At 40.8% G+C, this 52211-nt stretch overlaps 2 protein-coding genes across 2 annotated transcripts in view; both read right to left on the bottom strand.

Annotated features, from left to right (window-relative positions):
- Window positions 1-15051, bottom strand: part of LOC134514539 (cytosolic phospholipase A2 epsilon-like) — a 25955-nt gene extending 10904 nt beyond the window's left edge. Inside the window, exons 1-8 of the mRNA XM_063332471.1 lie at window positions 15025-15051; window positions 13346-13418; window positions 5203-5339; window positions 4759-4890; window positions 3460-3500; window positions 2459-2501; window positions 1801-1864; window positions 175-335 (exon numbers count right to left, since the gene is read on the bottom strand). Of these exons, the coding sequence (XP_063188541.1) occupies window positions 175-335; window positions 1801-1864; window positions 2459-2501; window positions 3460-3500; window positions 4759-4890; window positions 5203-5339; window positions 13346-13418; window positions 15025-15051 (678 nt within the window). The remainder of the gene's footprint in view (window positions 1-174; window positions 336-1800; window positions 1865-2458; window positions 2502-3459; window positions 3501-4758; window positions 4891-5202; window positions 5340-13345; window positions 13419-15024) is intronic.
- A 2857-nt stretch (window positions 15052-17908) lies between these two features.
- On the bottom strand, window positions 17909-51896 carry LOC134514353 (cytosolic phospholipase A2 epsilon-like). The gene is made up of 21 exons (XM_063332116.1): window positions 51870-51896; window positions 51388-51423; window positions 45492-45564; window positions 41028-41164; window positions 40199-40330; window positions 39545-39585; window positions 33152-33194; window positions 32480-32543; window positions 30983-31125; window positions 30732-30821; window positions 29964-30001; window positions 28179-28314; window positions 26089-26225; window positions 24633-24855; window positions 23585-23699; window positions 22715-22852; window positions 22331-22438; window positions 21293-21484; window positions 20633-20802; window positions 19464-19650; window positions 17909-18593 (listed from the first exon to the last, which is right to left on the bottom strand). The coding sequence occupies exons 1-21, from the start codon at window positions 51894-51896 to the stop codon at window positions 18385-18387; spliced, it is 2439 nt and encodes an 812-aa protein (XP_063188186.1). The 3' UTR covers window positions 17909-18384.
- Window positions 51897-52211: the final 315 nt, after the last annotated feature.

Here is a 52211-nt window from a genome sequence, read left to right as displayed (position 1 = left end):
ACCATTATACAAAAAAGGAGAAAAAAGAGGTAAAAGCAGTCTCCCCTGCTTCACTTATACACATGCACTTGCCAATTCTCTGCATACACAGACCTGCATACCTACGCAGGTCTTAGAGGTCCCTGAAGAAATACACAGTAAAGAGCCAGCTACACATTTGCAGCCATCACGTACCCTGCTGAGCTGCCTCCGCTGGGGTAGAGCCACAGTGAGCGATGACTGATTATACTTGATGTAGTGGAACCTGGCCGGGGAGGTCGGGCAGAGGCAGGAGCTCAGTGTGTGGGTCTGTGTTCCTTCGTACGACCCGTCCACAGTTAACGCAAACTTTCTCTCTGAAGCAAAGGGGTTTCAAACTGAAGTTCTCCAAAAAATGTGGATAATTTGCACAGTAATGTATGTTTTCCTTAAGTAATGACATCATTTGATACCCAAATTACAGGATAAATAAACAGTGACTTATGTGACCCTTTGGGTTTCAGCTTCAGAGCTCGGGTACAGAATGTGCCATATAATAACTATTGCTATAGTACCATTGCACAATGTACTGTGATTGTTGAGACTACTGCTCTATTTATCACATGATTCACAGCTCATAAAAGTACTTTTTGGCAGAAAAAAGTACTTTCTCCTGAAAATCTGAAATTTTCCAAGTACCTCAGCTATACCCTCCTGGACATGTTCCTGTGCAACCTGCTCTAAGGTGACCCTGCTCTGGCAGGGGGGTTGGACTAGATGATCTCCAGAGGTCCCCTCCAACCCTATGATTCTATGATAAGACAGTATGTGGTACTAAAATACTATTCTGGCATAATAAGGTATTTTGAAAATTTCAGATTTTGGGGAGAAGCTGGGTTTTTGTGTAGGAGGGTACAGTTCTCTCTAGAACCAGTAAAATCTCAGTCCCTCTGTCATGTTTCCCTTTACTTCAACGTGCAACATTTCTTTTGAAATAATTTCTAGCACTTATGAAAATAATGTCTGGTGGATTTTGGCCTTCATATAATAAGCCTCAGATATGTGTCTTCAAGTAATTGAAAAATGGTCTTTATATAGAATGGAATCAAGCCGGGTTCAAGGTGAAATATACTCTGTAAATCCACAGACCCAAAGGTATATATCAGTCTTCAAAAGAATTATCCCACTCAAGAATTTTCAGCTACATCTAGCAAACTTCTTCACTGTGACAACTAAGCTCAACTGGATCATCCATGTGCTTAAGCAGTTTGCTGGATGGGGGCTATCAGGAGATGTCAGAGTGAGATGTTTGAAAAATTGCATAGGAGATACAGAGGTCCACAAGCATGGACTTGACAGGGTAGTGATGCACGGCTTAAAATGTGCAACAAATGTCTTTGGTAATATACTATGTGTCTTGTGTTTCACCTAGTGGCATGTTTTATATTGTTATGCCAAAAGAAATTTTAAGAAGTTAAACTGATAGAAGAAGCCGAGTCCTCATTCCGCCCATTTTCTTTGTCTCTGAATCCAGAAACAACAGGAGTTAGCTCAAAAATATTCAATTTCCTGCACAAATACGTTGGAACATTACAAGCATCTGCCAAGATGTTGTTATAGAGGAAAGTATTTTGTAGGGAAACCAGACCTCACGCTCATCACACTACATTGTCTAGCAGTATGTATATTTTTGATGAACTACAGCCCCTTACACCAGTCACTGGCATCAGTGACATTTTTGTCTTAAATAACTTTAAACCAGGTTGTTCAAGTGTAAAACACTGTGTGCTTTTGCCATAAAGTGTCACCCAGGTTTGCTCCATAAGTCAGCGAAAGGCTCACCTGTACTGTCCTTCCTCATCCTCCCGCCATTCACCTGCACCTCCAAACAGGAAACTTCACGGGACTGTAAGAGACAACCAGGGACAGAGGAAAAGGCATTCACTGTCAGCAGAGCTCTGCCTCGGACAGTCCCTTGGGTACGCGCGGGGGGCAGGGGGCTAGGGGCATGTATTTCAGGGGAGAGGTGGTGCCAGCCTGTAACCCTCCTACCCGGTCTAGAGAGGTAGCATTGGGCTTCCGCATGGGAAATAACAGGTCGTGTCGAGATGAGGAAAGAGAAGGGATCTGCTCGCTCCCACCTGAAGGAGCAGCCCCACAAGGACCAGGGGGAGGACTGGCCGCAGGAGAAGGGTCCCTGGGCTGGGTGCTCAGCCCAGCTCTCCCCGGGCAGACGGAGGGACATCGTCTGCCTGAGCCCAGCTCGGTTCGGGCAGAGGCAAGTGCTGGCGGCAGCTCACAGCTTTCGGAGTTGCAGCCTCCCCCAGCGTGAGTCACTAGCAGGGACCGTTTGGGAAAGCCAATGCTGACACCCGCTTCAGCTTGCCTCTCGGCCGATGCCTTTGTGGCACCATATGGAGCAACCGCCCCATACCTTTAATGCTAACCTTGCAATAAGCATTGCTATATGGCAGGGAAAGGATTATGAAATAAAAATTACCACTAAAACTCCATTAGTAACAATGTTTTCAGGAGGATCCGGACTAAAAGACAAAATGGAAAACAATCAACTCAAAACCAGCACTCTCTTTTTTCTGTTTGCTTTGGTTTTTTTGTTGTTTTTTTCTTTTTAAACTCTTATTTAATCATTATTACATTATGGTTATCTTTAATAGTCCATCTTTGGACAGACAGCATGGGAAAACAGCATCAGAAGTTCCAGCTGGACATTCAATCCAATTGTATCTCACAGGCTTGAGTCTGAACTTTAAACTATTTATGGAGATCTGCTGAGGAGGAGCCCCTCACTGTATCAGACAGGATCAATTTCTGACACACTGAAGCAAATTACACAGGGATGGCAAAATTACACTATTGCCCTGTATTGCTCAGTTCAAACCTAGGGGATCAGAGCTGAAAAGCTGGTAAATTCATGCAACATGCCATAACAAAAAAGGAAAAAAATATTATCATTTACCTTAGAAATCAACAGCAGTACTAGGACTGATTTACATGCCCTTTCTCTTCATTGACTGTACAGTCAGGACAAAAACACAAAAAAACCTTTTTTGATCTATTCCCACAACTAAAACAAATTCTAAGTATCATTTTCCCCGCATTCTTATGACAAAGTGAACACCTGTGATCCCACTGTAAGGAGCAAGAGGGGCTTGAAACTTAAAACTTCCTCCTGTGCAGAATGCCCCTTGCAGCCTGGTGGGCAGCAGCCATCAGGGACGTCTCCACACTCCCATCGGCATCTGTGCTCACTTCTCGGTGTGTCTGGATGCCTGGTGTAGGTGAACACACATCATGCACTGCCATGCACCCCTTCTGCATTAAATGCCCTACACAGGCATTTCCTGAACACCCATAGTTCCCCGCTACTTTACTCGGATGGTGACAGTGTTAGGGGGCTGCAAGTGTAAACTGATGTTTTGTGTCAGTAACATTTTGTCTCTGGCTTACATTTCTGTTGATCACCCATTTGACGTTACGCACCTGCTCTCCATTGTGAATTCAACCTCCAGCTCCTCTTTTCCCTGAAAAAGAGAGTGAAGGCAATCACTGCAGGTTGGTCCTCCTATGAAGAGAGATAGTCTACAGGAATCTGTGCTCTCCAGAGGTCTCGACAAGCCAGTGTCCACCTTTTTTTACTGCACATGCAACAGATTTAATTTTCTTCAAGTTGCATCTGTTATACTTCTAGTATTACATACTTCTAATGTCATATCCACTACTTTAGTGGACTCCTAGTTTAGACCTTGCAGGACAAATGTAATACATACTGCAGGGCCTCTTGGCGGTTGCTCCCCCTTTCTGCAGTCATAGGTTCCCACCGCCCCGGTTTCACAGCCCACCTGCAATTCCCCTTTCCTTTCCCCTCCCACAAGCTCTCACAGTCCCCACTGATCCTCAGCACGAGAGAGGCTGGATTTCTCTGGTGTATCCAAATCATCCTGCCCCTCTCCCAGCCTTCACCTACAGCCTGTGCAGATGGGCCTGGTGGCACACTAACATGGTGGCACACTTGGGCATATGAAGCCCAGGGTGTTCTGGAGGGTGTACTTCCGTTTGGTGGAGCCTGCACACACAGACTCGTTACATGCTCAAGACTTCATCTTTGCCTTTTGTAATTACCTCCCCCTGAGATTTCCTTCCTCCTTTGCAGGTTTTGCTGCAACTTCCATTATCTTGTCACCCTTCTAGTGTGAGCACTAAGGAAAACACAGCACGGAGAGACAGCCTTTCCAAAACAGGTATCAAATCAAATCAGCGCTCACTCAAGTATTTCTAGGCCTAAACACTGCCATTAAAAGTTCAGTATAAGGTTGCCTCAACCATATGAAATCAAGACCTGCTGAAAAATTCACTTTTTTAAATAGTTCAGTTATGCAGGTATTCTGTTCATTTTCCAAATAAGCTGAAGGCCACACCGCGTTTGCGATTTATGACTGCGGATCACTTCTTTTATTTTAGCCTAACATAACACACAGCTCAGAACCACCAGCTTCAACCGCAAAGGGACGCCCAAGACTATTGGGCAGCTGATATTTTGACATCAGGGACAGCAACCAGACAATCAAGTCCAATGACATTGGCCAACTCTATCTGTAGAAGCAGCACGCGAAATCTGCCGTAATTGCAGAAGAAACACTGGGCATCAACCCCTGAAACAGATGGGTGTATTCAGGTGCCTAGGTGGACAGTAAGAAAGGCTTGTACATGGGGCACATGAAAGAGAAAATGAGCCTCACCTAACCACATCTCCTTAGCTTTGTCCTTGAATTTTATCCATACCTGTGGATTCAGCTGGAAACATAGCTGAATGTTTTCTCCAAGCTGGATTTTAGAGACATCAAAGAAAACAGTAAGGAGATGGTCATCTTGAGTTACATTGTCCTCATCACAAACTTTTAGCTCCAGAATGTTCTGTGAGTAAGAAAAAAAAATAATTATCTAAGGTTCAATAAATATAGCATGCTACAGATATTTAAATTTAGCTGAAGGGATTTGTGAAAGAAGTTCAAGAATGAAAAAACAGAAATTTTGCAGTTGCTCTCTACAGACTCTATTGACTATGCAGGCAGATACAGTCGTATCCAACCATCGAAAGCTAAATAGCTACAGGAAGAGTGTGAGAATGCTTCATAAGGGGACTCAGAAAGACCCCCAGAGTGGAAGGGCCGTATGGTAGGTTTGATATCTGCTAAGAATACCTAGTGGGGACAGCTGCGCTCCTACCTTAACCTGGCTCTGAATCGTGAAGTGGAAGGTCTCATTCCATGTCGGGTTCTTGTTGTTCTGGACTGTCTTGGTGCGGAACTGCTGCACTGAAGCTGTTGGCAGGCTCAGGCTCACATAGCAATCAGACTGGGTTACTGTTGAAGAGAGGGAAAGCGTGAAAGCAACGGACCAATGAAACACATCAAGTATCCCATAAGGTGTTGCACGGTATGAATTTTTAAGCTCTGTACACAGGATAATATGCAGAACACAGGCCAGGATGCTAACTAAGGTACCATCAAGCTAGTGCTAGACAACCAGCTTGCTTTACTCTTGTGAAAGCCTGGCAGTTTGCTCTTCTTGAGAACTACTTCTTTTAATTGCTAGAAAAACAACTAACATTCAAAATATACAGTTACATTGTACTCCTTTTCAAAGAGGTACATAACCAAACTGTCTGTTTATGTCAGACTTTAAAGGTTTTAATTCTGAAGAGCCACCCACATGCACAGGGGCATGCACACACACCGCAGCCTCACAGGGCTGGGTGCCGTCGATGGTTCAGCTGCCTGTCGGGAGCATGAAGCAGACAACGTTAGCAGCTGTGACAGGGACTGACAGACAGACAGAGCCCAGCTCCTACATACTGGGCTTCCACAGATAGGCATGAACATGCCTTAACGTTTCTGGGGTAGCTCTGGCTGTAAGTTCTGTCTTGGATACTTTCTGGAGCAGCCTTTCTTTTCTCTAGCATGTCTGGCTGCCAACACGGTGCAGGCAAGAGCTTGTTGCACTGAAGGTTGCCATGAAGCCCCATTGCTGTCACAGAAGGCAGGTCTTCCACCAAGGCACCTGATCTCAGTCTGCTTTCTTCCGTTTTGGAAAGTTAAAGGGAAAACACATGTACACCACAGAGCTCAACAGCAGAGCTTTTCAAGAAAAAAAAATTAAGAAAAAATTTAAAAAAAATATTAAATGTGGAGATGAATTGCGTTTAGTCCTCTCTGAAATGGATTAAAATGAGCACATATAAGAAAAGCATTGAAGTTGAACAGATTGATGGCGTAACATTTGTTTTGGGAAGCAGCTGTCCTGAGGCAGAGTTTTTGCCAGTAAAGCTCTATAAAAAATATTGCTAAATTTCACTACTTTCATCTGCATCTCTGTGCCTCCGTCAGAGTGGTAAAGGTATTTGCAACATTTGGTGTGCAGGTGAAAGCTTGTCTGTGCTTCACAGCACAGCACAAGTTGACATTGCTTCTCTGCACAAGATTGCATCACTTTGATGTTTCAATTAGAGGTGTGCTCAGGTCATAAAATTCGCCTATGAATTTCAATGTTTCCAGATGTAGGGAGGGCAGCTTTAGTGGTTTTGCTGTCCTTTCTCAGCTGAAGAGGCCAGCTGTAAAGTTTGACTTCCCACATGAGTTCTGTTGTAGGTGAGGGATGTTCAGGGCCAAAACTTCGGTATGAAACAGTAGTTAGCAGCAGACTGCAGCGCTTACATCATCAACAAGCACTTTCATTCTGAGGTCAGAATAATCTGCCTGCAAATACGTTTTGTCGTCATTATGAGGAAATAAAAGGCAAATGTGAATCATGAGGTTAACAATACTGTGACCCCACACCCAAAAGTCAGGGATGATCACCCTACAGAACACTATCTGTCAGTTAGGGATGACAACCTACACAAGTGCCAAAGATAGCATGGGGGACTATTGCCCATAAATGCCAATCCCATCATTAGTATTATATTTCCTCTATTTGTAGCACCACCTACTCAAGCATTCCTGCCGTTGCACAGCAGACACACCTTCATCTGAATAGACTTAAGTCTTGTCCCACTTAGTTTTACCAGTAGACCTGACTTTGGAAAACACAGAATAATTGACTTGGGCCTTTATTTCACTCCATGTGTAACTAAAGTATTAACAAAGCCAGTATTTTTTTTTTCCCCTGACTCCCCTGAGACTTAAGTCATCTTTGTTTGAGTAACTCTGAACGAAAAAAGAGTAGCTTTGACTGATGAAGGTAGTTGTGGTATGTACAAAGATATATAAATCCTATAGAAATATCAGAACACATAGAAATCACCTGAGCTTCTAATAGTCCTAATAGCTCCCAGACTTCTGTATGCACACAGGAAATGTCCATATGAAAATCTTTATTAGCTTTTGGGAAGTCCAGACTGATACAAGTAGACTGCTGTCAGCTCTTGACCCTGCTTGGAGGAGGATCAGAAGGACCCGAGTCCATAAATCTGTGAGTGAGCTGAAGTTTATTTCATCGACATTTCCCAAATAGCAATAAATGCTCTGATTACGTCTGTTGTGAAGAAAAAAGTATTATTTCAACAGTCCATCTTCCCCCCCCACCCCTGCCCCCGTAATTGATCACCATCTGCTACTGCACTGAATTTTACATCTTTAAGAAATAACGGCTTGTCAGACAGCAGAGCCCTGGCTTCTCATTTAGATCTCCGACTTTCTCTGGGGGACTTCTCACACAGCCACTAAACAAGCATGCTTCCCCCTTCCCATCTGCAAAATGTGTTTGATGATGCCTTTTGTACTTCAGACGTGTCCTCTGAAACCTAATTACTGCTTGTTCATGAACTATTTTCCGGCTGTTATGAGGGAGGCACTTACAAAACTCAGGATCCTTTTTCAAACATGTGGAATACTTCAGGCCCATATTCTGCCTGACCAGCTCCAGGCACAAGCAGATGTGAGAACTGGAACTCCACAGCGCATTCTGTGCCCAAGCTGGTTGGTCACGCCGCAATACCCCATTGCCTTCTATCAAGTGCCTCTCCACATACACGGCTCCCACTGCCAGCCACGTGCCAGCAAATCGTCATTATCCGGGTACGTAAGCCTAACCACCACCTAACTATGGTGATTATGCTCCCACATGATATGCACAGCAGAGCCTCACAGCAGCGGTCGCTGTGTCCCTCCCCTCAACCACGACACGTGAGCAGCCGTCAAACGTGCTCAGGGTGGCAGCCGTGGTATCACTGTGGGGCAATATCCTGCCAAAAAGCAGGTGTGGCAGCAGGTGTTTATGACAGCACGGTCTCTTCGTCCAGTTATTACACTAAGTTTCTAATTATCTTCCAGGATAGCAGCAGGACTGGATCTTAATTGCGCTTTACCATTAGAAAGCATTACTGCAGCATGACCCATGCTCAGAAACACCGCAGCCCCGGCACCATGCTGCATCCCAGACAAGAGCAAGGCACCAGCTGTTCTGGCTGGAGCTAAAATCTCACCTGCCTCATAGACAGCTCAAATTCCAACAGGGCTAAACCACAAATTTTTAATTTTAATTCTACCTCCTGTTTGGATGCTAACAGACACAACTTCCAGCCCGTTCGTAGCCTGGGCAGGAACCTGGACATCCTCCTCCTCTTGGACTACCTTTAAGTGCTCACATTGAGGCTATTTCTAGGGGGTACATTTTTTCATGACTGTATTTCTTATTGTGCTGAAGGGATGCAAACCACAAATGTGGTCTCACACAGAGTTTGCCCAGATCATCTTCTCGTATCATGTCTCCCCTCACTTGGGCCCATCCATGTCACAAAATATAAACTGTCACCACCAGCTGAGGAAAGCATTTTTCATCTTCCTCCCACACTGTGGAGCTGAGCAGAGATCTGGCTGTGGGTGGGTGGACAGGCAGGCATTGCTGTTTTCTAGAGTGCAGAATATTAGTCAATTTAGGTCATTGGGCCTTTTTATATTCTTTTTTAAATAAGAAGCTGTGTTACTTCTGTAAAAGTAAGCACCTTCCTTCTCAAGGCCCTTCACAGTCGGACTATCAGAATTCATTCAGTCCTGGGAGATCAGTTTCTGCCTCCAGGGAGCATTCAACATTAATCTCCTAATTGCTAAACTTCAACAAAAAGCTTTCACCCTCTCTCACACCCTGCCCTTCACATAGGGTGAAGGACCCTACAAGTATCCCTAAAACAGTATCACTACTCTCATTTACATACCTCCTTAAAATATCCCTTTGCTGAGATGTTGCTAAATAACTTTACTATTTTTCCCCCCATTTTCTCCCTCATTGGGCTTTATCAGTCCACATCCTCTTATTTTATAATGAGATTTCAAGCAGCACCCAGAACAATAGGCTGTTGGTACGTAATTGCAACTGCTTAAATGGTGAAGTCAGTAATAAATAACAATGAAACAATAACAACAGTGCAGGAACAAAACACCGGAGGAAGTCTGTGGGTTCCTGCAGTAAGTATCGTATTGGACCATAGTTCCACGAACAATAATGTATTTCACTAGCTATATTTCTTTTCAGGATCTCAAGGGCCTTTTCATGAATCAATCTCATACACGGCAGAACTGCTACTGCAATGCCATAAAATATGGGTTTTGATAAAAATAAAAAACTTACTTAATAATTTTATAAAACTTTGTACCAAAAATAATGTAAGCCTTATGTAAAAAAGTCCAAAACTTGGATGTTTCCAAAAATTAACAAGCCTAATTTAAAAAAAAAAAAAAGAACACCATAAAATCTTCAAAAAATATCATTTGCTTAGTAAAAAAATGCTGAGGAATATTTTTAATGCTACACCAGTCAAGGTTCATTTATCCCAGGACCCACAGGCAGTGTCCACTGAGGAGTCTTGGATGTTTTCAGGAAGCAGGGAATGATGGATTAAAATTGCTCAGCTCTGCATCCCCATCTAGTTGCATATTTTCACCTTTTTGTTTAACCCTCAACACTCTCTTTTCTTTTATTTTTCATTTGTTTACTCCACTTAATGATTTTGTTTCTCTCCAGTATCTTTTTCTTTAGTCCCTTTGTCTTTTTTTGGGGGGAAGGATTTTTGATCTTGTTAGGGATGGACCAGAGAAGAATTTAGTGGTGGGTGTCTAAGGAGGAGTATAAGGCGGCAAACATCATATAATGCTCTCTCAGCCCTCACAATTTCACTGGATTTTTCTTCTATGAACTTGTCCAGTCTCTGCCTGGAACCCACGTAAACCTTTGGCATCTGTTATCTCCTGCCATGGGGAGTTCCGAAGCTGAACGACACACTGCAAAAGACATGCCCTTCCCTGTGTTCTGGAGCTATAGTGGTTGCCCAAGGATTGTGAGAGGCTGAGCTTGAAATGTGAAATTCTCTACAGAGAAAGCCCTGTTTTTAAGGGTGGGTTGGATTGGTGCACATCCAAGTCTCACCCTATTATGGAGTCAGGATGCAGATGGGACACACACCCAAATCTGGGAACTGGCAAGTGTTCACAAGTCCAGGAATATCGAGAGCCCCAGTGAGGCTGACTGGGACGTGGGTGTACTCAGTGGGAAGGGGGAATCTGGAGAACACAAACAAGGCACTAAATTCACAGGTGGTATCAGTGATATCAGCTATGCATCAATGCACAAGTGGAAATTAATATTACAATTTACACACTGATGGATCAGTGGGAAGAAGAGACAGCGCAAGGGTGCATTAAAAAGCAGAATGAAACAACTTAAATTGTCTTAGATAAAAATCTTATGCATTGAACTTCCATTAAAGGTCTTGTATTATCTGTTCCATGGGAGATGTTAGTGAGGTTTTGAGGATCTATTTTTATGGATTGATTTTCCCATCTCCATTACCTGGAAAATGGAGCAGATAGAACCAATAATGAATTTAACCTGTGGCACCAGGTTGGAAGACCTTCTAAACACTAGATGAGTATTAAACAAAGTGATCCAAAAACTCTACAGAAACCTAGTGCAAGAAGGGATCTTGAGAGGAGGAAATAAAATGGGATTCACATCAGAAACAAAAGGATGGGCACAACTGGTGAGAGACAGAAGGAATTGATTTAAAATCTTAAAAAAAATCTATAAGATGACTGAGAAATAGGTGACACTTGCCAACTTGTTTGTCTAGAAAAGTTTAGACGAAAAAAGAAAGTGATAAAAACAGAGCTAGGAAAACAAAGAATAAGAAAAAAAAATCACTCTTAGGAAAATGATACTGTAAAGAAGTCTATATCGCTGGTGATGGAGTCCACGTGCTTCTGGGTTTCCTAAGGCTGTGACAAGCTACTGTCTAGGGAACTGTAAAGATGACTGAAACAACTCAACAATATCCCCCCAGTTTTACACAAAAACCAGCAAAATTTTGTACGTGGTGCCTTTTTTATCTTAAGCCTCCCATTTTGCTGCTTCTCAGTGAAAGTCACATAGAGTTACCAACATGAAATTTACACTAGCTTTTACATTGCCAGTGAGCTTAACCAGAGGTTAAATTATTTTATTAAAACATTTGAAATACAGGTTTATTTTATATGATAAAGGGCATGTCATTGAAATATGTGGCTTCTACAAGTCTGTCTGCATAGAAAACTACATTCTGAAATGGTTTAAAAGCAGGTCTTTCTGATAAATGCAACTGACCAATTTTACACTCAGCAAAATCTAATGTTACTGGAAGTAAGCAGCTGTCAATCAAAATCAGATTCAACAATTAAGCGTAAGCAAGGCAGTGCCATGACTAGTAGGATTTTCTTTTTCCACACAGTGGAAGTAACCAAGAAGCAAAACATTCACCTTTTGCAAGCATTGTTTTTGGTTTATTTGTGCAATTTTTTTCCCCCCTCAATATTTTGACTGATACTTCCCTTTCAAACAGATGATAGCTTGGTAATGTTGGCGGTGGATGTCTGACATTCTGTTTTGCAGGCAACATCCAGTATATGCTTCACAGTGTAAGGTAGAACAGCCTCAGCCTGGAAAGCCCGTGCTGTGGCTTTTCTGCTGCTCCAGACCCTGTGCCATGCTCTGAAAACACCTGTCATTCAAACTGCTCCTTTAAGCCCTTTACAGGCTGGTGGGACGTGTCTTGGACTGGGAAGCAGAAATGCCTGAGCATTTCTCTAACCGTCCCTTGCCCTAGAAACTTTTTAGTATTGCAAAGGGCAGCATCAAAATGTAGGAAACTTCCTTCACAACAAAAATAGTTTCAAGACAAAAATAAAAAGCATTGATCTAGATGAGAGAAAGGTGGAGAGGAAGTTTGGTAAGGTCATTATCACGGAGGTGGTTTAACAGGACATGATTATGTGGGGAGATATCTGAGGGCTGTGAGTTTTCCACACCTCTTTCTTTCAGTTCAGAGTGCACATTTGTACCTTCAAATAGGTTTTAGCTGTAGCAAGGGATTTCTCTCCAGCCTATAACTGAGCTTCAAATCTCGTTTCTGCACTTTAAAGTAGTCCAGTGGGAAGGTACATACAGATCCTTCTTTCCCGTATATTTGGCAACAACAAAGCTTCTTACTTCTCGTCAATAAAAATCAGAGTGAGAAATTCTTCTTCATACACCTTTGCTCTCTACAGAAACTATAACAGAACTCAAAGCAAATCACTTTGAAAAGGCCCAAACAAAAATCTGTCTTGCGTCACTTTAACTGAACAAATTTAGGTTGGTCTGGTTCCTATAGAAGCTTTCTGGATTCAGATCTTTTATTTGTATAAATGAATAAATGCAAGATAACCAGCCACCTCCTCAGATTGGAGGTGATTGTCATTCACAGCTTTTTTTCCTAGTGCTTTGTAGTTCAGATATTTATGGAGCATTAATAGACTTTTACATAACTATCATTCCGGGAAATTTTGTAAAAATAATTAAGAAAAGAAAAAGCTAACAGTGTGGGCCCTCAACTAAGTTTTGAAACATGGCTGTTCCTATGGCTGAATCAAATTTGACAGTCCATGAAAGATGACAAGTAAGCAGTCCTGACCTCACATAAAATATTCTGTGATAGACCCAGGGATGTACGGGGTGGACATTATTGTAAGAAGCAACCACAGAAAGAAGTGCCCCATCTAAACTTCTTGTTTCAGCCTTCCCTGTGAATAAAAAAAGCTTTCTTTGCAGATTCAGATGGAAATATTTTACGCATTCTGTGCAAACATCTTCTGAACTACAACTGGTGGCTAGACTTCAGCAGTGCACTGACAAAGATATAAGAATAAATAATGTTTTCTAACTATGCTACCTCATCTTCAGCATACCACAGTCACACATCTACTCTCTCTCCTTTTATAAATACTCTATAGTGTTTGTGACACTCGGTTATATTCGGAGTTTTACAAGCATGTGGATGCTCCAAGGGTATAGAAAAGATACTCACACAAGTCTGCTTTCCTGGCATTTTTCATCCGTATGATTTTTACAGTGAGCAAGTTGCATGGAGAGGGTTCTGTCTGTTGAACAGCATACAAAATGTGTGGGATGAGCATGCAGAGAGAAAGAACAGAGGCAGAGTCAGAAGTAGCATTGAAGTATGTATTTCAATTCAAAAATTGAATCCATCCAAAACATTTCTGAAATTAGGTTCTTCCTTGTGCATTATCTTCTCCTTCTTTCCAGAAGGTTTGCAGACAGGTGTGGCTGGATACCCAAAATAAACATTTAATCACAAACCAAACCTCTGATGTCCTCTATTTTCCATTCTGAAGAAACTTGTGGTAACCCTCAACTTGAAGTGTCTGACGCTTACAACCCGGTCACAGAGATATGTATGATAGTGGGCCTTGCTGTGTTATTAATATATCTGACACACATCTTGGTCTGTGTAAATTCAAAGAATGCCATATATATCCACTATATTTCACAACAAACAGCAGACAATCTAGCAGGGCAGGAATTAGTAACGATATCATGATGTAACGATGTTGCTCATCATCTAGTTTATAGCTGTATAACTCCATTGTTACGTTTGACGTAGAGCAGTGCTGGCTCTCAGACAATGAGGACCACAAAATTGTGTTCCAAAGACCTATCCCAAACTGCTCAAAAGGGGAGGAGTGAAAGCAACACCTCTGTAATTATTTCTCTCTGAATAATTCAGCTGATCCAATCTTCCTTTAAGCAAAATTCACAGGAAAGTATCAATGGAAATCTTGGGAAACCACCTAAGCTTAAGTGGTTATCAAAAGACTTTCAACAAACCTGCCAAGAAACTGGTTTGATTTTGTCATCTTCTCCTGTCCTAAGCAAGAATCAGACAAACATATGGTACTTAATCAAAAGTATAGGGCCAGAAGGTGAGGTGCCTTGTTCCCTAGATAATTGTCTTTTTCAAAGGAATAAATAGAGGAAAAACTGCATGTTTTATGCTCTGAATGGCAAAAAAAAAAAGTTCCAGAAAACACACCAAAACCAACCAAAAAACCTCAAAAAAACCCAAACTTAAAACCACAAACAAAAAAAACCCAAAAACCAACAGCAGCAAAAAAGAAAGAGCAAAACTATGTAGTGATGCAACAACACATGTAAGAGACAGTTCATGCACACTACCTATAGAACAGGGAAATCATGGCAATGAATACATAGATCAACATATAACAACGTGTCACCATTTATTCCCTTATGCCCAAAAACTCCCACAATGTTTGAGAGCGCTATATTTAACACCTCATGTAATACTAGTTTCCTGGCTTTCCCCAGGCACTCCTAGACGTTACTGATACCTCCATAGTTTTCCTCAGTGTCTTGTTTTGCCTAGCCCAATTGGATGGAAGTGAAGGACAGCAGCAATGTACAAAAAGATATCCTTTTTAATTGGGGATTTTCAAAATAGTTAAATTACTGCAGCATTAAATTCCTTGCATTCCTGAAGGCCAAAAGACAAAGTAGGCAAAAACCCAGGCAGAAACCCTGCTTTGCTCACAGCCTTGGTGCTGAAGACATCTCAGAGCTGAAGATACAGGAGGCGGAACACCACCTCCCACAGCAAGTCCCCTCTGCCACCAAGAGGCTGCCTGCACAGCTCAGCTCACGGCAGAGTGTCCTCCCTCCTTTTCTTACCTGGCTCTTGCTGTAGAACAGCCCCATTGTGATCTTTCCTGCCTCCGAGCCAGGTGCGAAATGTGGCAGCAGATGGGTACGGTGGAATCTCCGCCAGGCAGCTTCTCCTGCTTTAAGCTGCCGGGAGCAGGCAGGCAAGTGTGTTAGGGCCTGACTCAGTGCCGCCTCGCCCTGCACCACTGCTTGAGCAATCCCCAACTCCTCCTCCTCCTCTTCCTCCTCCTCCTCCTCACTGCCTGGGAGGTGAGTGCCTGCTGCACACCTACACCGAGGCGCAGACACCCAGGCTCTGGCACTGCAGAAGGATGGTCTTTGCAGCTGTAGTTGGAGGGACACTGAGATCTGAAAGGGGTCTTGCCTTCACAGTTATGGGCACTGAGCAAATATTTTATACTTTTAAGCATTCCTGTCACTTCTTGAGGAGGCGACAGTGGTTTTGCGTGCTGGAGGGCTGTCAAAGTGCAGCCCCTTGTGTGGAGATGGCTAGTGCCACCCAGGGCCCATCTGGCTGCCCAGGAGTGGACAACAAGGACCTCTTCGGCCAAGGACATCTGAACAAACCATTGTGCATAGAAAATATTTTTGTAGCTTTTCATTGCCTATAGGGAATATGTGAGTCTTTGCTTAATCCACATCAGAAAGAACTTTTTTTATCCCCATCTCACCTTCCATTTTGCTCAACTCAGGCAGCAAGTCATCTTCCAGCCAAGCTGTTATTGCAGACAAATATTGCATGAAACAATTCCCCAATCACCTGTTGTAACTGTAAGAGTTTCCATTCTACTGGCAAAGCTTTAAAAGCTCACTCATTTTCTCAGGTTTTTGTATTTTGTGCATCTGAATTAAGGTGCTTAAGTGAATGATCCCAAAGAGGATATATTTGGGAGGGCAAAATTAATGTTGAAATTAATGTTAATTATTCTTTGTGTTCTCACCTGTTCTTTATGTCCTCACATTTATAAGGCTTTACGGTGTAGAGCACTGCTAGCATCACGTGAGGTGGTCCCGGTCTCAATAAGGGAGTACACAAAATGAGTACACAAGACGTAACAAAATGGGAGATTTTTTTAAAAACATCATCCTTGCTATTATAAAATTTAACAGGAAAATCAAACTCAAAATAATCTCATTTCACTTTGCAATGAGTTGAGAACTGATTAATAAAGATAACTTCACAGACATGATATAATTTGAATTTCATAAAACATTTGGCATTTGAAAACACTCTAATTTAAGAACTAGATGCCACAAGCACCATTGAGTTGTTAAATGGATTAAGGATGGATAACTAACAGATCACAAAAAGCAGTAGTAAAGGAGGGAGTAGTCCCTCAGAGGGAATTATTCCTAAAGAGGTTGCAAAGAGCTCAGTTTTAAGCCTACTGCATGTTTTTATCAATGATAATGAAATTAAAATAAATAAATAAATAAATAAAAATCACTATTGACGCCCTGTTTCAAACAGGGGATATTTAAATATTGGGGAAGCTGAAGATAAGAGCCACAGAGTGATCTGAGAATAGGAAGAGCTTCCTTGGAGATGGAAAGGCAGGTTTCACATCAGCCAGCGTGACACAATGCAGATACACACCAATGCTGACTTGGGATGCAGCACAGCTATGTCAGTACAGTAATTAGTCATGGTTAGAAGATGGACCAATTAGCCCTGATGAAAACCAGGGTTAATCAGGCTCAGGCTGTGTCATGCACCTATCTGGCTTTTTCCCATCCTGTTGTTGAGTAAATTTCCCCTGTAAAACAGACTGAAGCAACTTTCGTCCTGCTCTGTTTCATTTCCAGAAAAAAAACGAGATCCCATGAGCTGATATTCTACTGTTCTGGAGCTGAACCACAATTACAACTGCCTCAGACATAGAGGGCTAATAATCCTGATTTAAACATGCAGTACTGTACCTGGAAAAAGGGTTATACTGTACCTTTCCAAGTGTTTCAAGTGCATGAAAACAATGAACATGCTCATAGGTGAAAAATGTGGCCCACTCCTCCTCTTCCACTACCCAAATAAGCTCCAGGATGCACCATCAGCTGTTTTTTCCATAGGAAAGAAATTTTTTTCTCCCATCCATTTCCTAGAAGTTTGTTCCATACAAACAAATTTTTCACCTCTGAGCATAATCAAGACTCCGATCTCAACACCAATTCTGCCCTGGTGACTCAGTCTGAAGTGCATTGCAACAGTAAGAACCTTTTATTATCAAAGAGACGATAATCCCAAGCATTTTCTGAGATGCTGCGACCAGTCTCTTCATGTATCACAGCTCCAAAGTGCTGGGCTGCTATTGTGAAAGACTGAGCTTGTCATCTGCCTGTTGTAGAGCTGCAAGAAGAGAGTCCTTGGCAGCTACCTTCCCCCAGAAGGCCTCCAGGGCTTTTGATAAGAACCACTCTCTCCGGACAACCCCTGCAAAAAGACCATTTGCAGGAAAGTCTTGAACATTTGCAAAAAATATAGCTGGAAGGGAGCTCAAAAGGCCCTTTTGCATTTACCATACTCTACGCAAACAGCTAGCGGCCGCTTCCCATGTTATGAAACACTGGGAGAAATTGCAAGGTAATCTTTCAGGAACATTCAAGGCAGGTGAAGATGAGTGACACAGGACAGTCAGCAGTAACTCCAAGAGAGAATGAAAGGAAAGTCGGGCAACGTGACTACTACTTAGGCTGAATATAGGCAGTTCTGTGAATAGCAGATCAGAGGATTCATTTGACTATGTGAAACAAAGATGACCTGATTCAGGGGTATTTTTTTATTGGTGGTAAAAACTGTATAGATTTTTACAACAGTGACAGTAACTTGAGAAACTTATTTTCAAAGATTAGCGAAAAAAGCCAGTTACATAAAAACCTCATAGTGGACAGACAATCAAATCAGAATTACAACCTTCAGTGTGACAATAATTTAGATAAGCAAGACCAGCACAATGGATTAGCTATTTACCAGAGAAATTCCAGTTCAAGTGATTGCTGTTCTGCCAAATAGAAAAGAAATATGTAAATACTGGTTTGATTCACATTTTAATGTGCTACATGTTTCATTATTATCTTACACAACACTATATTAATTTATACAGAATATATATTGCAATTGATGAAGTAAGAAGGTAACAAAACTAAACACAAATTTGCTGCTTTGAAGTTTGTTTTGGATTAAACCACTGGAAAATTCCAATCTGTTCATCTGAACAGTCACATAAATAGGATGAATTGGAGTCCAGCACATCCTCAGGATCATGTGATTTCTACTGCAAGTAACACTGCCAACATCAAACATCTCAATCTCACCAGACAATAGACAACCCAAGAAATACCACATGGAAGGTTAAAGCTAGCAGGCAGTGACTAATATTTCCGCTGCTTCCTCCGTGCCACTGCCAAGCGTAAGGCCTGAATTATCAACTTCTCATTATTCAGGACATTGTAATCAGTCAGTTTCACCAGTTTGTCAAAATTCTCTTCACTGAAACACACCTCCCTTGTCGTAAATGGGGAGAGGATAGTGGAGACATCAACTTTGCCTTCAGCCATCTCTTCGGGAGTCCTTTCCACACCTGAGGAACAAACCACAAGGGGATGCACCAATAAGGTTTTATTGCAGTATGTGGCTCTTATCTGTTGTTTGAGTAATTATAGGCAGAAAAGGGAGATTTGGAGGAAAAGATATGATTTGCCAGAGGGACAGAAAAGTAGCCTAGTAGCACCGTATTCTTCAGACTCTGGATCAAGCCTCGGTTCAAAAAAGATGTAAACCCAAACAACTGGGAATGAGAACAACACTGATTACCATCAGCAGCTGTGCTTGTAAACCACTCATTGGACAACAAAGTCTTTGTTACCCAAACTAGAAAAGTGGAAGCAAAAGGAAAACAAGATACTCTTGTACTGGATGAAATAACAACACTCTCATTGAAAGTTCAGGAGAAATGATGGCACTCAGGCAGAGGACATAGTTCATATTAAAAACAAAGACCTATGTCCACTCAGTCCCCAGTCTGGGAGATTACTTTTAAATACGTGAACAAAGCCCAGATGAATGGGCTACCACCAAAAACCACATAAAGTTTTGCCTCCCTCTTTCTTGCAAGCAGTGGTGCATAACAAGCGCATGTTTGTCGAGTATAGTAGCTTGTGTTGAGGACCTGCCACCCTTGCTGTATGTATTTTGGGAGTTTTAACTTCATAGTATCTCTAGTAAGTCCTGTGAAGTAAATGCCTATTTTCATCTCAAGTGTATTAGGAAAGCTTCTGGAGTTCTCACAGTTCAGACAGAATGACACAGGCCAGTTATTTTTGTCAATGATGAGACCAATAATGCCAGCATTGGAAAGGTCAGAGATGACAGTGAGATGTTAGATACGAAATGGAGAAGACACACCAGGCAAGTGACTTTTTATTAAAATTGCTAGCCACAGATTACTCACCAGGAGCTTTATATTTCTTGAAGGTGTCATTTACTAAGGGGAAAAAGAGCACTGTTGGAGCTTGTGGACTATCAGCATCTTCAAACACATAGCATTCCTTCAAGTTTTCCCTGTCTTCCTCACTTATCTCAATTTTGGGAAATGGGATTCCTTGCCCTGAGATATACTTTGCAATCTGATCCAGAGGCTGGAGGAATGAATAAAATAAATAAAATTAATACAGAGAATCAACACTCAAAAAAGATCCAGAGACCTGGATTTTCTAAACGCTTGAATCCTTCTCTGGGAAGATGTTAAGTTTCAGATGGAAACAGCCATAACCACACCAGACATTGCAGCTTATCTTATTTTCTGTACTGCTTAAGGCAAAACAAGAAAAGAGTCACTTTCTTTGGGCTTGCAAATGGAGCCAAAAGCCAAAGGACTGATTTTATAATTCCGATAAAGCAGGTTCAGAAGGGGAAGGCAAAGAAACTGCAAGAACAGAGAAGGAACAGATTACTCTAGATTATTCTGCGTCATTGTCTTGACTTCATTATTTACCACTTTCCCAATCTGTCCTCTGCATCGTTTGTGATTGATTGATAATGACTCCCTATTAACAAATATATTTATCAACATACTTTATGACCTCATGAAAAAAAAACTTTAACAGCTATATTTACTGTAAGCCTATGTTTATTTTTATATTATTCTCATTATGTATGCAACACTAATTATACTATTTTTCATTATTAATCAATTCCGGCATCAGCCAGTACATTTCCCTAAGACTGATATGGGATAAACAGTGCAGAGACACATAGGTTTTCCCATTTAATCTGTTAAAATATTGTCAGGACTTTCTATTGCTTCTGTAACTTGCTCAGCTCAAGGATAACCAAAATCAGTATCAGAGCTCCAGAACATTCCTCAGTCTGCTCTTCAAAGGCTCTTGGATCCACTGTAGTGAAGACCTTGATGTTTCTGAAGTGCCTATATCCATCACTGTCTTCTAATTTCCTTCTTAGTTATTGAGAAATAAATCACCTAAAAATCTACATAATCAATCATACAATAATCATCTTATTCCCATTCCAGAACTGGAAAGTTAGTTGGTTTAACTGATGAGCGCTAGAAACCAAAAGACCACGGAGGAAAAAGATCACAGATATCATGGCTTTTCTTACCAGTGTCTGGGACCCTCCACTGTAATTTAAATGCAGGATGACATCCACCTCCCTCTTTGATCTCAAAAGTGGTGGGTAGCTGGTATTGATGAAAAACCCAGTGTCAACAAGGGAGAGTTCATCGTTTGCTGTTTCCATCAGTTTATTTGGGAAGGAGTCTATCACTGTGTCTGAAACACGAACATTTCTTGTTACAATAAATAAAAAAAAAAACAAACCAAGATTGACTGCTCCACTGCAGAAAGTTAAAGAGGGAAGAATTGTGAATTTTGCCCCCCATTTTCCCTGCCTTTCTTTGACTCACTAGCAGCACTAATTTACAGGAGTAAGCGACACACCACAGCTTTTTGTTTCCTTCCTTCCTGGACTTCTCAAGCATCTTTGGCCCTAAAGGGGAGATCCCTCCTGCCTCCTGAGGCTGAGCTCACCTTGTCCACTGGAACACAATCCCCAGAAAACCGAATTCAATTTCAGTCCTCATCCCTCCCCCAAAAAATGGTATGCTGCTCAAATCTATCTTTTATGTCTTCCATTTGTGGAAGGGAGAAGTGGAATTTTAGAAGTCAGTCTTGTCTCTCCCTCCTCATTGGAAATCCTAAATGAGTTCCCAAACATAAACATCCTCAAAATGTTACTGAAAAACATGCTGAGTTACTGTGCCTTTCCAGGTAGAAAATCCTTCACTCTCCAGGTACTTGCTATGCATCTGGAAACCTCTGATAAAATTGGGATACTGTGCAATGGTTGGGCGTCCTGTTAGGACATCTCGCAGAGCAGAGGAGAGGGCGCTCGAGGGAGTGAACAGACATGTGTCTACCTCATAGGGATTCATGGACAGAAAGGGTTCTTCTGCTGCAAGAAGGAAAGAAGTTCTGAGTTTAGGACAGTTTTCTGAAATTATCAATATTTTTAAAAACGGAGTAACTAATAACCACAGTTGTCTCTATCCCCCACCCCCAGGGTAAATCAAGCATATTTATAAGCCTTTAAGGTCTGCGCTACCAGATAAAACTCAGCATTAGATAGTGAATTAAATCACAGCTACCTGCAGGCAGCAAGCTACCAGGCAATAAGCACCACCTCCCGCTTCAGCCTTCCTCAAATGATGCCAAGCTCTATTGCAGCGTGTGGTGCAGGGGAGAGCCACGTCCCAAAACAAACAGGAGGACAACATTGGCCTTTGAACAGGACACCTTCAGAATATCACCCAGCTGCAACCATTAGGAAGTTAGGAGGCCAGTCACTCCAGGTTCCCCGTGCAATTAACAGCAAGAGCGAGCTTTCTCCACGGGCAGTTTAGTGGAGAAAACAGCCCTCTGCAAAAGATGTTTTCTCTACTGAGAGTATTAATGGCCAAGGAGAAACATATCCTAACTTAATAATCTTAAGATGTGCTCTTAATACAACATTACTTTTATATGCCTGCTGGAGACAGTTTTTGCATCTGTATGTCCTTTAGAGAAAGACATAGCTTAGCCAAAGCTTTGCCAAAGAAGTACAGTCTAGTTCTTCTAAATCAGGCAGAAAAATGTCTTAGCTGACATCTCTGCTTTGCTTTACTCATATGTCTCTCTGAATTTGACAGCATCTCTCTAGGCATCTGACCTCTGCCAGAATATAAGCAATATATACTGGTGGTAAAAACAAAACAACAAAAAAAACCCCACACAAACTAAAACAAAACACAAAACATCTCACCAATATCGTTTACTTTGTCTCTGGTCCATCTACACCAGAAGTCCTCTGAATCAGTAGCCAAATTCCAGACATACATCACATCTATGGAAAATATACTGCTCCACATGCCTGTAATGTGAAAGAGAGAATAGAAACTGATTGATGAAGTAGTCTTGGAAGAATTTTAATTGACGCATACCTCCAGTCCTTCCCCTTAGAGACTTCCTTTCTGTCTAGATGGATGTCTTCATGGGCATACTTCCTAAGTATGTCCTTGCCAATGCAAACTCACACCTGCTCAACCTGTTTGCTGGTGTCTTCCCAGGGCTGTCCACCACACACCATGTGCTCACTTGTGCCAGCTGCCTCTCGAGTAGGCCACCTTTCCCTCTAGGCAATAGTCACCTTGCATGTAGCAGATCCGAGCCTCTGAGAGCCTCTTCACTAGCCTTCCCATAAAGAATTCACTTCCAAAATGTTCTGCGCGAATAGACGCTCCGTATTTCAGGAGACCAACTTCATAAGGAGTGAACTCCAGCCACTCTACGGCGACAGCAGCCAGATCATGAAAAGGCAATAATGCGTTAAGCATAGCTAAACAGAAGAGTACTAGAGAGCAGGAACAAATCGTGAGAAAGACATCGGCTAGTTCATAATATGCTGTTCATCAGCTATAGCAGTACTGCCCTGAGAGAATATACGTCTTTTGATACAGCAACCGCCAGCAGAAGAGCCCTGGTCTGAATGAAATCATAAGCATTCTGTGCAGATAATCTTACCCAAAAGCACATGTTGCTCAGTTATATCTTGTTCCCTTAAGGGCATCAGTGACACAGAGCTTAGCATTCACCTGGTGTCATGTACTCAGCTGCTCATATTGAAAAAACACTATGAAAATTAATACTAGAGAAAATAGTGATTTTCTTGCCACTGGGCCCAGAAATTCCAAGTTGTCCCTTTAATTGTTCAAAATAAGACCACGTGGAACCACCATAACAATTGGTTTCATTACAAGGTTTTTGTGAGTTTGGCATCTTCCATGGCATAAATATATTTTTGCTTCTGGCAACATAGAGAACTCAAATTCTAAAGACTAAACATGTTTGGATTTTTTATTTTTAAGTGTTAGTCTCTATTACGTGAAATTTGAAATGGGTTTTTTTGCTGTTAGAATGAAAGAACTCTTGTGTTATTAAAGCTGATTACATACATTTGGTCTTAGTTCGGATTACTTAAATTATAAAGTTATTAAGAAATGTGGATCATAACCATTACCTCTGAACGCCTGAGCACTATAGCTGGACTTGAGGTTGATGGCCACATAGATGGGCAGCGGGTTCTGACCATTATCCACAGCCTGCCGTTGGTCTGAGAGCCTATGCTCGTCTTTCTGGTTTTTAAAAAAGGTTAATGGAACGAAGTGAAAAACAACTTGTACTTGAAACAATATAGTATGAATTATGAGCTTTATCCTGATTCTCCTTCCCATTCTCAGCCCACTGGATTGTGCAGAAATATCTGCCATGGCATATTCCAAACTTGGCAAGTATCCCATGAGCAGCAGCTACACCCTACATGGGTTCTCGGATTTTGAGATATGCAGAGAGGCTGACGTTGACTGTAGGTTCAGCAAGGAAAAAAAACACATTCCCAGGAAGAAATATGTGGCTAAGTGAAAGGTAAAGTACTTTCCTTGGCTGGATCTCAGGGAACAGAGTTTATCACATTTCAATATATTTTGCAAATATATTCATATGCCAGAATATATTCTGCTGCACTTGACAATTTAAAACTTCCTTGTATAAATATAAACTAGAAGGAAACTACTTAAGTTGTACTATTTTTAAAGTACCAAAATTTCTATCACTCTTTCTTAAAACTTGATAACATATTTACAGAAGGGTCTTTCCTGCTATTTGGATCATCTCCATATGCAGTCTATAACTAAGTCTCTTTATAAAGGCATATATTCATTTATGCTAGTGAAGTAAATTATTTCAAAATTTTAAGTGCCTCTTCTAGTCAGAACATTTCATGTCCAAAGTGATTAGTTTACACCTCAAAATAATTTTTTTTTCAGGATTTTTCTTTCTTTAAGAAGAAACAACACCTTTGACCGCAATGCCGCAGCTCCTCCAGTTCAAGGTCAACCTCACTTTAAAACAAGAGTAGTCTTTTAATAATGGATCTGAATATACAGAATTTAATCACCACTAAACCAACTATTTGTATTAGTAGTACCGAATGGCATCCCAGGATTTATTTTCTTGTCCTTTATAGCTACAGAAGTTCATCAGTTTTCTGGAAAAAAAAGGATTAATACCTTATCATGTAGCATGGATTCAATGACAAGCCCCCAAAGGTCTATGAAAGAAGTGTTATGTCCTTCTTTAGTCCTCTCCATCAGGTCATTATAATAGTACTTAAGACAATCCAAAGAAAAACAGCAGATCTTGGATTTGGTTACATGTTTGCGAGCTTCATTGATTGCATCCTCCAGATATTTTTGTGACCAATTAGCATCTTCATATAAGTTTGCCATTGTCCTGAAGAAACATTAGAAGAAAATAATGAAAGAGAACTAATGCTGTGGTTTGGCTTCAAAGAACTTTTGTGCAACCTCTTTGCCTGTTTCTCAATTCATAAGGGGTTCACAACTGAAAATTAAACACACCCGAAATACTCTCATTTCAAAAGCAAACAAAACCTTCAAGCTCTCATGGTTTTGAGGATAAAAGTTTATGTGTGTGCAAAAAAATCATCTGCAAAATTAAATGGGAAAAATCTGCCCAAGATTATTAAATACAAAGCCCACGAGTCCTCAGAAAATCCATTTCTTGGAAGGTGGGAATTATTCTAGGGAGCAGTAACTACTAGCTTGCTCTAGTCTCGTATTTCTTGCCAGTATCTGCTACTGGCTACTACTAGTGAGACAAACAGTCAGTTCCTGGGTCTTGGGCACATCCTGGTATGACCATTCTTACTTGTCCTCTTGAAATCATAAAATCATAACACAGACAGGTACACTCAGATCTCCACATACATACAGAGAACTTAAAAGAATTTCAGCAAATACTTAGACAAACCTGCCATTAAGGTTTGGACTTACATAAGGACTGACACACATTTCAGCACAAAAAAACTGTCTCCACTTCCAACCAGGTGTAGAGGAGTGGAGCTACCTGGAACCCACATGATCAAATACTTAAGTTATTTAAAATATGACCTCTTCTGCCATATGCCCACTGGGAGAAGAGAGGACCTTATAATGAGCTACCATAGCTGCAGTCTCTCCGAGGTCAGTAACTTGGCATCATTTGTTGGACTGTCTATGACAGTATTAATTGCACTAGCCCCAAATACACCTTTTACCAGAGGGAGATGCACTCTAAATCCAAAATGGAAGTGAGAATAACCAGCAAATGGCAGGCATAAATTCTTCTTCCCATCTTTCTTCAATTTCCAGTCTAAAGTCAAATTCGTTGCATTCAGTCTAAGGTACAATTGATAAAATATGAAAAGGTAATAGAGCATTTACATGAAAATATCAGGCACAGACTGCGTCAGTGTGGTGACAAAAGCAGCTGATGAACGTGACAATTGATGTCTTATTCAGTATGTTTTGTTCCTTTGCTCTAGGTGGACACAGAGTAGATTGTGGGGAAAAGGGAAATGCTTTTGATTTACTAAGTGCCATATAAGCTGATGTTGCTGTACAAATAGTCGACAGCATTGAGCAAAGAGAGTGCAAACATAAACCTTGTTTGGGTCATTCTCACCATGTGGTACCCGATAAACCACCGATGTAGGAAATGCAGTCTAAGAGATTGAGTTTCTGGAGACCCAGCAGGCTGCCATACATCGCTGTCAGCGATCTCGTCCCTCCTCCGGTTGTCGTGATGGCCACCACAGGCACCTGTTCAACACAGCAAGGCAGAGTGAACGAAAGCCATGCATGTGTTAGAGACGAGCAATCCTTCTTACTGCAGCAATCAGATAACAGGTTGCAGGGTATTGATACAAGCAGTGACATTACTTCCTGCAAAAAGGACGTGATTGTTGCAAAAGGCTTCTGTTGCCACCACCTGACTGATGGGAGAAGGAAGGTTTTTATTTTACCCACTCAGATCGGGTGGATGGGAGGCTGTTTACTTAATATATAATTGGAAATCAACCTCATCACCCTGGAATTCTCAAAGTGTATTATTAGAATCCATCATAGAAAACACAGGATTTACCATGCCGGAGCAGATTAGGGATCCGTGATTATGCCTCTAACAATGACCAGCGTCTCAGAAGAACGCACAGCACCCTGTAATCAGCCAGACCGCACAATAGCCGAAGCCTTCCTGGCCTCAGGCCACTAATTACTTTATGTCCTGAAGCACAATCATCAATAGGGTTTCCCCCCTCCAAGGTCCAAGTATAATTGAAGAGACAGACTATTCTTCTCTTAATCTTTTCCTGATGAAGTACACCCTTTGCTTCCGTTAGTCTCTTGAGTTGTGTGGATGCCTATATGCCCTGTGGAAAATGTCTACCTTTTAAGTATTAACTTCAAATTTCATCAAGTGATCTGCTGTTCTAAAGTCAATAAATAGACCTGGAAGAAAAATATTTCTCGCATTCTATGAAATTCAAAAATAAAATCAATAAAAAAATACGATGTTCTTCCTACCCTAAACTTGATAAGAACTTAAAATCTAGGAAATTTTATGAAATGATAATGAGGAAAAATCTGATGATCTCTACTAAATTTAGAATAATTTCAAAATGTTACGTTTTGGGTTTTACCTTTTCCCACCTTTTTCATCATGAATTAAAATTCTAATGACACATTTGAACAGAAAACAAAAATAAGTCAGTTAACAAGAGAGAGGGGATTTTTTTTTTTTTTCCACAATTTTGAAGTTAAATACATGGATAGTAGAGCCAGAGTAATTAGACCTTTTCAAAAAAGAGCCTTGGTGTTACCATTTTGGTCTTACCATGTCAAACACTTTTCTATGCATCAGGGAACACTTAGACAGCTAAGTAAAAATGTTCTTTCCAGTTTTCTTGAACACTTTATTTCCTATACTATTCTCTGCTCTGAAATCCAAAATATGATTTTTTTTTTTAAAATCTGTATGTTATCCACTGCACTTTCTTTTAATTGTCAGCTAAAGAGGATTCTTGTTGTTGGTATGTCTGTACTTTTCTGATTTTCGACAACCCAGCTAGACATAAGCAGTTACAAGACTTATGACTGAATTATGGAGGCTCGAGCAGGGGCTACAGTGATAAAGCTACACTTTTAGTCAGCTATTTCATCTATACAACTCAACGATGCTGTAAGATTAACTCTTCTTTTCCAGCTTGATAGTTTTATTCTAGTAGTCAGTTTTCCCAACAATACACCTTTTCTGCTGCAGAAACCACCCAAATTATTTTTATTCAGATGTCTGTGTGAAAGTTTTTGCCTCCTCCCCTCAAAATCCTTTACAAATGCCATGACCACCACCTTGCCTCTGTTATGGAGCTGAGGCACGCTGTTTCCCAGGCTGCATGTCCCAGCAGTTCCATGTCTGCCCACTATAAATTTTCCTCCTGAGACCCACGAGGAACATCAAGAATAAACAGGAATGGGTTGAACTGAGGAGCTGTTGAGAAGTTTGGGGGGGGCGGGGGGCTGTAAAGATATCCCGCTTTCCCCACTCCGCCGTGAGAACCAGCTACTTCTTCTCTTGCTCATCTCTTGCCCTAGGTGGCCAGGCCTGCCCCAGAACAGCAGGATTGATTAAGCTGGTTTTTTCATTTGTGGTTTCAACTTGTGAGCCAGGCCCTGATCCCCAGAGAGGAGCTGCTACCAGGGAGTGTATTGGCTTGCCTCATGCTCTTTCAGATCTTCCTCCAAATGAAGAATCTTTTTCAGAGCAGCAGCAACATATTTCTTCCTTTTCCGCAAGAACTCCTGCTCTTCCGTGCACAGGTTAAACCCCAAGCGCACATCCAGGTTTCCTGAGCTGGAATAGGCAAAGGGACAAATCAATGGTACATGTAATTTATAGCTGATTTCAAGACCTGTAGGGCAGGTAGTCAGAAAACTCCACAAATCATCTGCAAAACAAGCTATTTCCAAGTCTGCATATTGATCAAGAAACAGAAGAAAAAGGAGCATTTCTATTTCCAGCAAGCAGTAGTAGTGAAGACGAAGAGGAGTTTTCAAGGTGCTTTAGATTTCTTGTGGACACAGAAAGAAAGACAAGACACACAAGCCAGGGAAAAATCACCTAAAGGGGTAATTTCAGGAGTACTTTTTTTCTGTATGCATTTCTTTTTGTCACCGTGACATCCTGGAAACTCAAGTGATGCCACCATCACCCGTTCTCAGGTTTTGACAGCTCACTAGCGGTATTTAAAGTGAAGGTCCTAATGAGAGCTCGAACTGCAGAGCAAGTCCTGCAGCATCGCCCCCTGCTCAGCCTCTGTCCTGTGAAATCCAGCCTTTCACCTGTGTGCTGAACAGATTTCTAGATAAGGATTTGCAAGCTTCATCCTGCAAATATATAAGAATATCCATCAGTTTTTCCATGTGGGCAACCACATTGAATTTTCTCCCTTGAGAAATGTGAAGCACAAGCCATAAAACTTGCAGAAAAAAAAAAAAGGTACAAAACCAATCAAATAGTAGCTAATGTTTTGTGCCTTCAACAACACAAATACACTTGTTACTGAGAAGAGCACTCAATATTGACCAAATCTTCTGGTTCATATCACCCTCTGGTGGCTGCAAATTCTATCTTGAACATTACTTTCACCAGTATTTCACAAAATGAATGTTTCAAGGGTTAATGGTAGTAACCTCTGTTCTCCAGGAAATTTTGAAAACAGAGTAAGGTCAATTCATCGACCTTATAAAAAACAAACAACTTTTTGAGTGGTAGATTAAAACTTCTCTTCCTCTTTCTGTAAATCTGTATCCGTTAGATTTACATTTCAATATATTTTGTTATGGGCAGAGATTGAGCAGGTGGCTCTTCTTCCTGTGCTGAGTTTCACCTACATAAACCGCTCCCATGTTTTCAAAATCCACCTTGCTTCCCTTCCGTATATCACACAACAGTAAGGATGCTGCCAACCACATGAAGTTTTTGGCTGTATCCTAAAACCTCACTGTCTTCGATTTCACCTGTCACTGGTGCAACCCTGTCCCTTCGAGCGGGCTGGCAGAGGTGCAGCTGGTCAGACCTCAGCTCCCATTGTGCTGGGTGAAGGGGGAGAAGGGGCAGAAGCCAGGCTGCCCTGTGTTTGTTTCAGTGACTTTGCAAAGTTAAAGAGGAACAGGGGTTATTTCAGTCATGATGCAGATCTGAATATTGGCGTAAGTGGGCAACAAAATTAATATGCGAGAGTAGTGCGGTTTCACTCACGACTAAGAATAGTAGTCATAAAATCGGCTAATTTACTCTGAAGAAACCTACCAAGGCTCAAGCTCTCACTGAACTGCGTGATCCTGTAACTGCAGCAGACTTGTGCTTACCTCAGGCACCACATGAGTACAGGACAAAGCACTCACGTGGCGTGTGTCCACCTCTCCACCTAACACAGAAAAAAACCTAGATAACTAGTTTACAGTAATCCTGGATGATAGGACAAAAAGAGGCTATCTTACCATTTTCTTGCTGTCAAGCACAAGTGAAAGGAATGATCCTAGAAATCCAGAGAATAAAGCTAATTACCACCAGATTTTAAAACACTTCTTTCCTTCAGGCTCAGGCAAGGCTCATTCAGTAAGAGAGGAGGTTCTCAAATAAGAATTCACATGGCTAAGGATATTATTTTGGTACAATTAACCAAAGCCTCAGTCCCTGCTGTGGAATCAAATTCTCTCTTATCTAACCAGGCTGTCTGTTTGGGGCAATTAGTGAGCCACCAGCTTGCATGTTACACCAGCTCACAGCGTGCACACTTAGAAGGAGCAACAAGAATGAGAGAAGTTAACTTCTTTAAAAAAAGAAAAAAAAAATACATACAAAAGCACTTCCAACATCAATATTAGACAAGTTAAGATCTGAATTAAGCTCGTATTCTGGATTGTATTTTTTAAAACTAGCCATTCTGGAATTACCCCAATACCCAAAAAGAAATTTTGGAATGCATGCTCATAAGACAGTCATTTTTGTTCCTTAAAACCACTTAGTTCTAATTTTGGGATGCAGGTTTGCAATGATTTTCTTATTATAACTATTGTTAACACCCGCTTCCTTAAATGTGAATATGACAGTCTGTCTTTCTTTTTTTTTTTTTTTTTTAAAACATTTTCAATAAACAGCTGTACAGTTTTACACAGTGATTTTGTTCACTTGGTAACTTCATTTCTGGCAGGACAATATTAAACACATTGGGAAAATATTTCTTTCAAAAGGTTCACAGCACTCACCTCTTCTACTATTACTTCCTTCTGCAAAGGGAGTGAATTCAGGGGGAAAGAAAGGATCCCGGATTTCTCTGTTTCATTTTTATCTGCCAACTGAAACAATGTAAAAAGTAGTAGGCACGGACATGTGAAAGGTTTGTCATCTCTAGAACTTCTCCTATTAAGAGGGCTAGTTCAGTTGACTGGTTACATTAACACCTTCTTCTAATGTCATTGTGGTTAACGATAACATAATGGTAACGAGGGGAACGTACCTCTTCTGGTAATGTGACATCCAGTCTTGTCTGCTCATTTATAATGCAGTGAAACACGATGATCCTAAGGCTGGAGTCAGAGTCCAGAGAAATCTTCTGGCTTCCTTCATGCGATCCTTTCACTGTAAATGTAAGCTCCTGATCTAGACACAGAGGCAGGGAATAAAGGGAATTTTAACTATTCCAAGCAAACACACGTAACTAATAAACAAAATCCGCTTCTGCTCTGCATGCTTTTTGTCTGATTTTCCTTACACCACGATGATTAATTAGACTTTGGATGGCCAAAACAGATTGAAAACGGCTATAAAACATCTCAGTGGGTCTGTATTAATCACTAATATACAGAAATAACATATTTTTTAACTATTGTAGCATGCTATTTGGTAGGAGCTTTCCATGAATAAATAAAACTAAGATTTATATTTAAAGGAGTGTCAGTTTAAAGGCCTTTTGGATTAATCACAGTGAATTTATTTGATAGCAGTCTGTCCTGGTTCACCGCGTACATTTTATTGGATGTTGTGTCTGCTACAATAGTGGAATGATTCAAACGCAAACATCCAACGGGCTACTTGACATGTGCCCTCAAGTCAGCAAAACTGAAACGACCTGTCAACCCAAAGGCTGCGCTCCTTGGACAGAAAAGCCTTTATGTTTGCAGAGAGATCGTACGCTGTTCCCTGGCAAGATCAGGGCCAAGAGGTACATAATTTTAGGCCACTAACCTTTCCTCCTCATGTTACATTTCAGTCTGAAACTTGCTGTAATGCAACTCAGCCATTGCTATCATTTGCTTCATAAAGGTCAATTTTCCATTCGTGAATTTTCTCGAAACGGACACGATTTTTTGAGATTTTCCCCATGAGCAGCTTTACACAAGCTACTATTTATTTGAATTAACTTAAAGACTAGTGAAGAGTCCTGCTATATTTATTAGAGCTACATTTTACAGCCAAAGTCCTGATTCGGTGATGGTTTGCATTTTGTGCAGACCCCTTTGATGATACAGTTTTACATTTAAACTTAAGAGCTTAAGTTTACTATTTTTACTCAAGCAACCAAAAAAAAAATAAAATCTCTTTCAGAACCCTGAATGTGCAGAAACTTTGTACATACTCAAACCCAAATTAAACATACAGGATAAGACTTCTACATTTTAATTATAAGATGGTTTTAAAAGAAGATCCAACTTAGTTAAAAATGTTCATTTTGAACAAGCAATAAACAAAGAGAACTAATATGATTTTTTCCAAGTTTTTAATACTAGTATATATGGCTCTGTTTTTGCATCAATTTAAGATATGCCTCGGAACTAAATACTTGACTAACTTGAATTTTGACAGATACAATCTTTCTGCAAGATGGGGCATGGCAAAACTAAGTATTACGTGAAACCGCTAAAGTAACAAGCACAACAGATTATTAATTTTCAACATCTTTACAATGGCTGAATCACAACACAAAAACAATAGGTTAATGGAGCAATAACCTCACTTGTGGATTGCTGCGGCAGGTTCCCCGTATCCACTCTAACCTCCAAACAGGAAACCTCGCGTGCCTGTAGCAAGAGAGGATAAATGATGACTGAGAGAAGTGTAAATGTCACGGCACGCGATTCATACTGTTCTCAACCAACCCCTCTAGTTTATCAATGAGTAACACAATTACTATCTCTTACTATGCCTTCTGATAACATGAGGGCAATAGTGCTGTGGTATTTTTTTTGAAGTTTGAAAGTAAAGAGGAACAACTCATGAGCTGCTTGAACTTGGAGAGACAGTTAAGTAAAGAAGATGAGACCTATTCAAAATAATAGGCATATTGACATATGGGAGTCTTCTTACGAGCGTTTTATCATTTTGTCCGTTAACCCCTGATAGTTCTGGGTGTAACGTGGGAATAATGGGTAGGAAATTCAAGTTTATAGAAGAAAGTAGGTGGCACATGCATGCTGACAGCAGCCTCACAGCATGCCTTTGCAGAGGGCAGCACTGCAGTGGAGTGGTGGGAAAACAGTGATCCTTAGTGCCAACAACAGATCCTTTTTCTCAGTAGGACAGTTTGGCTGATAGTACTCGCTTTGGGACACAGCTCAATGTTTCCAGACTTAAAAACATGAAAACTTGTTATGCAGGCACAGGAAAGATTTTAAGAAATATACATTACCACTAGTACTCCATTGGTAACGATGCCATCGGGATAGTCCAGGCTGAAAAATATAATGGAAAATATATGTCATGGGTGGGACAATTCAGACGGATATTTAAGTGTATGAGTTAACACATTACTCATTTTCCCCCTCCATCAACTTTGACATTTCTGACTTCAACATTCTCACTCAAAAATACTTTAAAGCTTTTATCAAGTATATTTCTAGATGACAAGCTGAGTTGCAAGTTTTTCCATCCGCCCATGATAGAATACAAAGTCAGGCTTTTATTCCTGGGGTTTGTCATACTGACTTTAGTGACCACGTAATGAATTTTAACACAGGACATACTGAGTTTGAGGAGGGAGCTGGAGGCTGTTACATCCATCTTGATTGTTTTGATCATAATACAGTTTGACCCAAAGTTTTGTATTCAAAAAACTAATACACTTGTCTAGATTTCCACAAGTGACCAAAAATTACCATAACAGCGGAAGAGACTGTACTCGCCTCATTGAAGTTATTTGCAAAACAGATATGAGATGTTAATATATCACTGGATCCATAGATGTGTTTCCACTTATACAGCTAGGGGCAGAAGTGGGTTCATATACTGGCAGATGCCAATTTTTATACTCTTAAATATTTTTCCCTCAGAAAAATCAGGCAACGTCTCATTAAGGATATCTTCTAATTTACCTTTTTATTAAATTGCAGAGGGAAATTCATATAGTATTCTCCATAACCCAGATTAGTCCAAAGGGAATGCACGCATACATAAAATCATAAGGATTGAGCACCTACTCCTCAACCTGCTGCAGATGGTACGAGTTGTTTATTCAGACTTTACAAGTTATGGATTATACACTCTGTAGTCTCACATAGTTATATAATTAAGTATTTCGTCTTAGCTGAAACCAATAAAGCAATATGCTTCCTTTAAAATCAGATGAATGGCATTGTTGTTATCCATTTTAAGAGAAGGTTTATCAAAGCTCATAAAGAGTTTAAAGTTTAAATTTCCAAATCAGTATTTTCCTTTAAGAGAAAATTTGCATTGGCTAAATACAGTACAGAACACTCAGAAACAACTTTCCAGTAAAAACAAAACAAAACAAAAGCAAACACTACACCACCACCCTTCCCCCCCTCCCCGCAAAACAGTTATACACTGGAAAAAAGAGTTTTACCCAAGAATTTTGTAGGTTCTTTTTTTTTTTGGAAAGTGTATTTCAAAAGAGTTCAAAGAACATTGGTCAGTAATGGGCAAAAAATACTCTGTGTTTCCACCTGCATGCAGGGAAATGGGGTTAAGTACTACACAAGTTTTGTTCCAGACCCAAATTTTGCACTTAATTGCTATTTCATAGTCAAATAGTTGTAACATTACATGATGTATGGTGTCACTATCCTCAATACTTCATTAAAGAATAAAGGAAAGCAGGGAAAGAGCATGGTGGATAATAGAAGACCTGAGTCTGAATAGCCTGGTGAAACGAAGGTGGAAAGACAGAAAAAGATGTCTTTTTATAGACGTAAATATCCAATAAAGTGTAGTATTATTTGAGCTATTGGTATCAGCAAAGTATAAAGTTAGACTGATAATTATGAGTTCAAGGCATGACCTTCAAACAGGGAGGAAGAACCTGTATTGTTGGATAGAATGGCTTGGAAGGCTCCTGGGAAGAACTAGGACAACACAGGCATTGAGCACCAATGCCTGAGATGTCCCTCTTGGAGCATCACCTCTGTGGACACTCCTGTGAGGAAGCCCAGGTGCGGTCACTTGTTGGTTACTCTCCACACAGCACTTCCAACTTTTACATCCTGAGTTTCAGGGCTTCTGTTGGCTAGAAACCCAGCTGAGCTGGGTGCAGAAGAGCTCTTACTATTCAGGTTGGCAGACGCCTTTGAATATTTTGCCTTTCTTTGGAGCACTGAATAACGTCCACTTCTCAGGACTAGCTGGTACTTCCCTGACAACCAACCTGCTACTAGACAGCCCTCGTTACCCGTACTAGCAGTTCTGTCCTCTCCTGCATCACAGTTTGTGATGTATGGCCTTTCCTAATGCAGACTTCAGTTTTACTATGAGAACTAGGAGCTTGTCGTAGCCTGCAGCAGGAGAAGCCAAGAACAGAGGCCCTGGGCATCCTTCCCCACTAAATACCCATAGAAGGGGTGCCTAACACTGCAGTGGACTCTGTGAGCCCAGAGGTCACTTCACAACACCTGGTTCACCTCAGACTGCCTTCTCCTCCTTTTTAGATCATGCCTGGTTTATAATGAGGTGAGCAGTATTGTATGGGAAGCTACAGTCACACAAATTCACATATTACAGTTCACATTTGGAGTAGGCAACCGTGCTCTGTTTCCCCAGAGAATTTGGATTTTTTGATACTTATGTAGAAATTTTTAATTCTTTTTTGACAGATCCAGCTTCCCCTTTGTTTAGTAGCTTCCACATAGTGCAGGCTGCTTTTCCAAACTTTCTGAGAATCTGAGAGAACCATTGGGCATGGTACTTCTTCAATAAAGAAAAGTGTATTTGCCTCCAAGATTCTTTGGTTGTCGTTTTCCTTCACTTAAAACTTTTGCCTTAAGTGCTCCCTGAGGCCCTGTGACTTCTTGCCACAAGTACAAATACGAACAGTACATTTGTCCCCTCATGGATGGAGGCTCAGGCTACTCTGAGAGCTTCCCCAGCAGTGCCCAAACCAAATGGCTAGCATGATCTGCTGGTCCCTCCCCGCACGGGGGAAATTTCTCAAAATAACACAGCAGAACTACAGAAAGAAAAAAAGACTTTTATTTTCTAAAAATCATGCTTTTGCCGTATTTCAATAATTAATATTTAACTTTTATACAACTTTTTGTACACCTATTTACATTTGTGTGTGTTAAGTGGGCTCTGTTTTAAACATCATCTTTCACATTTGAAAAAGAAAAGGGTGGGGAAGCTGAGATGAAAGCTTGTGTAAGAGTGGTCCTTCATTCTTCTAAGAGTTGTTTGGGATGTACGTCCTCAGCTTGGGACATCTGAAAGATAGAAACATGCCAAAAAGATCAGCAGACCCAACAAATACCCTGGGGCCCTCAGACATCTCCTTGGAAATTCAAAGTACCTTTTAGTGCACCAGAAGTCTCTTTGGGGCCTCTCAGTATCAGGCATGGGCTTCAGAAGTCAGAGGGGAAGGGGATGTTAAGGGAGCGAAGCCACCTAGTCCAGCGGGACCCCGTCCCTGTAGCAACTCGTAGAGGCTCATGCTGATGCTGGACTCTACCAGGGGAAACACAAGGGAGAAAGCGCACGTTACCATTGATAATCACCAGAAAATAACACAAAAAGCACTAAAGTACTCAAATCGGCAACCTGTGTACAACGACCTTACCTTTTCTGTCACTGCTGCTCGAGGGCAGCAGCTGTCATGCCAGCTGGGCTCGTGTTATGGGCCCATAAAACATTGGGCAGGCGTTTGCAATCCCTTGGATCAGTTGCTGGTGAAAAGGCACTTGGAGGAAGGAGCATGCCTTCCTCTCTGTGTTGTTAGGATACACGGTCTGGCTCTCAGTGCCTGCCACAGATAGTGGCAGCAGAGAGGTGAGCATTTGCAGGTACTGCAGGAGTGGCGTAAGAGTGAGGCAAAACTAGAGAGGGTATTTGTCTCGCAGTTGTGGAAACCAGTCTACCAAAGTGAAGGTTTTCTTCCATTTTAAATAAAAGATAATGGGAATGCAAGCGGGAACAAATTCCATATAGCCCACCAGTGTATCATGACGAAATTTTTACAATGTTCTTTGGTAAAAGTGACACAAAACACAATTTTTGCAGTGAGGTCAATAAGCAAGCAAAAATAAGAGTGACAAAGCCACTATTGTAGGTGCAACCCAGGAAACTTTCTTGGCCTGGTGTTACACTTCACGTGGGATATTTTTCATGTGTAATGCTGGAAAGAAAGAACAGGCTAATACAGTAAATCTTCCTATTGGTAAAGTCTGGAATGAAGATGGGAAAGGAGAGAAAAACTACTTCAGATAAATAGTGTCAGACAAAATGTGCTGGTGGGAATAATTATTAATTTCAGAGATAAACTGCCATATTTACCCCCAAAAAAAGTATATTCTCATTGTTCCCATCACAATACCAGATTTCTCGAAACTTCCTTGCACGATTAGCTGTACTTCTTGTAAATACTATGGTTGACCCTCACCCTCTGAAAATTATCTCTAATCTCTGTCAACAATTCTCCCACCCAGCAACGCCAAAACTCTTGCCAAAACCTGATGAGCTTGTTAAACACAGGAGAGGTCGATTTCATCCATAGCTTTCTGGTGACCCATCTCAGCTACTTCCGTCTTTCAGACCTTTTCAGGGCTCTTTAGTTTATCACAGGTTACGCAATCCATTGTCTCCAATTTTAATGTCCAAACCCTTTAATTAATTACTCATGATATCACATTTCTCTATGTTGAGGGGAAAAAAGCCCTCTCAACATCCTACCAAGATCATGATATTTAATCAATTCACGTGTGCTTACACCTTTATTGCAGACTCAACTGACGGGCAGAACAGCATTGACCAATATGCGTATGCAAGGAATGCAAATGAGGGATAGTAGGGAAAATGTTTATCTGCCTCCCGACAAGAAGCCCATTTTCCCAGAGAAGTGTCTTCCCTTTTCTCAGTCCTGCTGTTACCTAATAGGGACGTTCCCTTACTTATGATGCAGCAATTTCTTCCCTTTGCGTGTTGAAAGCTTCAGGCCACAACTATAACATTGGTGACCCACGTATCACACTATGAATGAAAAAAGGGGATCAGATGTGTTCTTGCTGTAGCAACTGAGCCATGACTGTGATTCTTTTTAAAACCTCTTCCTTGGGACTGCCAAGGGTCCTTTTTATATGTATAGTCCCAACCATCATTTTCCAATGACTAGAATTCCTACTTGGACAGTACCTGCAGAAATAGCTACGTTTCTGACTTTATCTATTGAATACATCTCCAGGAAACGGCAATTGGCTGCAAGGTCCAAGAGAAGAGTTTGACACAGAGCTGTCGTGCACATGCTCCAAGGTGAATTCCAGCCTCCATACCTATATGCAAACCCACTCACGCACAACCTCCAAGCCAGACAACCTACCTGGACCTCCCTCATCAAAAGACAAGATTATTGAGACTATGATTCTATCTTTCAGAGGAAGGAAGATGGTAGACAGGCCATCTGGGACATCTACTGGAGCTCCCTTCCCCATTGCCATTACTGATGTCGTGGCACTCCTAAGCTGGGTCTTCCTGTTGCTGGGCTTTCTACCAGTTTTGGTGCACAGTAAACAACAAACAATACACCCTGGTGAGTTCCCATGACTTGTAATAGGAGATTCTGGGACTGCTTTATCTTCGACGGCTTTTTTGCTTGTGGACACTGGAAGATCTTTCCTTCTTTGTTCATAACACTTCGTTCATAACTACTGCCCTTTCTCCAGCAAGTCCCAATTTCCCCTTCCGTCAGGAATAAAGACATTATTCAAAGTCTCCACCAACATAGTATTCTGTTAGGCCTCCTGAAGTGCCCCGAATGCCTTGAGAAGGTCCCAGCAGTACCATCCCGTCTCTAAGGTTGTTTTAACAACACTTTCAGTTCAATAACATGGATCAAACTGGTAGCAGAAATCCTTTCAAGTAACTTTCTCAGAGTCATAAAGCATATTATGGAGACAGACTGTGATCCCACACCAGACTCCCTCTCCAGCTGGTGACAGATTTCTCCACAGCATGAATTACTTGACGCAAACACATCCCCTAAACAGTTAAAATCCACCAACACCTTTCAAGCCTACCAAGTGAAGCTAGTGCTGCTCCTCCAGTTTTCCTGGTTCCTCAGTCCTCAACCTCCCACAGTGATCTTTACTCTTTTCTTTATGCAGACTATTTTGTTCCTCTCCCTGCTGGAACTGATACTCAAGTCTACCACAGCTCCCTACGTGTAGCCAGACGATCAACTTACAAGAGAGCATTTTGTACTGCTGTCGATTTGAGGAGCCAGATTCTCCAAGAAGGAGGTACATAAGATATCTAGGCTTGGCACCCCTTCTTCTAAGGGTCAAAACTTCCCGAATATTGTAACTGTCCTCATACTTCCTTGTGTATTGATTCAATGACAAAACAAGAACAGGAGGAAGTTGGTGCCCAGGAGACAGCATCCAAACAGGGCAAAAATTACATTTTAAAATATCTAAAATCTAAAAATATGTATTCTGAAATTCCTGTTTACTAGACTTGAATGAAAACAGCTAGATACTGCTTTCAGAGACTGTAGGTTTAAGAAGCACATCACAGATGAACCAGCTGCCCAGTCTATTTTTACAGAAAATACAACAGTTTATATAGAATTTAGGACTCTACTCACGTGTTCTGCAGTGTGAACTCCACCTCCAGCTCCTCACGCGCCTGGAGTGAGAGCAGGAAAAAGAAAGAAATGTATATTATTTATTTTTCCTCATAGCTTTCATCACACATTACATATCATTTGTAAAATGTATATTTATAATAGCACTTTGGAAAATTCTCAGAGCATAAGAACAATTTGCAAAAGAAACTGTGGTGCCAACTGAAGATATTGGATTTTATGATATTGAAAAAGCAGACGCTAAAACTATTTTTTTTGAGATCTAAATACCATATGAGCATGCAGACGTTGGAACTGCTGTTCTGCTAAAACAGCCATTTTTCAGATTTCAATTCCCAATATAAAACAATCAGCTGTTTTAATATTACTACGGTTTAAAGTGGCTGAACAAGAGTTAACAAACACACCAGAAATATTCAGAATGAAGGCACCCACCAGGCAATTAGTTTTAGGCTGGTTGCATCCTAGAATTTTACCAGAGATTTTTTCTTAAAAACTAGCACGGAGCACTCATACAGGGATTTTAAGTCTTTATTATAATCGCAGCAAAATACAGTTTAAGTAGATTTTTCCTGTAGTGAAACACTGTAAAAGGATATATTTAGGTGGAAGGAAAGAATTTGCTCTTTTGTTCTCATTGATTCCATTGCTCACCAGTGGATTTAGCTGAAACTTCACTCGAACCGTACGTCCTACAGTGAGTTTATCTATGTCAAAGAGAACTGTGCAGAGCTCGTCATCCCTGGTGATTGTGTCTTCATCACAGACCTTTAGCTCCAGCACATTCTGCAAAAGGAGGTTAAGAATATCATCGACTTCTTTCTGTGTCTAATTGCTCCATAAGGCAGGAAAATCTCAAGGTTTCCTCCCTCCCCACTCCAGTTTTAGGGGAGGAAGGGAAAAAGAGAAAGACAAACAGAAAAGGGAAACTGATTTGGGAGTATTAGACTTCACATTAATAACTGTACATACACAAAGAAGCAGGCTTGTCTGCCCGAGGAAATGAAACAAGACAGACAGGTCATGCAGAACATTCATGAATTTGTGATAAATAACAGTATTAAAAGTTTCTACATTTTTTTTTATGGCCTTTGGCTCTAAGTGTATAAAACAGGCACAGATACACAAAAAGTGTTTAAAGGATTCCCTTTCCACCCTACCTAGAACTAACTGATCTTACTGTTATTTTCATGTGTTCTTTATCTTGGGTTTTACTTGTATCTGTGACTGGAAATAGGATAGAAGGACCATATTCTCTATGGGCAGGGCATTTAGTCCCTTCTCACTTCCTCTGTATAGTAGATGTTTAAGTAGCTGGAATAGAACAATACCAAGGAGATGTGACAGCAGAGTTTTTCCTGAGGAATCTTCAACACCTCCAGTGTTCAGAAACTAGCTAAATACTTACTGCTTTATTGTAGTTTTATATAATCTACTGACTATCTGCAAACAGCAAATGGTAAAAACCATTTATTTTCACTACCTTGACTCGGCGGTCGATTTTATAGCAGAAAGCTTCATTCCAGACAGGGTTTTTGCTGTTCCTGATGGTTCTTGTCCGAACCTTCTCACTTGAGGCAGTAGGCAGCCACAGTGTCACATAGCAATCTGAAAGGGTGACTGCATAAAGAGAAGATGTGCAGAGTGATAACGTATCCAGAGAAAGAACTACCGCACTGTGCACATTCAACCCTAATAAGACAAAGGTAACACAGTAAGGGATTTCTTCCTAAAGTATACAGCGTGAGGAGCAAATAATACAATGAAGCATTCACAAGAACACAGAAACATCCTCACACATTTGCCATGCTCATTCCCAATATAAAGTTTTATTTGAAATAACACTGTACTCTACGTGTAGTACAAGCACATCTATCCATGCTGCATTTAGTTTTATATTCATGACTATCCAAATAATTGGGGCAGGATAACATTGCCAAAACACGATAATATCTACTGGTATATGTCTCCTGCCACATGTGCTCACATCAGCTCTAGGATGGCTCCTCTGTCGCTCAGGCAACACACCTCACGACCTTCTATCTGGGCTATGGAAAGACTTGTCCTCCCCAGATTTGGTACCTTAACTAGTTGAAAGCCTTTATCAAAGTGCTGGCTTAAATGAAGAATGACAGATTTTTTTGCCAAAAAGTAAAGCGTTTCCCCCATAGAAGCCAAAAAGTTTGACTTCTTTACCACAAATCAGAATTTGCCAATTCCATATTCATTCACATATTTGACTAAATTTTTTAGAAGTTCTATCTTTCTCAGCAAGTCTTTTGGAAAACCAAATCAGTCTCAGCACCAGGGTTGAGTTACAATTCGTGCTATTCCTTCCTACCACTCTGTCTGCAGACTAGAAAAATCTTTCCATCACTCAAGTCTGGGGAAGGAGGCCATTAAATGCCAAAGACATCAGCTTCTTCCATATTCTGCCCCACCACATTTGGAGGGAGAACCACCAGGGAGTGAGACTTGCAAAAGCTTGAGACAGGCACCCATGGTCTTTCTCTCATACCTATAATGCAATACATATTCTCTCTATTCCACATTAGCAACACTCAACCAGTCATCTCGTTCTTACAGCAACCTTGTGAGTCAGAGGAGGTCAAATGATTCAACCACGGTCAATCCCTGCATCATGCTCAAAACGCGTAACAATGTTATTACATCATATTAAGTACAATTTTCTTCATGCATTTCCTCTTTATCTTTCAGTAACAACTACAGATTTAGATTTTTCCACCAATCATATTTCTACCAAGCTGTGCTTTTACCATGTAGTTAACTATGCTATCACTGCCAGAAAAACCTTAGCAGTGACTATGGGAGGGAAAGCATTTCCAGAAAGCTCTCTTAGCCAAACCTGATCAGAAGAGCGTGACCAATCAGGCACTCGGCAGAGGCAAAAGTGTAGGTAGATGAAAATGTAGATGGCTGATGGTGATTAATGCTAGAGCTTCCATTTTCAAAGAACTTGGAGACACACCAATGAATTAGTTCACAGAGACAACGTAAGGATTAAGCAAGTTTGAGAAAACTTGAATGACTTGCCCAAGATCCCATAAGGCAGTCAGTGTCAGGGTCTGAAAGACTGTCTAGATTTCCAGGCCTATATTCAAATCTATTAAAATTATCCTGGCTCTGGAACAACACAGGGAGAAAGACTTCTAAAGCATATTAATTTTTCATTGGTAAATAGGAATGTGAGAATCAAAGACCACGAAGAAAGATTCCCTTCAATAAAATAAGCACAAACACTTCACTAACAAGAAAATTGAAATGGGGGGAAATTTGATTTTCAATATATATTGAAATGGGAAACACCAAGGTTTAATCAGGTTAAAACAGGAAAGCTAAAGTGGAGAAAATAAATGCTAACTCAGAACTAGAGTAACTAGAACCATACTGTTATCACTACAAAGAGGCAGAAAATGGATACTTTCCCATAGTTGAAAATACCAAGGTTTTAAGGAAAACTTACTGAAATGTTTGGATTCTCAAATGCCTTTTTTAATGCCTCAGCAAAGGTAAAGCCTGCCTGGCATATCCTTGCCACTACAGACAAAAAAATTAATATTTTTTTTCCACAATACTTTGAGTTTCCTTAGAAAACAAGTTTTCTGATGAGAAAATACTCTTGCTGAAAAGTTTTCAAACCTCTCTGCCAAATACACTTTAAATAAAGCCTTGGGAAGCCCAGGTTCTGAATTCGCGTCATCTCAAGGGGATAAAGATATGATAGTCATCTGTTTTTGAGACCAGAACACAAGGAAATAGGGCAATATGATGTGAGAGACATGCCAACAGGCTTCATGAAGAAAGACTGTACGATTCACTGTGGTAAGGAGCGACTGTGAGCAATTCATTCCTGAGAAGAGGAGCCACAATGAATTGCAGTCACAATGAATCGCAGCATAAGCAGGCAACCTGCTGGAGTACACAAATCCACACATAATTGTGCATGCAGGTTTGCAGATGTAATTGCAGTGACTGCCTGGCCAGCTCACATATTTTGTTGATGCAAATCAACACTTAGGCATTTGAACATCTGGGGTTTGTTAAATAAGAAGTCAGCACATAAAACTGTAAGCCCACGAAGTGTGTATTTCTGCACATTAAAATAGGATTTTAATCTGTAAGAAACCCAGAACTTTACAATTTACAAGCTGCTCTCAGTTTGCCTCATGAACCAAATCCCTTTTTCAAAACAACACAGTAAATATCACAAAGTAGTTTGATCATCTGTCATTTATAGAGTAAAAAAATACTAAGACGTAAACAGTAAACAAAGCATCCAGTAAATCATGGCAGATTCTTTAAATAAAAGGAACAAGATAAATAAGCACAGTAGTATTACTTTGCTGAAGATGCAGGAGTAACCCAGAATACCACAAGTGAGTGTAGCAGAGATTTGTTCCCTGATAGTAATCATTCATTCAAAACCACTGTTGTTAAGCACAACTTCCACATGTTCCAACCACGTTCTTCCTGCCAGGAACCACCAAATCCAACCTCAGATAAGAAGATAAAATTTTCTCTCTACTCTTAACCCATTACATTAGTTGAATTCTCAAGATATATAGTAGATTAACTAAAATTTACAGCTGGTTTCCTTACAAACTATGATGTTCCGCATGAAATTCTGAGTGTGCCAAAAGAAATTTAATTTTGAGCAGTGTTCAGCAACATTTTGGTGAACATATTGTGGACTTTTCATCTCTGGTTTACGTCTTTCCATTGTATTTTTACAGTCTTTCAATTTGAATTTTTTTTATTCTCTTTGTCTTTATTTCGCCGCCTTCTTTCATGCCTTTCCAACTTCTTTACACAGAGGTTTCACCATTCAATTTCCCCATGGAAGTGACTCAGTGGCATAACTGCATTTTGAAAGGCACCTGAAAAAGCCCCAGTGCACCCAGAAGAGTGAGTTATTGGGGGCCCACATCTGTGGAACAGAAGCTGTGAGGAAGCTCCTCAATGAATCGGGAATTTTAAAATACAGAATTTAACCAGTCCCTCCCGTGGGTGAGTCAGTGTCACTTTTGGACAGTGAACAAATGGTTTATTCCACCTATTGCAAGTCTCATTCTTCCACTGAGAATTTTTGGTTTATATTTGCTGCAACACCGGTACCACAAGCTGGTGCCCACTAGTCTGCCGAGGCAGAGAAGGTCAATCATTACTGGGCTTCCACAGTTGGATATCACCAGACTTGTGGGCTTCCCTACTGCAGACAGTTCTTCTATCTTGGTCCCTTCTCACTATTAACTCTTGTTCTGTGATCTGGCTATGACGTTTTTCTCTTGTAGTCTCTATTCTAGATACCCTTTTCTCTCTTCCCCTCACGCTCCCTCACTTAAACTCCTTTAAAACACTCACAGTAGTGCTCTGTTTAATTTTTTCTTTTAAATTGCTCCATTCTTTAGATTAAATAAATTCCCAGATATACTGGATTTTATCACCTCTTCTTGCATATATATAAATTGTGAAGAAGTAACAGAATGTTTTTGCTTGTACTTCTGTTATTTTCATAGGCTTTCCTACTACTGCTGATTTTACATTTGCATCACCGGTCCTCTACTTTCTTCCGTCCAAAAATTCTGTAGGGAACGCTCAGGTTTCTTACTCAAAAGTGCAAAAATTTTCATCATTTAAAGAGCAGCCCTCTGATCAACAGCTAAGTCTGATGTCACAAGGATAGGAAATAAACGTCATACAGTGAGGTATGAAAGCAAGAGATCAAACGCACCACCTTACTTGAATTAGCCTCTTTAGGCTTAAGAGGAGAAAGCAACATTTCAGTATCACAGTAAAAATAATTCTTGCAAACCTGCAGCAACATATCTTTCTATTCCTACACAATTTAAGAACAGCAACATTGACCAAATATTTTCTTTACTTTAAAGAATTATAAGAACCATCCAACAATAGTAGAAGTACTCACGCACGTCTGCCTTCCGGACGTTCCTCACTCTTAGGATTTTTACAGTAAGCAAGTTGAAAGGAGATACTGGTCTCTGCATGACAATTCAAAAAAAAGAAAAAGAGAAAAAGAGATTACACTGAGATTAGTATCATAGTGTGTAGTCACAGACTACTATAACCCTAAATTTCTAAGAATGTAGACAAAACAAGGTTTTTAAGGTTGAGCCAATATCATTTATCAAACCAACTGGAACAGTTGGGAAAACTGTACAAATTTCTGGCACAGAATCCTTTTCAGGTCTGAAATAGAAGCAACAGATTTCAAAACCACATATGAGCTGAGAATAGGAGCTGAGAGTTTGATTTGATAAAGATCACATCTTTCTAACTCTGCTCCGTTATTATCACAATAAACACTCCTACAGTGCACATGTGGGTTTCCTCGCCTCTTACACACCACTGCCTGCAATAGAACAGACTCACTGGGACACCAAACACTGTCACAGTAGCTGTGCAAGTAAAGCTAAGCAATCACCATGCACCAGCAAAAGCTCCTGCACCAGCAGAAGCTCCCACACGCAGCCTGAAAGGCCAGAAATGCAGCTCACAGTAACGAAATACTTCTCATGAAGACTCTGATCCATCTCTGATCTTCAGCCCTGACCCCAGCAGAAGGCTACTAAACTCTTTCCAGAGATGATCTTGGGAATTAATTCGGAACTGCACTAGATATCAGACACTTTGGGCTCAAAGATATTAATTCTGCAATACCTCATAATTTCCATGGCTCATACTAATATGTTTTCATATTCCTCAGGTTATAAATTAACCTTCCCCCATTTCACCTGGGAGATAACCACTTAGCACCTTTCTCTCCCCTCCCACTCTAACATCTCCTCTGTTTCATAGGTACCATCTTTCCTTTTAAAACCAATGTATGTTCAGATGTCATTTCTCTCAACACTTGCTTCAAATTGGTATTTAGCTTTCAGTCTACTGATTCTGTTTTTAGAACAGAAACAGGTGTTTTATGCCCAGAAACTTGTCTCATCTTTCTATGTATACCAGTTTGTAAGAACAGACATCAACTCTAACCGTAAACCCTCTCACTCCTGCATTCATAGACTTACTGTACCTTAGTAAAGTTAATGCAGTGTCCTAACACAAACACGTGGGTTTTATTACTTTGCATCTGAAGTGCCTCTGTTAATCATAAGCAACAACAGTAAAAATGATGTATTGATGTTAACTAGTAAAATCTACCTTTCTACTATTTCCTTCATACACGCTATGCATTTTGCCAGCCCATTTGTCTTTCCATCTGTACCACAAGGCTTATCCTGAAGTGTTTCACAATGCTTTGACAAAGTGTTAAGCAACTGGGACTGTGAAGTGACATTGGGCACTAACACAATGTAATGAAGTAGGTCCTTGTCCTCACCAACAAAAACCTCAGCACCCCTGAAAATGCATCAGAGATGAAGAACAGTCTCCAAGAAACAGCCTGGGCAATCCCCGGCACATCCTCTTGTACTTCCCTTTGGGTGGGCAAGGGGCCTGAAGATGCAGAGTTGAAGGTCAGTGAGACAGCAGCAGGAGGGTTGGATGGGCACATGATATGGGCACATTTGTTCTACATTATCTTAACCTGTCCAGAATAGCACAGGACATAGTTTTATGGTGCATAGTTCGCAGACACTTGAATTGTCAGCTGTGGGACATTGCAGTTGTCTCAGAGAGTATATCACACATCTACCTGCTCCATTATCCCAAACATGGCCACTTGGACAGAAACACCTTGAAAGAAAAAACTAGTTTTTTCATGGGGAAAGGAAAAAAAAAAAAAAAGATTACAGTCTCCAACCTAAAGCAACCAAAAGACATCATGACCAGACTATGCAGTTGAACTGCCATAACTACTGTTCTATATGCATTAAATAGAACTGGGTAAAACACAGAAGCACTCCTAGGCGCAGGGACCAACAGCCAAGGCTTGCCTCTCCCTGCCAAATCTACTGACAGGTGTGCTGCATTTAGGTTTGGTCCCTGCTTTCCCATCCAATAAATCCTAAATGTTTTTGTCCTCAGAACTGCTATTTCAGCAGAAGAGGTGGAGTATTTCTTCACTCAGGAAGGAGGGGGCCTGCATCCCTCAAATACAGAACAGACTTGAGAAGTTCCCCATGCCAGGGAAGTATCATAACCACTAGGCTGGACACCATTTTAAAGGAATAACCTTTGCCAGTTCTTTGAAAACAAGCGTCTAGACCTCTACTTTGTGCATCTCAAGTGGATAGTGGTATCTCCCTGCAGCCTGGAGGGGCACACAGAGACAGGATCTAAGAAGGGTGTTTCTGTGCTCAGCTGTCCCTGTTAGCTGGATGTACAGATTTATACAGTTCCCTTCTCAGCTGTCACAATTCCCATTCTGATGTTTCTAACTCTTCAAACATATTGAATCAATCCTCAGTGCTTCATTTTGGCTTCTGGAGTCTTTTCCCACACTACAGACTTGGAAGTCCGGTCTTATAGCTCCTAACTTTTAGGTGCCTGAATGCTTCATCAAGTCTAGCAGTCAGCAACTTTCAAGAGATTCACACAGAAAAACTATCTTAAACAGGGTAATCTGCTAGTTGTAGGCAATGACTCCCACATCTTTCCCTTTAACATGACGATGACCATATCGCAGGCTGGGTAAGTTCTGAGGCCAGAAGCCTCCCAGGTCAGTTATTACACACACTTCGACTTTCAGCTTCTGTATTTATTTCGTCTGAGACATGATTGTTACCTCATAAACCGGAAACACAAGCCAGGCATTTTAATAAGCAGTTTGAAACTACTTAAATATATGAGATTGCAAACACAGGACTTGGTCACACTAGCCTACGTCAGATAAAAGTTCAATTAAGTCCTGTGGCACACTTGTGCAATCCTTACATATCTAGTCCCCGGGAAGTCAATAGGAGTGTTCACATACGTGAGTGCTCATCCGTATGAATAAGAGTTACATAACTAGGCTCTGAAACTGCTCTATTTCAGTAAAATTCCAAGCTTAAAAGTCTTTTATAGAATTTTTTTCTTGAGGAGACTGGAGTGAAACACGTACAACATTCCCAAGTTACATCAAGAGAAAAGGCAGTTATCAAAGTACAACAGCGTGTCAGATCTATTTGGAGCAGAGCATTCTTCTCTTAGGTTTCCCTTCAAAAAGGAACAGAAATATCACCAGTACTTTAAAAACCATGAAGGCCAACAAAGAAAACGCTCAGGCCTGTCAGAAAGAGCGGGAGTACTCTAAAACACAGATCTTTGCCTTGCTTCTGACCTGGGTCAGGTATGTGGCACCTTTAAACTTCAAAGAGTTTTGGAGCCCCAAGGGCAGGCAGGATTTCATTATATTACTATGTCTACCACCTCAGGCAAGGTCAAATGCATAAGAAAAGCTTTTTCCTTGTATTCCTGTTTTGTATTTATTTCACCCATTTTAAAATATCCTGTAGCTGGGTATTATTAAGTCAGTAGAAGTCACTGGGGTTGTTCCAGAATAAAAATAAAAGAAGCAGCAGTGACTCAAGGCCTGCTTCTTTCCAAGAGCTATGTAAAACTTGTGTGGCTTCAGACTGCCATATTCATGTGATTTTATTTCTCTTCCTGTTTGCAGCTCCACAGCCGGACTTGCACGTTAGAATAAATCCAAATCTTAGAAGAGAAACCAAGTCAGGCATTTCCACAGTTCAGCATGGCTTTTCTCAAGACCACTCTAGCCTATATTATTTTGATATGATCCAGTAATTTGAGTAATTTAAAAAGTATTACTTTTCTGCCTGTCAGCTTAAGGGCACTACCGACATCTTCTCACCAAATGTTTTACATATTACCTTTAATTTAAATGGCCATTCAAGTTTAAATCACACACATCCCATGGGTTGCCCTGAAACTGACTCTGATAATGAAAGCCGATTCCCTTAACTGAGCCATTGAGTAACAAAAAAAAAAAAAAAACCACCCTCAGATATACTATGCTGATATATTTATCATCATAAATACTAACTTTCATGGCAAAAGAAAGGACAAAAAATGTCAGGTCTTTCCTGACTTTTGCCTCTGTGAGCCTTGAAGACTCAGGACAGAAAGAAGGGGCTCTGTGTTCTACTCTAAATTCTACGTACTATATTCAGGCCAGATCTGCCACCCGAAATACCATAAAGACAAGAGGCACAATCTAAAGTTACTGAATTGTACAGGTCTCGCACCTAGAGACCTACTAATAACGTTAAAAGCACTAAGGATAAAAAAACAGCTTGATCTTCTAAAGGCAGGCTAAGTATACAGAATTAAAAGTAACAATATTTATGATACTAGCATACTTTCTTAGAGCTGCAAGACTACACACAGCGGCCTAAACATCACTTTAAAAGCTGTGTTTTGAAGAAACTCTGCAATGTCTTTGCTTTACTCCAGCATTTCACTTTGAACAGAGAAGGTAAGTGGCTCTCGGGCACAATCAGGCATCAGATAGTATCTGTCCTGGTTTGAGGTAAAAGAGAACCAACTTTCTGTTCAGTAATTTTATTTCTCAGCTAGGCCTCTTCTAACTGTCTGAAATTAACAGCATATTGTGCCAAAACCAGTTCGTTCTCAGCGTGATAAGATCAATATTTACAATTAGTGCCAAGGAATGGTACGCAGAGAGACTCATGCTTATACTTACTGCTATAACAGCAAAGGTCAGCTAATTTCGTTATTTGCCCCACTGAAGGGTCGGAAGTGTAAAAGCATAGAGGGGTCCCACCGGCAGGGAGGAGCGGACAGGACAGGTGACCCAAAACTGACCAACAGGGAGAGGTGGAGGGAGAGCATCTGTCACCAGCCATTGGCCAATTTGGCCAAAACCACGACACTATCAATAACAGAAAACCTTCACAAGGAAGACCAAATTTACCACCATTTGGGAGAATCTCTGTATCACTGCAATCCCCCCAGGAGGAACCAAAGCCCAAAACAAAACAGGCTGGGAAACCCCCCTGTCACTGAAGCAGGGGCAAGAGCCCATCTTTCCAACTACAGATCCCCAGAGTCGCAACTGATATTGGCAGCCCCAAACCCATTGCAAGCGTCTGAAGACAGCCCCATCCTGTTGCCACTGCCTTTGTTCCCATTCACTAGCTCATAGCAGCTTATCATCTGATGTATTTTCCTTTATGCTAATATCTGTTAACATGAACATTTGCTAATTGCCCAGGGAGTTTTCATTTGCCTGTGCAAAGACTTCATCCTCAGTTCAGCCTTTACAAAACAACTTGTTGCTCTTTTTTCACCTTCAGAGAAGTTTGGGCGCTGCTCTCACTCCTACCAGACCAATGAGACTGGGCTTGTCAGGAGGCTGAACACAACACATTTATTCCACAGTTTTAATTGTCCTGATGCTGTGTTTTTAAACACCGTGTTACACAGAGAATTGCAAACTCTACGATAGGTCCTTACAGAGCAAAGAAAGCCTACAAGGAATACTACAACACTAAGAACAATTGAAAGGCCCTTTTAAATGAAGTCTTCTTATGAAAAAATAACATATAAGACAAGTGGGTGTTTCATCCAAATAAATCAAAACACAAAAAAAGCAAGGAATTAAAAAAATTAATGTAGGTGAACTATAAAATACCCTGACACAGCGTAAAACCTACTCACAGCATCATAAGCACCAGACACCAGCAGAGACCAGACTATTTAGAGTTTACGGAAAGCCAAGGCAATATTTCATCTATGGAGTTGAAGCTGCAGCTCAGCTTTTCAGTGTTCAGTAAATATTGCAGTACAGTTTTCCCCCGAGCCATTGAATTCCTAACATTTTTTCTGGTGATCTACATTCAGCGCTGGACAGCATTTAATGAAGGGCCAAGCTAATTACTACCTACCGTTCTCTCCACTGGTGCTGAGGTGCCCGTAAAAGTCTAGGAAAAACAACACAAGGCAAAGTTAAGAAAACTAAGCTACGTGTTACACTCTTATTTTAGGCTGACATTTAAAGACATCTCATATTCAAAGCCGTACTTAGAGCTATTCTCATTAACGACACTCATTAGGTGCTTTACCCATCACCAAACCCATCACAACTCTGTGCCAGCTTCTCATTTCCTTGACATGAAGCTTCTTTTTAAGGATGCACAGTAAGTAACGTTGTTAGCCTTAAAACATAGCTTGAAAATGCAGACATGCCACGAGGTTCTGTAAAAAGCTAGATTAGCAAAACCATTGTTGCAACCACAAGGTCTAAGGAACAGCAAACTCACTTTCCGTGGATTGCCCGTACATCTCAAAGAGCTTGGTCTCCTCTGTGATCAACTTAAATGGAACATCAGACAATTTTACCCACTTACTATCAGCTTCTTTTGCTTACCTCATTTGAACTTAAATTTGATCCCATTGCAGCCCCAGTTGCATATAAGTCCAATGTTAAAAGATACTGAGTCGTACAGCTGGCAGGAACTCCTCATGCAGATTAGGGGTGGAGGAATAGGGATTTTATGACAAGGCTCTCCCGCCCCACCCCTTTGTTATTGCCAGTCATTAGGCAATCCCCTCCCTGCTTCCTGCAGCCTATTAGAGCACCTCAACTGAGTCAGCAGAACAAAGAGTTATTTCTTTTTTTACCTACCGTGATGTCTGGGGGGGACATTGGAGCCCCTTTCTGCCCAGGGATTGCTTTCTTGAAAATACTGCTGCTGATAAGTTTTGCAGT

Source organism: Chroicocephalus ridibundus, chromosome 4 (assembly GCF_963924245.1).
Source record: "Chroicocephalus ridibundus chromosome 4, bChrRid1.1, whole genome shotgun sequence".
NCBI lineage: Eukaryota > Metazoa > Chordata > Aves > Charadriiformes > Laridae > Chroicocephalus > Chroicocephalus ridibundus.
The sequence above is the reverse complement of the archived record's forward strand: the minus strand, read 5'-3'. Positions and strand labels throughout refer to the sequence as shown.

Excerpts from the sequence above, each read along its gene's own strand:
- LOC134514353 (XM_063332116.1), bottom strand. The coding sequence starts at position 51,896 with ATGGGATCAAATTTAAGTTCAAATGAG. Across the intron at positions 41,165-45,491 it reads CGTCCGGAAGGCAGACGTGC|TCACCCTTTCAGATTGCTAT; the intron begins GTGAGTACTTCT and ends CTCTTTATGCAG. Across the intron at positions 33,195-39,544 it reads GAGTTCACACTGCAGAACAC|CCTGGACTATCCCGATGGCA; the intron begins GTGAGTAGAGTC and ends TATATTTTTCAG.